This window comes from Chiloscyllium punctatum, chromosome 20 (assembly GCF_047496795.1).
Source record: "Chiloscyllium punctatum isolate Juve2018m chromosome 20, sChiPun1.3, whole genome shotgun sequence".
In the NCBI taxonomy this organism is placed as follows: Eukaryota; Metazoa; Chordata; class Chondrichthyes; order Orectolobiformes; family Hemiscylliidae; genus Chiloscyllium; species Chiloscyllium punctatum.
Window position 1 is genome coordinate 55,238,797 of NC_092758.1, and position 72,089 is coordinate 55,310,885.

At 39.1% G+C, this 72,089-nt stretch overlaps 1 protein-coding gene across 1 annotated transcript; it reads right to left on the reverse strand.

Annotated features, from left to right (window-relative positions):
• Positions 1-9,580: 9,580 nt before the first annotated feature.
• pde6a (phosphodiesterase 6A, cGMP-specific, rod, alpha) lies at positions 9,581-57,401 on the reverse strand. Its single transcript, XM_072590946.1, has 22 exons — positions 56,742-57,401; positions 47,842-47,994; positions 43,957-44,046; positions 40,973-41,113; positions 40,791-40,865; positions 40,642-40,706; positions 38,404-38,470; positions 38,222-38,269; positions 36,725-36,874; positions 36,502-36,645; positions 36,320-36,385; positions 35,246-35,392; positions 31,008-31,115; positions 23,310-23,419; positions 23,115-23,202; positions 22,064-22,164; positions 21,844-21,951; positions 19,287-19,350; positions 17,877-17,951; positions 17,590-17,673; positions 11,734-11,890; positions 9,581-10,536 (listed from the first exon to the last, which is right to left on the reverse strand). The coding sequence occupies exons 1-22, from the start codon at positions 57,207-57,209 to the stop codon at positions 10,478-10,480; spliced, it is 2,568 nt and encodes an 855-aa protein (XP_072447047.1). The 5' UTR covers positions 57,210-57,401; the 3' UTR covers positions 9,581-10,477.
• Positions 57,402-72,089: the final 14,688 nt, after the last annotated feature.

A 72,089-nucleotide genomic window follows, 5' to 3' on the forward strand; every position in this document is an offset into this window, starting at 1 on the left:
ATGCATCATCCTCTGCCATTTTCACTACCTACAGTCAGACTCCACCACCAGAGATATATTTCCCTCCCCACTCCTTTCAGCATTGCATAGAGACCATTCCCTCCGCAACTCCTTCATTAGGTCTACACCCCTCACCCAATCCACACTCCACTCCCAGCACCTTCCCTTGCCACTGAAGAGTTGCAAAACCTACACACACACCTGCCTCTTCACCTCCAAGGCCCTAAAGGATCCTTCCACATCTGGCAGAGATTTTCCTGCACATCCAAACACCTCATATACTGGGTCCATTGCTCTCAATGTGGTCTCCTCGACACTGAGGAGACAGAGCTCCAACTTGCGGAATATTTCAGAGAACATCTCCGCGACACATGCACTAACCAACCCCACTGCCCTATGGCAGAACATTTCAACTCCCCTCTCACTCCGCCAAGGACATGAAAGTTCTGGGCCTCTTCCACTGCCAAATCCTAGCCACCTGACGACTGGAAGAAGAACACCTCATCTTCCCCCTTGGATTCGAAATGTTAACTTTGCTTTCTCCCCTCAGATTCTGCCAGACCTGCTGAGTTTCACCAGCAATTACTCCAAATGTGATCTGACCAATAATTTGTATAAGTGTAGTATCCCTTTACTCCATATCTCTATTTATAATCCCAAGCCTTCTATAAGCCTTCTTAACAACTGTTTCAACTTGCCTGGGCACATTCAGAGAATTATGCATGCACTTGAACCTTAAAGTCCCTCTGCTCTTGTATTCCCCTCAAAGTTGTACTATTGTCTTTCTATATTTCTTCTAACAAAATGCAATGCCTCACATTTCTCTACATTAAATACATTTGCCAGGTGTCTGATCATTTGGCCAACCTGTCAATGTCCCTCAGAAATCACTCAATGTCATCCTCACAATTCACTTATCTCCCTAGTTGAGTATCATCTGCAAAGTTTGAGATTTTACCCATCCCCAAATAATTCATATGAATCAGAAAAGCCAAGGTTCCAATGCCAGTACCTGGGGAGCACCACTTTCAGCTCTCCAATATGCCAACCTGCACATACCTTCTATTTCCAATCCTTTTGCCAATTCTGATTGATGCTGTCAAGGACCCATCAATTGCAAACATTTCAAACTTGCTTACCAATCTGCCATGTGGCACCATATCAAATGCTTTATGTAAGTTCGAGTTTCCAACATCCACTATCTGTGTTGCCATATCAAATAACTCAATTAAATTTGTGAGACATGACGTGCTCTTGTCATAACCATGTTGACTATCTAGTATTAATTTATTTTTCTTTAAGTGTCTATTTATCTTATCCCATATTATGGCCTCCTTCAGTTTTCCCACTATTGATGTCAAGCTGACAGGATTATAGTTTCCTGTGTTATCCTTCATCCCTTTCTTAAGCAATGGTGTCATGTTTGCAAATTCTCTAGTCCTGTAGATGAGTCCTGTGTTTAAAAAGGCCTGGAAAATTTCTGTCAGCTGCTCTGCAATTTGCTCTTCAGCAATCTAGGATTCATCTATTTGAGCCTGGCAACTTCTCTATCTTGAGTGCTGCCAGCCTTTATAGCACCTCTTCTTTATCTTCATAGAATCTCTACAGTGTAGAAGCAGGTCCTTCAGCCCAGCAAGTCCACACTGACCCTCCGCAGAGTATCCCACCCATACCCATTCCCCTATTACTCCTTTTTACTTCTGACTAATGCACCTAACCAACACACCCCTGAGCACCATGGGCAATTTAGCATGGCCAATTCACCTAACTTGCACATCTTTGGAATATGGAAAGAAACCAGAACACCCAGAGGAAACCCATACAAACATGGGGAGAATGTGCAAACTCCATAAAGACAATTGCCCAAGGTGGGAATCGAACCTGGGTCCCTGGCACTGTAAGGCAGCAGTGTTAACCACTGAGTCAATATGCCGCCCCGATGATAGATATATCTATCACGATACTGCTCAGTTGACATAACACCCACATTTTCAACTTAGCCATTGCCAGTACTTTTTAAGATATGGTAAAGACAGAAGCAAACTACCTCTGCTTCATGAGCAGCTTACTCTGCTTATACCTTCAGATTCCCATTCGATCTTTCACTAATCTTTTACAATTAACATGTTTGAAGAACATTTTGCCATTTGTTTCAGTACATCCTGTCATCCTTTCATCCTCATTCCTTTTAGTCTTCCTTATTTCAGACTTAGCCTCTCTCCTGCATTCAAGTTACTCTTCCTGATTTGCTATTATTATTCTGGTATGCATTATTTGACTCCTTTTTCTTTCTCATTTTCTTATCAGTACCTTTAGCCATCCAGGATAATCTGAAACTTGGATCCCTATGTCTACTTCTCATGGATATGTATCTTATTAACCTCCCTTTTGAAAGTCTCTCATGTTTTATCCACTGCTTTACCTATTAAAATGTGATTTTGATTAACTTGCTCCAGTTCTACTTTAATATCCCTAAAATTTGTTCTTTTCCATTGTAGAATCTTAATTCTTGACTGATTTATATCATCTCCCAACTTAATATTGAATATCAATATATTATGATCATTATTTCCCAAATGCTCCCACACTCCGACATTCTCCACTTTGCTATCTCATTTCTTGGGACCAGATCCAGCATAGCTCCCTCCCTGGTAGGTCTGGAAATGTCCTGTAGCAGCAAGTTCTCCTGCACACATTGTAGCCCATTCTGTAGCCCACATTTTACCTTTTTTCCTAGTTGCCCCTAGGGTAATTGAAATCACCAACTATCACAACCCTACTTGTCATGTAGATTTCCATAATCTGCCAAAATTGCTCTCTTTTACTTCCTCTCCACTATTTAGAGGTCTATAATAAATAAAATCAACAAGGTCACTACTCCCTTCCTGTTTCTTACCTCCATCTATATAGATTCTAACTCAAGAGTTGCATCTTGTTCAAGGACTTCACAACTTGGCATGTTAAGTATCCAGCCTCTGTTTTGGCTTGAGCCATTATATCATTTTGCCTACAACAATTTCTGCCTCCCAATTTTATTTACTATACTGCATGCAAATGCAGTGTGTGTAATCCTGCCTTTATGTCTTTCTTGTCCATTGAAAGCTGATTATTTCTTTATTCACTGTCAACACTCAAGCTTTTTCCTCACTTCCTTTTCTCCATTGTCATCTTTTCTTTTTTGGACTCTCAGTAGTTCCAAAAACTTGGCACGTTAGCCAATCTACTCTCCCTCCCTTACAAGTTTAAATCCACCCCATGAGATCACCTACTCTCTCGGCCAGAAGATTAATTCCATTTCTGCTAAGGTGAAGTCCATCTTTTCTGAACAGCTTTCTTCTTTCCCAAAAGAGATCTTAATATTACTGTTCTTTGACACTGGGTCCTCTGTGATCCCCTTCTCAGCCAACTTCTCCCAGAAGCCTCCCCGGTCACTTCCCACTTTCACCTTATGTTTTGTCACTGACATTTTATAATCTTTTCTCTTTGTATATTCATAGAAGCTATTGTCATCAATTTCTATGTTTCCTGCAAATTTACTCTCATTCCCAATTTTCTACGTCTTGACAAAACTTTTTATGTTTTTTTGCAGAATTCCATACTACTCCCAATCCTTAGGTTTATTGCATTTTCTGGCAATTTTACATGTCACCTTTTTGATATAATACTATCCCTAATTTATTTTGTCAGCCATAGTTGAGCCATCTTTACGCTTTAAATTTCAACAATTATTCATTCCTTCTGACATAAATCCAATCAAGTTTGGTAATAAATGTTGACCCAGTCAACAATGTAACTGCCCATATATGGGTTAAAATAAAAAGGTCCACAGCTTTTATGTTATTAAGTCTGAATTTTATTTACTATCTGAACACACATAGATCACATTTATTCTGTTAAAACATGTATTAAGTTTTGAGCTGCCACCATGAATAGAACATTATATCTGATATATAACTATATTAAATTAATTGTACGTTTGTAAAGATTTTCATTAGAATAAATAGAAAACCCAATGTTGAGTAACATTTTAAAAGATTAATAGTAAAAAAAATTACCATTAGCTTTGTAAGAATTAGAAATATATCAGAACAACACTGTATGGTGCAGGTTTTCTTTTCAGACTTTTTCAACTTAATGATAATTATATAAAACTTGAATGCAATATGCAAATTAACCATATCCTTAGAACTGTGGGGAACTAATCTTAAAACTAAGTTGTGAATAAACTAATAAAATGGAGCAAGTTTTCTCTTTTTCCTTGCCCTGGAAATGCTGTATTCATAGAAACAGAGTGAAGGGAACTATTGCATTTTGTCTGTACAGTCTTTTCATTGCTGAAGGATTTCCTAGCACTTTCACGAGAGGGATGAGCAGGTTATGTTTCCAGAATCCTTTTGCAGAGATGTAACTATCCCTCCGCATTCCTCTTACAACAAAATTTAAACTGTGCCTATTAAAGCCTGAGCCTCACAAATCACCAGGATTTAAATTTTGAATATAGTAACATAATGTGTACTCCTGTCAAACAATTCTCTGCCAGTATTCTACACTCCCTTTTATGAAATATAGTAGAACTGTGATCCCTTGTGAATGAAGGAATTAGAATTAAACTGATTGAAATGCTTCGATGAATAAAATGATTTGATATCATTGCTACTGAGAAATTCTTTGCTCTAGTAAGGGAATCCAGAACAAGGAGGACTAAGTATAAAATTGGAGCTGATCCATTCGGGGAAAATATTAGAAATCACGACTTTACACAAAACTGGAATTCTCTCACTCAAAGAGCTATTGAGGTTAGATTGTTGTGAAATTTCAAAACTAAGGTTAATAGATTTTTGTCAAGTAAGAATTTAGAAATATGAAACCAAGATAAGTAAATAGAGATGAGATACAGATGAGCCACTAGACGTAGGTGGGGGATAAATAGGTTTGCAGATTGGTCAGTTGGTTGACGATGAGGAGGAGTAATAGGAGGAGACAGATGGATTGGTCAGATAGGTAGAACAGTCACATATGGAATCTAATCCCGATAAATAAGGTGATGCACTTTGGAAGAAACAAGACAAAGGAATACTCATTGACTAGCTCAGAGAAACAGAAAGATCTTGGGGTGTTTGTTCACAGATCTTTGAAGGCAGTTAGACAGGTTGAAAAAAATAGTTTAAAAAGGCATGCAAGTCTCTCGCAGTGGATTACCAACCTATACTAGAACAGGCCATAATTGGATGAGCTATACAATAGGTAAATGTTTACTCTGCCAGTTTACTGCTTGTGTGGTAAAGATGGAAATTGCTTCCAATATCCAATCTCTGCTAGCTTGCTGCTTATGTGTATCAATAATTTTCCAATAAATACTTGAAACAATTGAGTTAAATAAAGCAGGTTTTTGCCTGTGAATCTTGCAAATCACTGCCAGATTCATATGGCAGCTCATTCAGTGAGCTGGTAGGGTGCAATTAACAGCTGTCTATAACTATCCATTGAAGATACTCAGAATGAAATGTAGAAGTTTATTGATAGTCATAACACACATAATGTGCCTCCATTTTTGCAATTGTCATCTTATGGCATGTTGCACAATTGGGAATGTATGTACCTATAGCATTTGTTTACAATTAACGTTCACTATCAGTAGTAAATTAATTGTGCAAGGAATGCTGTGGGAGATTTTGGATCTTTCAGCATGGACTTTTGCTATCAGTTTTGGAGAAGACGAAAAGAATCATCTTGAAACCTTTATTACAACTGTCAACTTGAACAAAAACAGAATGATTGGAGTTAGATCCTTAATATGACTAAAAACACTTTGTTTAATATTTACTGGCAGGTATTTTGTGGGGACTCGGGGTGGGGGGAATGAATGGTGAATGAGATACTGTGCTCAGAAGACAATGTGAGTAAGGTAAAAACAAGGACTGCAGATGCTGGAAACCAGAGTCTAGGTTAGAGTGGTGCTGGGAAAGCACAGTAGGTCAGGCAGCATCCGAGGAGCAGGAATATCAATGTTTCGGGCAAAAGCCCTTCATCAGGAATCAAGGCTTTGGCCCGAAACATCGATTTTCCTGCTCCTCGGATGCTGCCTGACCTGCTGTGCTTTTCCAGCACCACACTGATCTTGAATGTGAGTAAGGTGACCATAACGGTCAATGCTAACACAAGTGGCAAGGACATGGGTTCAGTGCTGAAATGAGTTTGATGATCTCACAAAAAATGATCAAAGTCAGTGACTGCAACTGACCAATTGCATCGTTAACCTCACACTGTTCCATTTACCAAATCGTGATCATGCATTTGCTAACAATCTTCATTGATCACTACCTCACATTTTTATGTTTAATCTCAACTTCACAATTTTAATATTGCTAGAAGATGCACACTCATCTCTCTCAGCTTGTACATACTGTTAACTATTCAACTTTGGAGGCATATCACTCAAATATATTCAACTTTCTTTTCTCTTGAAACATCAGATGATGCCTAGAGATGGCAGCAGCAGCAAACTATAGCTGCACTTTCAGGCAGCCATGGAGAGATGGAAGTAGATATACTGTTGTGGCCATCATAGATGCTGTGGGCTAAAGAGTGGCAAAACCCATTGAGAATCACGATACATTCCTGTCTAATGAACCTCAAATCCCACTTCACTCTCATTCCGCAATCTGTTTGGAAGTGCATGCTGCAGATGATGTAACTTTGTACTTTTAACTTTCATCCCACACCTCGTTTCCTTCTTTCTAATCTTTGTTTTCTACAACTTACCTTTCTGATACTCACGAACAGCTAGATAATGGTGCCAGAAGTGGAAGGTAAGAAACATCATTACATTATCTGACATTCACAGACACCATCTCAAATGCTGACTTGGTATGAACTTTAGAGACTAATAAGCAGCAATCATACTCTCAGAATTGCCATTCTATCAATGTTCCTACTACTGACTATGAGCCAGCCAGCTCTGACTACTGCTGCCCATGTAAAAGTGATGCAGTCTGAAACTGGTCCAGATCGGCTTTAAGGTCTTCTTGAAAGACAATCTGCAGTCTCTCCTACTGAAAGTCAATAGCTTTCCACCAGTCACAACATTACTGGGGTAGCACTGTGTTGGAGCATTAAGTTAAAAATCACACAACACCAGGTTATAGTCCAACAGGTTTAATTGGAAGCACTAGCTTTCGGAGTGATGCTCCTTCATCAGGTGGTTGTCCTAACGAAGGAGCACCACCCGATGAAGGAGCAGTGCTCAGAAAGCTAGTGCTTCCAATTAAACCTGTTGGACTCTAACCTGGTGTTGTGTGATTTTTAACTTTGTACACCCCAGTCCAACACCGGCATCTCCAGATAGGCTGAGGTATCCAGCAACTGAGGCACTAAGGGATTGCAAACAGTGATTGGTTGAGTATTGTATAGATCATTAATAAGGATTACTGGATACCATTGGTTTTGGTGTCTTTTATTTCAAACTTAGGGCCAAGAGGACACTGGATGGTACCTAATAGATGAATGGTTTGAGGATATGGTGATTTATTTGGGAAACTCTCACAGAGTCTGTCAAGACTACAGATCTGCTACAAATCTCGCCCCCTTCGCATCTTCCTTTTCTTCCTCCTACTCTCTGAGCTGGCTGCTGAAGCCCAAGTGGAAATGGCTGTTCCCTCCTTGTAGCCAGGTTGTGGACAATGCAGTAGACTATTGAGCATTGGGATGAATATGAAAGGTGCCTCATGAGGGATCTTAGCGGTGGAACCATTGGCTCAGCATGTCAATGATTTGCTCCATGACTCTCCCAGTTGGGCTCTCGATGTGTGAGTGACAACCACATGTGACACTATGGAAAGGAGTCTCAGCACAGCAGATAGCCCTTGCCTTTCAGTAGCAATTCTCTGGTTCAGTACAGTAGCTTGAATATACAACAGCTGAATAGCACAGGTTGAATGTATCATGACTGCTGCCAGGATAACAGACAATCACCAATATAATATTTCCAGTGTGGGTGTTAACCAACTGCACATTGAGCAAGAGATATTCTTTGTGGCTGTGATTCATCTCCCTGTTGAGATGGATTGCAAACAAGGCCATGTGTCTAGTTGATGGCTTCCTGCACTGAAAGAAGGCCAATATTAGAGCAAAACAACTTATCCTATTCTGAATGTTTAGCAAGAAGTTAATGAATTCACCTTTCTATGCATATAGAGCCTTCGTGCCACCTCAGAAGCAGCAACAGATGCCAAACACAATAGATTAACATTGCCACCTGTTCTCATATGGAAAGAGCTTTTGGCATTAAAGTTTGGCAGCGCTGTCCTTGGCCTGCAGTGTTACTTGCCCAATTCTGTGAACCTCTACTTAGTCCGTGAAGAGTCTAGATGGTTAAGGCCTTCATGCTTAGAACCCTCCTCCTGCTTCTCCTTCCTCTCCATTAACCTTTTTTCTACTTTTTCTGTTCAATCTTCCTCTGCTGCTGAAACTTGAGGGAAGTTTTAACTGTAGCTCCTTTGACAGGGTACAAATAATGTGCTTATGAATATAAATCTGCCCTTTCACTGTTCAGTTCAATAACTTCTCACAACTCCTCCAACTGCTTTTATTCCTCTGCAGCAGCAAGTCGATAGCCTAAAGCACTTCATCTGCAAATCGAATGCTGTTGCTTTTAAACACATTGGTGGACAATTCCTTGTGCAATCCTCTTAAGCTCAGCTGTATTCATTTAAGAGAGGTCATTGTGAGTGACAAGGTTCAACATGCAGATCAAGCATCAACTCATCTGCCTGACTTCATGATCTACCCACCCTGCATTTTTCTGGCACATGTACAGATTGCTTTCATTACCCTCAACAAAATATAGCAATTGTGTCACACCAGAAATGATTGGGTTTATTTTAACCCCAACCATTTCCCATAGAGCTGAAACCACTTGGCACCCAGGAACTGAATTTCACATAGTATGCAGCACGGAAAATGTCCATTCAACCCAACCAGTTCATACCAACAATGATACCCAACTTGAAACCTCCACCATATTATTGCCTTTAAATCTGCCATTATAAGCTTCTGTTCCTTTCTCCTTGATATATTTGCCCATCTTCCCCCTTAATTCCACCTGTATGATTTGCTTCAAATACTCCCTATGGAGTAACTCCCATATTCTCACCACTCTTTGGATCAAGAAGCTTCTTCTGAATTCTACATTGGATTTCTTGGCACACTGTCTTATATTGTTGTCCTGTAGTTATTAATTTTGTGGCAGTCTTCTGCACATCTAGTCTATCAAATCCTTTAAGCAATGTAGGTCTTAGTGGACTGCAAGATCCAAGGAACCAAAAAGAAATTAGTTAGCACAGGAATGGAAAGCAACATAATATATAGTACTGCATTGAGCAACCGATCTGCTGGAAACCATATCCAATCAGGAACAGGCATATACAATAGTTCATTCTATACAAATGCACCTAAAATTGTTGATAGTAAAGCACAGTGAGCCACAGAGAATAAGGATATAAGGGTCTACCACTAGAGTTGCAATGGATCATCGGAAGATGTCTTGTGAAAGTCTGCCTTGTACACAATCAAACAGCACAACTGAGGAGAATTAATACATTTTTATTATAATTCACAATCTTTCACTTCTTCAATTTCATGGCATATTTTAGTCATAGCATCCTCAATGAGATTCAACCAGCTATTCCTCTGCCAAGCCCAGGTAACTGATTCCATTACCACATGACACCAGGTTATAGTCCAACAGGTTGGATTATAATCTGGTGACGTGTGATTTTTGAACTTGTCCGAGCCAGTCCAACACTGGCACCTTCACACCATGACTCCATTACAGTCGATTTGTTAGTAGATTTAGCAAGTTGTGGCTGCCTATATTCTTTGTGTATCTATCGGTCCTCCTGTTGTTTTGAGGCATAACCACAGGGTTGTAGGCCAAGATATTATAACTATAACTATGCTTTATTATTTGCTGTCGGTGATAATGCCAAATTTCACAATTCACCAGTAGCTTCAACTCTGAATCCATAGTAAGATTTTTTTTAATAAAACCAAGATCATGGACAGTAAGAATAGGTTGTTGGAATGATTTGTGAAAATAGCAATGTCAGAGCTAATCAAATGTCAATACATCTTCTGAAGCTCCAAATTCATCTCACAAATTGTCACATAATTTCTTTTCACCTCAATACAAGATGTATTGAGGAAAATAACTTCTTTATCTTTCAAAGGTATTTTAAGTTTCTGTAACACACAATATTTTATATGATTCATAAGATATAATAATTTCTTTACAGTACATATTAATCTAACTTTTTGAAATTCATTTTTCTTGTTTGAAGCCTTGTAACTAAGGAAAGGTTTTACTTTACTGTAAGCTATCTTTTAACAATGCAATTAATTTTGAAAAGTAGACTATTTTTCCCAAATATCTGTAGTATACCGCTGGTGTAGACTCACAAAAATGGTTATTTGTAGTAGTTTACAAGAGATTGCATGTCTTAGACTGAGAACCTTGTGCCTTTTGTGATACATCATTAGCTGCAATTTGAAAGGGAGAGAAAGAAATCACATTAAAAGAATAAAACCTGACTTCAGTGATGCACATTAGATTGACAGATTATAACCTTTTAAATTATAGTTTAAAAATTTTAGAAACACAATTTAAATTTATATATAAACACATACATATCCGCTCTTGGCAACAGCTTAAGCAATCTGAATATCTTTTCTTATTTGCAATTTACTCACTCATACTATTGAATTAATTTTCGTAAGTTTTACTTAGCAGATGATGGGTAGTAACACCTCAAAAAGCTGTGAGCAATAATTTAGAGTCATAGAGTTATAGAGATGTACAGCATAGAAACAGACCCTTCGGTCTAACCTGTCTATGCTGACCAGATATCCCATCCCAATCTAGTCCCACCTGCCAGCACCCGGCCCACATCCCTCAAAACCCTTCCTTTTCATATACCCATCCAAATGCCTCTTCAATGCTGGAATTGTACCAGCCTCCAGCACTTCCTCTAGCAGCTCATTCCTTACATGTACCACCCTCTGTGTGAAAAAGTTGCCTGGGTAGGTCTCTTTTATATCATTCCCCTCTCACCCTAAACCTATGCCCTCTAGTTCTGGTATTGTTATAATTGTGTTTAAAATGGAAATTAGGGCCCAATTTTGTCATCATGCCATTGGTCCTGATTTGCCACTTTTGGACTCATTTGATCTATACATGCATACTGCAGGATCTGATCAGCACCTGGTGGCTCTTCTGTTAATTGACAACCCAAAAAGTGAAGTCTACTATTTTTTCAGAGTATTCCTCCTGGCCCCAGAATCCACGCATGGACAGCTGTCAATCTAATTTACACTAATCCTGAAGAATCATCTTCTCCTCATCTCTCTACTCTAAACCAATCATCCACTGGCCTAACATCCATACAGCCATCTCATATTGCAGGACCTACTTGTTTCTCCACTGCATCCAGATTCTAGCCAAAGCCTGCTGGCCAGATACTTGAGCTTTGTGAGAAATCCAACCGTATGTGTCTAATTTAGCACATTTTACTGGATGCGCTGAGTATCTGCTACTCTATTTGATATTGAATTCACAGTAAGAAGACTGGTAATTTAGCTCAACTGCCCTGTGCAGGTCATAATGCTGCACACAAAAGTCCTCCTACCCTATTTGAACACAAATCCTTCTGTGTTCTGATGTATATCCAGATGTCTAACCTTGTTTTGCTGCACGTTCTTCTTCCTTCCGTTGTTTCTCTTCCTCAATGGCTTTAACTTTCGCTTCATGCTCATCAGCCAGTGCTTTCCATTCCTTTCTGTTATTGAGGATGCCACTGAGCATAGGCTGAATTTCAGAATGAAATCTGGTGAATTCCTAATATAATAGAAATAATATTAGTGCAATTGCAAGTGATTAATTAAACATTCACAACATTCAAATATTCTCACATATGCAGAGGTTAGGTGGCTCGTGTTGGTTGGAAGAGAAAGGAGGTCATGTATTCTTTGCAAAATGAGGACCTAAATAAGGGACGTGTGGAGATAAATGCACCAATCAGAAAAGTAAAGCATGTGCTTCACCCCCAGATGAACCATCAGTCAGCTAACAGACCCATACACAATCCTGGTTCAGCCACAGCATGAATATCCCATTTTCAGGTTTCCCAATCAATTGGACAAACCATATACAATCAATTGCTGAATCTGGCATCGGAAAAAGTTATATCTAAAGAGATTCCTGTCGAGGGGTTAAGATGGTTGAATTGTATACTGATTCCTGAACTTTCATCAACCTCAGAATTGGAAAGAAGATGTATGAAAGCTGTCCTCAGACTCTTACCTGAAGCTCCCACTGCAGGATCAGTGAGACTGAAATTTCCCAAGTATGTGAGGAAAAGACCAGCCTTTCAAAGCATGTATGCATGCATAGATGGTTGTAGTTGAGGTTATGAGCAAGAACACTTTAGTCACATGAACCTGGATATTGTGTCCAAGAGGTTCAAGGATCTCAGGAGGACATTATAGGTAAGTAGCAAAATACTGTGTGCATTAGCCTGTAAACTGACTTGCCCTTTCTCAGCATTATCTTGCACAACACTGCTCAGAACAGCAAAACCTTGAAACTCCACTCATTTCCCTCTCTAGGCATCTCTCACATCCTCATCTGAGCAGCAAATGCTCACAGTCTGCTTCATTTTTATATCATCTTGCACACAAGCCTCACAATTACCCTCCACAAGTTTGTCCTTCTCTCCTCTCCTCATATTTCTCATGATTATAAATCCTCCCCTGGTAGAAGACAGCACAGAAATCCAGAGAGAACCATTTAAAAGTGTCCAGGCCTCTATGACAAACACATTATCAGCCAGTGGCAAACTGTCCTTACTTAGTGTACTCAGTAGGGAGTTTTGGTCAACATCGACTGAACGTGGAAGTCTTCACCTTATGAGGCACTGTGCTCAAATGCATTCAGAGACCTGCTGTTCTCCATATATTTAGGGGGGATTTCACTCCTAAGTTTGATTTCCCTCTTCATTCCTTCAGCCCTGTGGAGTGGCATGTGGAGGATAGGCAGCTGGTGCAGATCTCCTCCTGATGTCAGTCACGCTGCTCGCTTGATCCCTCAAAAGGTGCACAGTGGAGCAGCACCCATGCTGCAGCAAAGACTGACAGCAGGGAAGTGAATGTCCAAGTCCAAGGCAGGTAAGCTGATTTCAGCAAGTTCGAAGTCACCTGCTAAGTGGTGACAGCACTTTCTCAGGTGAAGCTCTATGAATGGCAACCTTTCATCTAGGCACAGCTGCAACTATTGAGTTGCACTCTTTGAAAGCTTTGCAACGTACTGTTTCACTGAAGACACTCTCAATGCTCAGTTCTCGTATGGCTGCCCCAATGAGTTCAGCATATTTGTAGAAAGCTGCACACTGCCTACAAAATCTAGAATTCCGGACTAAATTGCTAGTGGATTTGGACTTTTATGTGGCGTCATAGAGTCTTACAGCATAGAAACAGGACCTTTAGTCCAACTCATTCATGCTGACCAAGTTTCCCAAACTAAACTAGTCCCATTTTTCTGTGCTTGGCCCATATCCCTCCAAACCTTTCCTATTCATGTGCCAATGCAAATGTTATTTAAATGTTATAACTGTACCTGCATCTAGCGCTTCCTCTGGTAGTTAATTCCATAAAGAAACCACCTTCTGTGTGAAAAAAATGCGTCTCAGGTCTCTTATTAAATCTTTCTCCTTTCACCTTAAAACTATGCCTTCTAGTTTTGAAATCCCCCATCCTAGTGAAAAGTCCTTTACTATTCACCTTATCCATGCTTCTCAAGATTTTACAAACCTCTATAAAGTCATTCCTGAACCTGCTATGCTTCAATGAGAACAATGATAGCTTATACAACCTCTCCATATAACTCAAATCCACCAGCGTCAGCAACATCCTGGTAAATCTTTTCGGAATCCTCTCCAATCTAATGATATCCTTCCAAAAGCAGGGTGACCATAACTATATACAGTACTCCAAAGGTGCCTTCACCAATGTCCTGTATAGCTTCACCATGATATCCCAACTCCTATAATCAATGGTCTGAGCGATAGAGGCAATCATGCCAAACGCTTTCTTAACCACCATGTCTATCATTGAAATTACTCACCCAAAAGCTGCACAATTGAGGGCTAGTATTGTTCCCACAACAACAAATATGTCTGGGTTAAAATGAGAAGTGAATGGGATAATCTCAGTTCACAACCGATTGCCATCTTTCTCAGCCTTTAGGCAACCACATACTACCCATGGTGGCTCAGTGGTTAGCACTGCTGCCTCACAGTGCCGAGACCTAAGTTCAATTCCACTCTTAAGTGACTGCCCGTGTGGAATTTGCATATTCTCCCCATGTGTGCATGGGTTTGCTCCAGGTACCTCCCACTGTCCAAAACTGTGCAGTTTAGATGGATTAGCTAAATTGTCCAGGAATGTGCAGCGTAGGTGGATAGCCATGGGAAATACAGAGATAGGGTAGGGTGGAGGGTTTGTGTATTATGCTCTGTGGAGGATCATTATGAGCTGAATGGCCTGCTTCCAAACTGTAGGGATTCCATAATTTTACCCAATCCCCTGCATTGAATCCATTGTTCTGCCATTTGGCAGCTAAAACTTTAATAATTCAATAGACAATTCAGGTGGAACATTTTTGTTCCTTGTCATACGAATTAGTTGAGAAGTATACAGCATATATTCATTGACAGAAAGCTAGATAAACACATGAGGGAGAAAGGAATAGAAGGACATGTTGAAGAAGTTAAGTGGAGATGGCTGGAAATAGAAACAAACTAATGTGGACCTAACTAAACGGTTTGTTTTCTATGTTAATACTATGTAATGCTTATTTTGCTGAATTCCATTCAAGATGAATATAACTGACTAAACAACCTCAAGAAAAGTGTATTCTTTTTATGCATAGCCAAAGATTTCTTGATATTCGAGAAATGTATGGTTTCTAAAATGAAATAACTTCTGTTACTCCAGGCGGTATGCTAAGCTATTATTATGGATTTAGTCAGTTATTGCGAAATCCCATCATGACAAAGAGCACACACATCCTTCTGTTGAAATCTAGCCAACAGGAAACAAATTTACAAAAAGCACATGACTCACGAGGCAGAAAATGTGATTTTTGACTAGCAAACAATTAGCTTGCTGTATTGTTCAGAAGCACATTGAAAATAATGCAGTTTGAATTGTTCTGAGATTAGCTGGAAGTGCTGAAAGACTATATGATGCAGGTTAAAAAAACTGACTTTGTACCATCCTTTGTCCTGTCTCTGTCCCTTGAAAAAAAGTGAGCCTGCTTTATCTGGACCAAATGCTTCCTGTTCAGTTAAGGGAAAAGTCACTAATATTCAATAGGTTCCTGAGCTCAATAATAATACTAGATTTTGCAATTGACACTGCAAATTGATTTCAAAAATGTATTTGTTGTAATCTTGGATCATACATTATTAAAATTAGCTTCTAACTGATGAAGACAAGCTATAAATAATAAAATAAGAAAAGAGCTAAATGCTATTGCCTATATGCCTATCTAGGTTTTGATGTTAGTTGATACAAAAGATCATCTTCGCAGGTAACCAGAACTATTGGTCAAAAGTACATTTCAAAACACATTTCAGAAATCTGGCAAGCAACTTGGCATGGTATCTAGAAAAGATTACTACTGTAATAATCACAGAAACCCCTAATGAGACCATTGTAAACACCATAGGTACACATATAATATATGGCAATTAATTAGCTTAACATTCAATGCTAGACAGTATTGTGACAAACTCAATCTTAAGTATCACAAGCATCTGCCAAAGCAGCAAAACAACTTTCTCCACATGATAGTTTGAGACATCGATAATTCTAGGTCTAAACTCACACTCATTCATTGATCACCCTGTGATTGTTTACCTAAATTGACTGCTGTTTAAGTGATATGTTACTTTTAACTTCTCATCTTTGTTTTTAACTCCCTCTATGACCTGATCCCTCCCTAACTCTGATCCTCCAGCCCCACAACCCTGTGAGATATTTGCACTCATTGAGTTCTTGCCTCCTGAGCATTCCCAGTTATAAAAGCTCAACCGTTGGCCTTGGAGTTGCTAGGCAGTTCCAGCTGAGGGCACTTCATGTACACTGCTGCTCTGTATTAAAGCAAACAGCAGATGAGTGTATGGTTTCAGAGCAGATGGAAAGTGTGGAAAAATAATGCTAGAAAAAAAATCAAAAAATAGTCAAGCAATGGATTCAGGACCTTTCATGTAATCACCATGGATGGCCTAAAACTGAAGAAGGATTAGCTGAACCCCAGAGAAATTAGAATATTGGCGTCTGTGATTGTCCATTTGATCAATTCCACTCTCAAGACCTATGCTTTTTTCAAAATTAATTGTTATATTTTAGTACAAACAACCTTGAATAGCTCCAAATTGTGATGACATGGTATTTTTCAACCTACAATGCATTTCTAACTGGACAATAAAGTTTGAAAATATATTTTCTGAATCATGCACTCAGTTAACAGAGTCATATATGCAGTCACAATATGTTAATCAATATAATTTTTGTCTGGGATTATCCATGTAATGCTGGCTTTTTTGATTTATTTTTAGGTGGCACATTCAGTCTTTGACTGGCTTTCTTTAAACTTCATTGAATGTGCACCTTTCTAGATCCTGAAGAATTGATTCTAAATATTCAATCAAAATATAATTTCAATATTTAAGCTAGTTGTGCCTGTCTGTTTATGGTATTGTATTGCAGCTATACATCATTTGGGATGTATATTTTTAAATGCAAATCTAGGCAAGCATTTGTAATTGTAATAACATTACACCAAATAACACAAATTCATCAAAAGAGGCATATACTCATAAAATGGATCAGAAAAGACCATTATACCAAACAGTAAGATCCTGCAGCACGTGCTGATGTCCAAACACATTGTCATACCAACTTCTGGCAAAGCAATCCGCAAAAAAATCAAAATTTCTGCATAACTCAAGGAAAATAATTATAAGATTCCGGCAGCACATAACTCTGATTCAGGTGACCATAACATCACCCTTCTCCCCTTTACCCCAAGTCTATGGAAATGTATGTAGACTCTATAAGATTGGAAAAGACTATTTATATTTCATTATACTGGTCCCAAATGTCTGAATCTTCTTTTCAAACCTTATTACTCATTTCTTTACCCAAAAGCAAGTATTATTATAATTTTCTGAACATTTATAGCATATTTCATTTCCACCACCAATCCTGGACAGGTTATTTCACATGATCACCATCTTCTGGATACATTATAGCCAAGCATTCACTTTGAACTTGGATGCATTTTGCCTAATTATGGAGATTCATTTTGAACTTTATTTTAGACCTGGTGGATTAAGGAAATAGGTCACAAAACATTCTTTATTCTGAGGATATTTTCACATTTATTGTTAAATTAAATTTGCAAGTTTTAAATAGTATTTCAATAATAAAATAATAAGCAATCTTTAAATATTTTACTACCAATGTCCTTACCTTGTATACAAAAGTGCACACAAAGTCAATGAAACCAACTTGAAGTTTTGGAAGTTCATCAGCTTTGTTTCTGTCCATCATGGGCTAAAATAGACATGAAAATTCTAAATAATAATTCGAATAACCATAAAAACTGCAGTTCAGAAAAATTCTGACATTTTCCTTTTCTCAAATTAACTTTTCAAATTATTTGTTGAATTACAATTTGTTAAATATCTTGTAACAACAAATACTGCCATTATTATGTTCAATATATCATCCCATTATTTGATCCAAGCCATACTTACAATAGGTTGCTGTTCCAATACAGTTCGTTCCAAGTCACCCTGTTCCCAGAATTCGGCTGCCACTAAGAGAGCAACCTTGAATACAAAGAAAATGATAGATATGCAACACAATGTAACAACTGAAAATAGGCTATCAATTTTAATGTAGGAATATAGTGGCTCTACTAATTGAAATGCAGATTGACAATGTGTAAGAAAATTTGGTATAGTTCTTTATTCAACAGTTGGCTATTATTACAATTATGGAGTTCCTGGAGGCATAAGCTAACTTTATTAAGGGGAGGTGGTTGAGTGGTGGTAATATTACTGGACCAGCAATCCAGAGTCCCAGGCTAAAGTTCTGGAGATGTAGATTCAAATCCCTCTATTGGCTGCTGCTGAAGTTTGAACACAATAAAAAAATCTCGATGCACTTAGTTGCATCAAGATTTTTAAAATTGAATTCAAATTTGTCATAAATATCTGGTTCACCAATGTCTTTAAGAAAGGAAATTTGCTAGACTCCAGCAATGTGATTTGCTGGAGGGAAGAGCAATAATTGCTGGCCTAGCCAGTAATGTCCACATTCCATGAATGAATAAATATCCATTTAAGCAATTCCCAGTTGTGAAGAAAGGTCATAGGCCTTAAACATTGTTCCACAGATGCTGTCTAAGCTGCTGATTTTTGACACCTTTTTCTGTTTATATTCCAAGGAAGTGTCTGGTCATGCACTTACCATAGAAGTATGGCAAATACACCTCCGCTAATTTCATAATCATTAATTAAAGCACAACTGGCACAGTGGATCTTGTTGGGTAGATTCCCATTCAAGGTTTTTGGATAAGGAGAATGGTGTGATGCTAACTGCTGCCACCTGGAGTTTTTCCAATTAGGAAACTTTCTAACGAAAGTAATTTGCTTGTTATGCTTTTGAAATGAGGCAAAAACAACACTTTTAGAAACTCTATTAAAGTGTATAAGACAATATTTGTCTTTTGTAGATCAGCACTGGCTGTTCTTGAATAAACTGGTTTCCCAATGAGTACTAACTTTGTTATTTTTTGAATCTGCCAAGTTAACCAAGGCTAAGCAATCTGCAGTTAACTAGTTTATCCCAATTTTCCTTCTTGCATACTTATTTTTCTTAGCTAAGGATGATTCATCATTGCCTCATTCCCTATCTATACTTTCTTTGCCACTCTGAATTGTTGCAACATGCTGCATTACAGGAGCTCTAAACTATGACCCTGCAGTGCTGTGAACTCAAATCATTATTCTTTTAATCAGTTACTGTGCAAGACAGATCAATAGAAATAAGTACAATAAGTTAAATGTAGAGTTATCTAATTCATAAAGCAAAATATTCCTCAGCAAATTGTTCAAAGAAAGAACACAAAAGTAGGTATAAAACAGAAAATGATATTTTACCTTGCTTTGCACTTCCCAAGGTTTTGTGATTGCAGACAAATCACATGCTGTCATCATCATGGCCCTAAAATAATTATGCTCAGGATTACACAAAGGTAATTACCACAATAATACCACAATAAGTACCATAACTGCAATCAACCAGGGTACCAGAACTGCGCAACGCATTTTTTGTTGGAAGCTTTTTTGTGGGAGATGGGCATCTCTGCTTGGTTCAGCATTTCAGAAGGTGAACTGCTGTCTTGCACCATTGCAATTCATGCAGGTTTAGGTAACACCCCACAGTGCACATGGGAAAGCAGTTCTAGGACTTTTACTGAGTGACAGTGAAGGAAAGCAATTTATTTCCAGTCAGGATAATGTGTAGCTTGGACAGCAAATTGCAGGTGATGGTATTTCAATACAATAGCTGCCCCTGGTGTTTCAAGGTGATAGAGGTTACAGGTTCGGAAAGTGCTGTCAAAGGAGCTTTGATGGTTTACTGCAGTGTATCTTTTTGATAGTACACTTTGTTGATTGATTTGAACTTAGTTTCACCTTGATTGCCATTGATTTTAGCTTTGTTAGGGCTCCTTGACATGATGATAAGCCCTTTCTGATGAAGGGCTTGTGACTAAAATATCAATTCTCCTGCTTCAGATGCTGCCTGACCAGCTGTGCTTCTCCAGCACCACACTCTCGAATCCTTGATATCATACTCAGTTAAATCCTGCCTTAGTCAAAAGCAATCACCTTCACTTCTCGCCTGAAGTTCTGCTCTTTTGACAATGTTTAGACCAAGGCTGTAATGTGTTTTGGAGCTGAATAGCCCTCATAACCTGAGCATCATTGAGCAGACTATCGTTAAAGAAGTGGGTAGCACTGTCAGTGATATTTTTCATCACTTCTTCTGATTATTGAAGTAGACTGATGGGGCAGTAATTAGCTGGTTGGATTTGATCTGCTTCTTATAGACAGAAATGCTTGGGCAATCTTCTGCATTTATAAGTAGATGCTAGAGGTGTAATTGCACTGCAACAGCTTAGCTAGGGGTAAAGCTGGTTCTGAAGCACATCTTCAGGACTATTGCTGGATTTGTTTTTGTCAGGGATCATAGCCTTTGCAGTATCCAATGCTTTCAGTCATTTTTGATATCACATGGATTGAATTGAATCGGCTGAAGGCTGACTATTATGATGTTGGAGATCGTAGGTTAGGATGGATTATCCTTTTGTGCTTCTAGGTTACGGTGAATGCAAATGCTACAGCCCTATCATTTTTGTTGATAATCTGGGCTCCACCAAAATGGACGCTTCTCCAACAATGAGTTGCTTAATTATTCATCACTTTTCACAACCAAATGCAACAGGACTGCAGAGCTTAGATCTGATCCATAGATTGTCATTGCATTACTTAGCTTTGTCAATCAAATGCTGCTTGGCATGCAAATAGCTTTGCATTGTAACACCACCAAGTTGCCACCTCACATTGTAGGCATGGTTGGTTCTACTCTAGGCATGCCTCCCTTCACTCTTTATTGAACCACAGATGATTTGCTGGCTTGTACATAATTATAGAATGGAGAATATGACAAACGATGAGGTTATAGATTGTGGTTGAATACAGTTCTGCTGCTGATAGTCCATAGTCCTCATGGATTCGCAATTTTGAGTTGTTAGATCTGTTTGAAATCTGTCTCATTTGCTATGAAGGTAGTGTTACAGAACATAATAAAGGATACCCTCAAATAGAAGGCCAATCTCCACACTCTGCACAGTGAATCACCCCTACTAATACATTTATGGACAAATGCATCTGCAACAAGTATATTGGAGAGGACGAGGACAGGTATATTTTCCCTTCATGTCGGTTCTCTCACCACTTGCTACAGACTTAGTTTAGCAACTGTGTCCATTAAGACTCAACCTGCTCAGACAGTAGTGGTAGTACTGGATAAATATAATGCAGATTGAAGTCCTCCATCCAATGTAAATTCAGTGCCCTTGCCATTCTCACTGTTTCCTCCCAAGTGGTATTCAATACGCTAGTGTACTAATTCAAGAGTTGAGGAGGGGTGGTAGGTGATAATTAGCAGAAGGTTTCCTTGCCATTTTCGACCTGATGCCATGAGACTTCATGGGGTCCAGAGTTAAAGTTGAAGATTTTCAAGATAATTCCTTCCTAACTCTATACCTGTGTGTTACCACCCCTGATGGGTCTGTCCTGATAATGTGACAAGATATGTCCATAGATGTCAACAGTGGTGCCTGGGGCATAGTCTATGAGAATGACTGTCAGCTATTGCTCAACTAGTCTGTGGGTCAACTCTCTCAATTTTGGAACAATCCCTCAGATGTTAAGAGAACTTTGCAGGGTCAACTGAGATGAGTGATTTGTTGACATTTCTGGTGCCTTAGTTAATTCAGAAACAAATGTGAAGTTCAACATCCTAAAGTCACTGACTTACCGAATTTTATAAGCATAATTGAAGCCATATTTCTTCAGCACATTTTAAAGTCTAATTGCAGATTTGGAATTTCAAAAAGATTCCATTAAGCAAAGCTAGAATTTCACTTACATGATTATTTCTTTCCTCGTTGTTTCCAGTATCATAAATTGCACCCATTCTTCATCATCTTCATATGTTTCTGACAAGTCTACTATCTTTTGAAACATTGTTCTTTTTCTGAGATGTGATAGAAATAATAAAAGTGCACATCAATTGAATGCTATGTCTCACAAAGAAATTAGATGAAATCCAAATCTGTGATGCCTTTTTAAGGTATTGAAAAACGTACTTGAAATAAAGTGCCAGATCTGTAGCAATGATGGCAATGTCCATCAGATGGAGGACATGTTCATACTGTCTTCTGTTAAGATTTTGGAAGATATTTAAATCCTGTTAAAAACCAAATAGCCACAAACTAAGTAAAAATGAGATCTAATCAGTACCACATACTGCATTACTGTTAGAGCCATGTAGAAAGGAAGATATTTAGGAGCATATTATTAACTCTTTTCAACATTCATTCTCATTTGTCTTCAGTTCTTTCATGTTTATTTTTCTATCATTATTTCCAGCCATTTATTACCAATGGCAGGAGAATGGGAAATGTCTTGTTTCCACGGCTCTGTAAAAGCTGCTAATTGGATCCTGAGCGAGATGGTCAAGGATGAAACTAGGCACCAATGAATTTCCTTGATAATGGGTTTATTGATAGAACACAGGATTACACTGTGTCCCAGCAGTCTGAATTGGTAAGTGTAGTAAGTCTTTTTGAGTTAACCGGTTTGGAGAAGTCATTACACACCTCTGAGACTTGAACCTGGACCTCTAGCTAAGAGGTAGGGACATTACCACTGTAGTCTTGTTTACATCAACATTTCCAAAATGTGACTCAGCCTATAGGTAGTGAAAATGACTGACATTAATGTCAAAAAGTATAGTGTTATGAATATATCAAATATGAAATAGCTGACACTGGTGGTGCAGTTATAAGTTAACAAAACTAGAATTTCCCTCTATCTTTATGCAATCCTTTAGTTGAAATTGAAAACTATTTTTAAAAGTTACCATAGAAATGCCTGCTATCAAAAGCATTGTTAGTACACATTTTTATCATTTTTCCAATGATCCTTACATATAAAATTACATGTAATCTTACACATTGATCTACTGTTAGTTTTTTATTTAAAAAATACACATAATATACATAAAATATTTTTAACTTGTAAAACTTGTTCACTGTGTGTGTTATGCCCACCAGCAGACTATCTTCTTTTCTATTTCTTCCCGGCCTTCCTTGTGAGGTCGAATGAATATTGGGATTTAATACAATCCTGACATACCTCATCTTGAAGCAGGGTTTTGCTAAATTCCAAGTGATGGCGTTCCATAATGGATGAGCCATGAAGTTTTGCCAATGGATCCTGTGATCTATTGGATTGATGAAATATAATTAATATGATTGTCTTTTGCTATAACATAGTATTCGAAATAATTGCAGTAACACATGCCAACTGCCTTTAGTGATATTTACTCACTTCATTTGATAGAGGTTGTTTGTTCCTCTGTGATCAATGTCATGGCAAAATGCTGCTGTCACCATGGCTAAAGCTTCTAGATCTGTGTAGTAGCGCTTTAGATTTCCAGTCTAAAAGAAATTCACAGGGTAATGTTAATAGGTCAGAACTGTCTGGTACACAACAGCTCACAAAACAAGCCCCTTTCATTAGATTTATTTTCTCTCTGTTCAGCTAAAAATGTATTGCAAGATGAAGAGAGTATCTAGGAACTTGGTGAATAATTGGACAAACAGGCTTTTACCAAACCTGAATCTTTGCTCCACAGTTGGTGACTTTGCGTTTGGGTGTGTAGGTTCTAAGGTCTGAAATTCTACCCTTGAGACTTGTTGTCCCCATATCCCTCTTTCTTCCTTAAGGCACTTCTTAAAATCCACTTCTTTGATGAAAAGGTAGATTTTTTATCATTTGTCCGAATATTGGCTAAAGTGCCAAATTTTGCTTTTTAATACTCGTGGGATGTTTTGATACTTTAAAGACCTGATGTAAATACAAGTTGTTATTGATATTGATGGCAGAGTTTTGGTCCAGTTCATTGGATGAGTAACAAAACAGAAATTGCTGGAGAAACTCTGCATGTTTGACAACATCTGTAGAGAGAAAGCAGAGTTAAGGTTTTGATTCTGTTGACTTTCCATCAGAATTCTTCATCATTGGTTGTGTCATTATTTAACTTGGTCTTAGTGTACTGTTTATCATGTGTTGTGTCATCACAAGGTTGCTCTTTAATTTTTAGCTAAAGCTAGTGCCACTCTTCACATGCTCTTCTGTTATTTTGATTTGTTTTAATTTGATTTATTATTGCCACACATGATTCCTGAAGAAGGGCTTATGCCCGAAACGTCGATTCTCCTTCTCCTTGGATGCTGCCTGACCTGCTGCGCTGTTTCAGCAACACATTTTCCAGCTCTGATCTCCAGCATCTGCAGTCCTCATTTTCTCCTATTGTCACACATACCTAGGTACAGTGAAATGTTTTGTTTTGTGTAGATTTGTGAAGGAGCAAAAATTGCCTTTGCAGTGATATGTACTTCTTGTCAGATGTTGGAGTTTAAAGAGAGTTTAAGGGGTTACTGCGGATTATATCTGCCATAAATGCTGTTGGATGTGAATCTTATCAGATCGAGTGGATCGGTTGGAGAGACAGATAGAAGCGATGAGGAATTTGCAACAGCAACAGTACGTGACGGATGGCAGTTATAGGAAGGGGGGACAGTCTCAGATCCAGTCACATAGATGAGTTAACTCCAGGAAGGGTAAGAGAGGTAGGCAGCTAGTGCAGGAGTCTTTTGTAGATATACCGATTTCAAACAGGTATGCTGTTTTGGAAAATGTAGGGGGTGATGGATTCTCAGGGGAACGTAGCACAAACAGCCAAGTTTCTGGTGTTGAGACTGGCTCTAATGCAACGAGGGGTACGTCGGCTTCCAAGAGATCAATTGTGACAGGGGATTCTCTAATCTGAGGTACAGACAGACATTTCTGTGGCCAGAAGAGAAAAAGCAGAATGGTGTGTTGTTTCCCTGGTGCCAGGATCAAGGATGTCTCAGAGAGGGTGCAGAATGTTCTCATGGGGGAAGAGGGGCCAGCAGGAGGTCATTGTCCACATTGGAACCAACGACACAGGAAGGGAAAAGGTTGAGACTCTGAAGGGAGATTACAGAGAGTTAGGCAGAAATTTAAAAAGGAGGTCCTCAAGGGTAGTAATATCTGGATTACTCCCAGTGCTATGAGCTAGTGAGGGCAGGAATAGGAGGATAGAGCAGATGAATGTATGACTGAGGAGCTGGTGTATGGGAGAAGGATTCACATTTTTGGATCATTGGAATCTCTTTTGGGGTAGAAGTGACCTGTACAAGAAGGACGGATTGCATCTAAATTGGAAGGGGACTAATATATTGGCAGGGAAATTTGCTAGAATTGCTTGGGAGGATTTAAACTAGTAAGGTGGGGGGTGAGGGGTGGGACCCAGGGAGATAGTGAGGAAAGAGATTGATCTGAGACAGGTACAGCTGAGAACAGAAGTGAGTCAAACAGTCAGGGCAGGTAGGGACAAGATAGGACTAATAAATTGAACTGCATTTATTTCAATGCAAGGGGCCTAACAGGGAAGGCGATGAACTCAGGGCATGGTTAGGAACATGGGACTGGGATATCATAGCAATTATGCAAACATGGCTCAGGGATGGGCAGGACTGGCAGCTTAATGTTCCAGGATACAAATGCTACAGGAAGGATAGAAAGGGAGGCAAGAGAGGAGGGGGTGTGGCATTTTTGATAAGGGATAGCATTACAACTGTGCTGAGGGAGGATATTCCTGGAAATACATCCAGGGAAGTTACTTTGGTGGAACGGAGAAATAAGAAAAGGCTGATCACCTTATTGGGATTGTATTATAGACCCCCCAATAGTCAGTGGGAAATTGAGAAAAAAAATTGTAAGGGGATCTCAGCTATCTGTAAGAATAATAGGGTAGTTATGGTAGGGGATTTTAACTTTCCAAACATAGACTGGGACTGCCATAGTGTTAAGGGCTTAGATGGAGAGGAATTTGTTAAGTGTGTACAAGACAATTTTCTGATTCAGTATGTGGATGTACCTACTAGAGAAGGTGCAAAACTTGACCTACTCTTGGGAAATAAGGCATGCAGGTGACTGAGGCGTCAGTGGGGGAGCACTTTGGGGCCAGCAACCATAATTCTATGAGATTTGAAATAGTTATGGAAAAGGATAGACCAGATCTAAAAGTTGAAGTTCTAAATTGGAGAAAGGCCAATTTTGATGGTATTAGGCAAGAACTTTCAAAAGCTGATTGGAGGCAGATGTTCGCAGGTAAAGGGACGGCTAGAAAATGGGAAGCCTTGAGAAATGATATAACAAGAATCCAGAGAAAGTATATTCCTGTCAGGGTGAAAGGAAAGGCTGGTAGGTATAGGGAATGCTGGATGACTAAAGAAATTGAGGGTTTGGGTAAGAAAAAGAAGGAAGCATATGTCAGGTATAGACAGGATAGATCGAGTAAATCCTTAGAAGACTATAAAAAAGTAGGAGTATACTTAAGAGGGAAATCAGGAGAGCAAAATGGGGACATGAGATAGCTTTGGCAAATTGAATTAAGGAGAATCCAAAGGGGTTTTTCAAATATATTAAGGACAAAAGGGTAACTAGGGAGAGAATAGGGCCCCTCAAAGATCAGCAAGGCGGCCTTTGTGTGGAGCCACAGAAAATGGGGGAAGATACTAAATGAATATTTTGCATCAGTATTTACTGTGGAAAAGGATATGGAAGATATAGACTGTAGGGAAATAGATGGTGACATCTTGCAAAATGTGCAGAATACAGAGGAGGAAGTGCTGGATGCCTTGAAACAGTTAAAGGTGGATAAATCCACAGTACCTGATCAGGTGTACCCGAGAACTCTGTGGGGAGCTAGAGAAGTGATTGCTGGGTCTCTTGCTGAGATATTTGTATCATTGATAGTCACAGGTGTGGTGCCGGAAAACTGGAGGTTGGCAAACGTGGTGCCACAGTTTAAGAAGGGCGGTAAAGACAAGTCAGGGAACTATAGACCGGTGAGCCTGACCTTGGTGGTGAGCAAGTTGTTGGAGGGAATCCTGAGGGACAGGATGTACATGTATTTGGAAAGGCAAGGACTGATTAGGGATAGTCAACATGGCTTTGTGCATGGGAAATCATGTCTCACAAACTTGATTGAGCTCTCTGAAGAAGTAACAAAGAAGATTGATGAGGGCAGAACAGTAGATGTGACCTATATGGACTTCAGTAAGGTGTTCGACAAGGTTCCTCATGGGAGACTGATTAGCAAGGTTAGATCTCATTGAATACAGGGAGAACTATTACAAGGGGGCATAGCTTTAAATTAAGGGGGGGTAGATATAGGACTGATGTTAGGGGTAGGTTCTTCACTCAGCGAGTCGTAAGTTCATGGAATGCCCTGCCAGTAGCAGTGGTGGACTCTCCCTCTTTATGGGTATTTAAGCGGGCATTGGATAGGTATATGGAGGATAGTGGGTTAGTGTAGGTTAGGTGGGCTTTGATCGGCGAAACATCGAGGGCCGAAGGGCCTGTACTGCGCTGTATTCTTCTATGTTCTATGTTCTATGTTCTAACTAGCCATTTGGACACAGAACTGGCTCAAAGGTAGAAGACAGAGGGTGGTGGTGGAGGGTTGTTTTTCAGACTGGAGGCCTGTGACCAGTGGAGTGCCACAAGGATCAGTGCTGGGCCTCTGCATTTTTTTCATTTACATAAATGATTTGGATACAAGCGTAAGAGGTAATGTTAGCAAGTTTGCAGATGATACCAAAATTGGACAGCAAAGAGGGTTACCTCAGATTACAACAGGCTCTGGACCAGATGGGCCAATGGGCTGAGAAGTGGCAGATGGAGTTTAATTCAGATAAATGCAAGATGCTGCATTTTGGGAAAGCAAATCTTAGCAGGACTTATACACTTAATGGTAAGGCCCAAGGGAGTGTTGCTGAACAAAGAGACCTTGGAATGCAGGTTCATAGCTCCTTGAAAGTGGAGTCGCAGGTAGATAGGATAGTGAAGGTGGTGTTTGGTATGCTTTCCTTTATTGGTCAGAGTATTGAGTACAGGAGTTGGGAGGTCATGTTGCGGCTGTACAGGACATTGGTTAGGCCAATGTTGGAATATTGTGTGCAATTCTGGTTTCCTTCCTATCCGAAAGATGTTGTGAAACTTGAAAGGTTTCAGAAAAGATTTACAAGGATGTTGCCAGGGTTGGAGGATCTGAGCTACAGGGAGAGGCTGAACAGGCTGGGGCTGTTTTCTCTGGAGCATAGGAGGCTGAGGGGTGACCTTATAGAGGTTTACAAAATTATGAGGGGCATAGATAGGATAAATAGACAAAGTCTTTTCCCTGGGGTGGGGGAGTCCAGAACTAGAGGGCATAGGTTTAGGGTGAGAGGGGAAAGATATAAAAGAGACCTAAGGGGCAACTTTTTCACGCAGAGGGTGGTGCGTGTATGGAATGAGCTGCCAGAGGATGTGGTGAAGGCTAGTACAATTGCAACATTTAAGGAGGCATTTGGATGGGTACATGAATAGGAAAGGTTTGGAGAGATATGGGCCGGGTGCTGGCAGGTGGGACTAGATTGGTTTGGGATATCTGGTCGGCATGGTCGGGTTGGACCGAAGGGTCTGTTTCCATGCTGTACATCTCTATGACTCTATGTGTGTAGTATCATACAAAGATCATAGGGTGATTGAACACGGTGAAGAATACGAAGTTACGGCTACAAAGAACGTGACAAAAAGTAAGTTAACATTAGATTTGAAATTTGACAGATCCATTCAGAAGTCAAATATAGCAAGGTAGAAGCTGTTCTTGAACCTGTTGGTACATGTGTTTAAACTTTTGTTAATTCTGCCTGACAGAAAAAGTTGGAAAAGATTATCATCAGGGTGCAAGTGTTCTTTGATGATGCCGGCTCCCTTTCTGAGGCAGTGAGAAGTATGCATAGAGTCATAGATAGACTGGACTGTATTCTCAACTCTCTGTAGAGCAGTTGCCATACCAAGCCATGATGCATTCAGTTAGAATGCTTTCTATGGTGCATCTATAAATGTTGGTGAGAATCCTTATGCACATGCTGAATTTCCTCAGCCTCCTGAGGAAGAAGAGGCATTGTTTTGCACCTTTATTGCTGCATTAATGTGGGTTGTCCAGGATCATTTGTGATCATCACTCCTGGGAACTTGAAACTCCCAATCATCTCCACCTCAGCTTCATTGATGTAGGTAGGGATGTGCCCTCCTCCTTGCTTCCTGAAGTCAATGATCAGCTCTTTAGTTTTGCTGATGTTGAGGGAGAGATTTTATTCTTTATGCCATTCCATCAAGCACTCGATTTCATTCCTGTATTCTGTCTTGTCATTGTTTGATGTTCGGCCTACAACGGTGATGTCATCAACAAACATGGAGATGGAGTTCTGACAAAATTTGGCCACACAGTCATGAATGTACAGAGAGTACAGTAAGGGATGAAGTACCCATCCTTGCATGATATTGGTGTTGAGGATTGTTCTGAAGGAGGTGTTGTCGCCTATCTTCACTAATTGTGATCCAGGGGTCAGGAAGTTGAGGATTCAATTGCAGAGGGTGCAGCAGAGACCAAGGTTTCTGAATTTGGAGACTAGTGTGATTGGAATTGTAGTACTGAAGTTGAAACTGTAGTCAATAAGTAGAAGCCTGACATAGGGCATCCTTATTATTGTCATTGAATCATAATTAGCTCCCAGGACTAATGGTGATGGCGATGTGCTGTATGGTGAAGTTACTTATTGCAGTGGAATAGAATTCTGATGTGTCTAAGTGACTGCAGCATCACATGGTTCCCCAGGTTTTGAGCTGATGGATCTGTTCTGAATCCATTGCATTTAGCAAGGTGTATTGCTATGGAAACTCAGTGGAAGCTGTGTGCTTTCTGAGAACTAAGAAACATTTAGGAATGTGTAATAGTCAACCTCATATGTCTGTCATCAAGAGCAGATGCATCTGTAAAATGTAGACTGGTTCAGGCTGATTGTTTTCTCATTGCCTGCCACAATGTCAATCTTGCATCTTTGTCCTTCAGGAGCCACCCAGCTCTGTCAGTGCAGTGCTACCAAGTTATTCTTGGTGATAGACAGTGAAATTCTCCACTCAGTGTGCTTTTGTCCCCTTGCTACCCTCAGTCCTTCTTTAACTGGTGTTCAACATAGAATAGCACTGACTTATCAGCTGAAGGAGGGTAATAGATGGTACTCAGCAGGAGGTTACTTTATCTCTGATGACATGAGACATCATGGGGTCTGGAATCAATTTTGGGTACTCTCCGTGCCATTGACTTCCAAATGTGCCACAGCCTCTAATGAGATAAAACATACCCAGGGATGGTGATGGAATTGCCTTGGGTATTGGCTGACAGGCATAATTCATTGAGTAGACATCAAAGAATAACTAATAACACACTTTTAACATGGACTGTGGAAGTCATTTTGTGCTGACTGTGTATTTCAGAGCAATCAATTAGGAAGAAATCTTTTCTGTTTAAAGGAAACAGGTCAAGGGATTGCCAATCAAAGCACACCGAAGAGGTCAATTCACAACTTTATTGGTATAGTGATGCTGGGAGACCCTGTTTCACAGATTTATTCAGTTTCCCAGGTCTCAGGAAAAAGGGCAGTTTAATAGAGGCAAAGACACCTTCAGAGTAAAGGTCAGATCCTTTATTGAATTGCTCATGGACCAGGAGGAGAAGCAAATTCGTCCCTAGCTGTGCAGTCCCAACTGGGATTCAGACCTGTTAAATCAGCCTGGCTTCTTGGTGTGGAACCTGTTTAGTAAAAAGCAGGTGCCAACTAACTCCATAACATGTGAGGAAACTGGGACTTGCAGCCTGCCTGAAACTTCAAACTCAATTTGTTGAGAACACTAATCCCTGACAATATCAAGGTTAACGAGTCCTTTTATAATTCACAGACCGAGTAATTTAATTCAGATTTGAGGGTTATGTGGGAACAAGCAGGGAGAGACAATATAGATGCAAATAAGCTGAACAACATGCTTATGTGCTATAACCATCCTACAATTTCATATTTCGTCTGTAGACCTAAGAAGGTAAGTTCTTACCATGAGAAGGGCAAACATGGTGTGCCCAACATTGAACCCATGCCGCCAGTTGTGATAGGTGATTTTTCTGTATCCTTTACTTAGAGAATAAATGAAACGGACCAATACCTGTCGCATAACAAAAAGCTTTGTGACTAATTTACTCGAAACAAAATGTTAGTTTTGTGATGAGTTTTTCTTCAAGCTGGTTACAATTGCTGCAATTTCACTTCATTTTACAAAATCACCAAGTTATTTTCTATTCAAATGTAAATTTCAAAAGCAATAGTGACTTCAGGCTGAACTTTCATTTTTGTTTGACATAAATATTTTTGTTGGTGTCAAAACAGAGAAGGAAGGCCTTTGAGAATAGTGGATATGATCAAATTCTGGATTTCCTGTTGATATCTCTATCCCCAGCAATTTTCAACAGCAACTATAAGAGTCTGGGTCACACGCTCACAAACAGCACCCCCAACATTGCTGGCTGTATTTTGGGGTTGAGCTTTTAAGACTTGCTCTTCATCTTATCTCTAAAACTTTCCTGGAATCAAGAAGGGTTTTGCGTCAGACAAGATGCATGGTTCCCCAGAGAATTCATAAACTGGTATAGAAACAACAAGTCATATAATAACACTAGCAACCCTTGAACTACTCATCAAATTTAAAAACATCATTAAAAAATCCCTTGTGTGTATTCCCAACCAATTATCTTTAGTGTTATCAAGGAAAATCAAAGTGTTAGAAACAAATTGTACTTTCTCGTGCCAAAGGACACTCAAGGAAGTATAAAAGAGCACATCATCAGGTTGAGCTCTCAGAAGATAAGGGATCAGGCAGATATGATGGAATCCTAGAACAGGCCCTTCTTTCTACGTTTAATGTATGGGCTCAGTAACCAAGTCTACCACCCACTTGGACGGGGCAGTAATGAAGGTTACCAGGAGGAACATTAGCTGAGAAACTGGGCACCACACCTTCATCTGCATTTACATTTGGATCAGGTGTAATTCATGATTGGGGAGGAAGGAAGTGTTTTGTGATGGTTTTAGGCCTCAGTAACTAGTTTCTCTGTTGTTTCCTTTGAACCTCCTCGTTGGTCTGGGGTGGTGAACAAAGAAAGAACATTTACATTTAAACCCAACCATTTCAGAGATCACTTCAGTACAGAAACAAAAAATACATTTTATTGCTGGAAAATGTTAAAAATATAAAGAATACAGAGCAAATTACAATAACCTTGATTACATAATACCATAAGATACCTGAGCTGAATAAGACTATTTAGCCCATCGAGTCTACTTTGTCATTTAATCATAGCTGACATGTTTCTCAACCCTATTCACCTGTCCTTTGCCTATAACCCTTGATGCCCTTACTAATCAAGAACCTATCAATCTCTGTCTTAAAGGCACTCAATGATTTGGCCTCAGCAGCCTTTTGCAGCAATGAGTTCCATAGATTCCCCACCAACTGGCTGAAGAAATTCCTCCTCATTTTAGTTTTAAAAGGTTGTCCCTTCACTCTGAGGCTGTGCACCTCAATCTTAGTCTCTCCTGTGTGTAGAAACATTTTCTGCACATCCATTCTATCCACTCCTCTCAATATTTGGTAAGTTTCAATGCGATCCCCTTCATCCTTCTAAACTCCGTTGAGAACAAACCTAGAGTTTTTAACTGGTCATCATATGCCAAGCTCTTCATCCCTGTAAATCTCCACTGGATCTCTAGATACATGACCCATAATGTTCCAACTATGGTCTGAGCAGAGCTTTATACAGCTTTGGCAGTGCATTTCTGCTTTTGGCTGTATTGTTAATGTATCATGTGAATAGTTGTAGTCCCAATACAGTCCTTGTAGAACTCCATTAGTAACTAACTGCCATTCTACTTTCTGCCAGTCAGCTAATCCTTTATTCATATCAATACCTTGCCCCTAACATTGTGGGTTCTTTTCTTATTTAGCAACATGCTATTCAACACCTAGTCAAAGGCCTTTTAGAAATCTAGATAGATCATATCCACTGTCTCCCCTTTGTCTAACTTGCTTGTTACTTTCTGAACGAATTTTAACAGATTTATCAGACATGATCTCCACTTGACCAAGCCATACAAACAAAGCCTTTTTTACCATGCACTTTCAAGTACTCTACAATCTCATCCTTAATAATAGATTATAGAATATTACCAGTGATTTGGGTCAGGTTAACTAGCCTATTGTTTCCTGCCTCCTGCCTCCCTCCCTTCTTAAACAGGGATGCTACATTAGTCATTTTCTAGTCCTCTGGGACCCTTCCTGACACCAGTGATTCCTGAAAAATCACCAGCAATATTTTTGCAATTTCCTCAGCTATCTCCTTGAGATCTCTGGAGGATAGTCCATTTGGTCCAGGTGATTTATCCACTCTCAGACTTTTCAGCTTCCCCAGAACCTCCTCCTTAGCAATTACCACTACACTTACCACTGCCCCAAATCTCTTTAAGTTCTGGTATGCTGCTGATGATTTTCACTGTGAAGACTGATGCAAAGTATCTATTCAGTTTTTTTTTAGATTAGATTAGATTACTTACAGTGTGGAAACAGGCCCTTCGGCCCAACAAGTCCACACCGCCCCGCCGAAGCGCAACCCACCCATACCCCTGTATTTACCCCTTACCTAACACTACGGGCAATTTAGATTGGCCAATTCACCTGACCTGCACCTCTTTGGACTGTGGGAGGAAACCGGAGCACCCGGAGGAAACCCACGCAGACACGGGGAGAATGTGCAAACTCCACACAGACAGTCGCCTGAGGTGGGAATTGAACCCAGGTCTCTGGCGCTGTGAGGCAGCAGTGCTAACCACTGTGCCACCGTGCCGCCTTTTAAACAGGATTAGATTCCCTATAGTTCGGCCCAACAAGTCCACAGCGACTCTCCGAAGTGTAACCCTCCCAGACCCATTTTCCTCTGACTCATACACCTAATACTATGGGCAATTTAGAATGGCCAATTCACCTGACCTGTACATCTTTGGACTGTGGGAGGAAACTGGAGCACCCGAAGGAAACCCACATAAACACAGGGAGAATGTGCAAACTCCACACAGACAGTCACCCGAGGCTGGAATCGAACCTGGATCCCTGGTGCTGTGAGACAGCAGTGCTAACCACTGAGCCACCGTGTCACCGCCTCAGTTCTTTTAGCATTTCTTTGCTCCCCATCACTAATTCTCCAGCCAGAAAAAAAATATTTTCTTTCAGTATTTGCTGCTGACTCCTCACTAATTTCCAACACATTGTATAATTTTTATTTTGCTTTTATGCTGTTCCTGGCTTCACAAGTTAACCATGATTGCCTCATCCTCCCCTTAGTATGCTGCTTCTTCACTTGTATGAATTTCTGCTGTGCCTCCTAAATAACCACCAAAAATTGGTACTTTAGCTGTTTCACCATCTTCTCTGCTAGCTCCCTTCCAATCAACTCTCACCAGCTCTTTATAGTTACCTTACTCAATTGTAATACAATTACATCTGATTCAAGCTTTTCCCTCTCAAACTGCAGGGTGAGTTCTATAATATTATGGTTACTTCCCACTAGGGGTTCCTTCACCTTAAGCTCCTTAATCATCTGCCTCATTACATGTCACCAAATTTAGAACTGCCTGTTCCATAGTGGGCTGTACCACAGGTTGCTCCAAAAACATCATCTTGTAGACATCTCAAGTATTCCTTTTCTTGACATCTGCTACCAACTTGATTTTCCCAGTCCACTTCCATATTGAAGCCCACCATCCCAATGATTATTGTAATAGTTCCTTTCTTACATGCCTTTCCTATCTGCTGATTTATTTTCTTCCCCATATCCTGACTACTGCCAGGAAGCCTGTACACAACTCCCATTAGGAACTTTTTCCCTTTGCAGTTCCTTCTATGAAAAACATCATTTTAAAATATTTTTTCCATCATAAATCTAGTGGTTTTGGGGTGCTCTAACTCATCAACATCCAATAACCTTAACTAAAGAATGCCAATGCAAAAATTCACACATTGTTCCTTACATTGGAGATACTAGACACTATGGTGTTTTAACAATGATGTTGCAAAAGCCTTACTGAAGGAAAAAGGCTATAATCTGCTAAAATACATGTTCTTACAAAATGCATTGACTTTTTGCATATTGAGCAAAGTGCATAACGTGCCTGTCAATAGACTGGAATACAGTAACCCTATTTTATCACATTTAATTGGTTGCAGTGTAAACAAACAAAATGACTCACCGCCTGTGGTATGTGGAACTTATCAACCACACCAAGTTCATAATACATCTGTATTCCACATTTCACAAGGTCCAATGGAGACCATTCAAAATCACAAAAGTGGAACTCATAGAGTTCTGCTTCCTCAGCATCTGGAAGTTCTTCAGCCTTAAAAATAATACAAAAACAAAAGATATGAATTATAATAATTAACAATATGGTGGAATTTCTGAGCATCTCACAATCCTGACTTTGAATGGACCACCTGTACTTCACTGTTGCTGAGTCAAAAACTGGAACTCCCTTCCTGCACTCCAAGGATGGCAGCAGCAAACCAAGAGGGTGAACCATCACCACTAGCTCCAGGGCAGCTAGGGGTGTACAATAAATGAAAACCTAGCTAGCAATGCCAATATCTCATGAACAAATAAATAAAATTGATCAAATATAGAGAAACGAGAGTTATACTCATTTTTAGAAGATCTTTTCATCTCCATATGGATCTTGAGATCTTCTCATAGTAGAAACCACGTGACTGGCTATAGGGGTGCCAAAGAGGGCAGGAGAGGGTATGAGGGATTAGTGCTTAGCGAGTTTAATATCTTCTAAAAAGCCTAGGACAAAATCCCAGAGAACTGAAGTGGGGTTTCTAAATATTCCGCCTCAGCATTTAACTACTCACATGGCCAACTCTGCTCTGATTTCTGGGTCGGATGGCTTGATTTTGCAACTGCCCCCATGAAGGAGAAATTGCATTTAGAGGTGCTTTTTACTGATGTCAGCAGAATGAGATGAGAAATCTCTCAACTTGTGCTATCTTAAAATCGTGCACTAAGTATCACTCTTCCGTAAACTGACCATAGCCAAGGGAGTAGGAACAAGTTCAAAGAAAAGAAGAAAATTTTCCTTTTTTGAAAAGAAGATGCATAGTCTTTGCTGTTCGTTATTTAGAGAAATTATTTAAAGTATTCTTAAAGTTATGTTTTTGTTGAGTGTTTCTTCAGTCTTTTTATTTACTTATTGCAAAAGATACATCTTAAACATAAGAAAAGAATGAGATAGTGTATAACTATAAATCCAGAATGGTTCACTCACCAAGATTTCCTGAAGATCTTCTTCCTCACACTCATCGGGTTCTCTATCAAAGCATTCTCTAGTTTTCTGACAAATATAATGTTGTTAGTGATTTGTTTCTGGAATCATAGCATTGCTGGAAATTTAATTTCAATATGATATAATATTGCTGAACAAAGTTCATTAACTTTTTTCCAACATACCAGGATATCTTGTATTTCATCTTTAGAGCATTTAACATGATAGTTCACCATATCTTGTGCAATATCTTTCCTATTTTCTAATTTGTTCATTTTGTCATATGTATCCGTGTTCAAAACAGACCACCCAAGGAATTGTGTCAAGGCCTACAAAAGATAAAGACTTGTAAATATGCAGTATCCTGTAGTCTGATTATGATTCCAAAATTACCAGATTGAAACTTACTTCCATCAAAGTTTCATCCATTTCATCAAATGGTTTTCCATCCTTTCTATTATAAAAGGTGGCAACTCCAACAATCTCCTCTTTCTTGTTTACTATTGGCATCGATAGCACATTTTTAATTGTCCATCCCAAACTATCAAGTGGCTCTTTCTGTAAATGTGAATAGAATGGATTTAAACTATACACATGGATTTGTGGCTTATCCATAGTATATCTGGCAAACTGATCTATGTATGTTCACTTGAGTTCAGTCAATCTATGCAAGCTCCAATAAATTTATACAGAACCATTGGGTTGGTTTTAGTCCTAACATTGTGGCATTCACTGGTCGTCTGGACAAGTTGGGCAAAGGATATGTTTCCATGCTGCATGACTCTATGATTCTATGTCATTTGGGATCTGGTACGGGTCTGTCATGGTCAGTTGAACCTAATGACATGGTGGTTGGCCAATGAATGCAGGTGATGTGGGCTTGCCACTGGATAACATGGCAAGGAGCAGCTCAAACAGTCATTGACCATCAAGAATCCTGCACCACCTAATGACTTTGAGCTGGCAGCATATTTAAAGGGCAAATCAGCCTTGTGCTGCATTATCTTGCAGACCTTTTAAGAATTGCTCTGTAGGTTTTAATTTCCAGCACCTAAATTCTTGTTGCTCCAACACAAAAATACATGCCGTTATCCAAGAAGACGACTCCTCTGATGTCATGCCAGATCATTTGATGTGTCAAACCGAGGTCAGAAATGTCACAGTACAACCATTACATCTCCTCCAGTGCTCAAAAATATAAAAAAAGACAGGATAGATGCTTCCCACACTGCCATTACTTCTTTATTTCCTTGCAGGCAGCCCTACAGCTATCTTCACCCGACAGCCTCAAATTTATGATGCCATTTTAAGGGATGGATTACATTATTTGAGCTGCTCCTTACCATGTAATCCAGTAGCAAGCCCACATCACCTGCATTGATTGGCCAATCACCATGTCATTAGGTTCAACTGACCCTTACCAAATTTTGGACCCAATATGTCCAGGCTCTGAATTTTCTTTCCTGAGGCTGCATCCCTCAGAGAACCTGCTCAGCAAATTTACACACAGTGTAAATATTTCCCAAAATCAATCCAGTAGCCTGTGAGTCAATCCGCAGCAAGTCCACACAGTGAGTGGTGGACCCCACACATAAATTGCTAGCTTTCACTGGATAGGTAACTGAAGATACGAGAGACACATGTAAGTTTAACTGAGTTGCAGAAGCAGGATTAAAATATGCCAAATTGCAATTAATAATATATAAGGCAATTAAGCAAATCAATGAGCCAATGAATGGGATTCCTGCTCTATTGCCTTCCCAATACTGACTTAATTGCTTACAGCTTTCCATCATCACGAATCTGATGCATGGACACCCGCACAATTCCCTGGGCCCAATCATCATCTTGCCCATTCTAGCAGGCTTGACAACTGCCCATCATTTTCTCTTTGCATTTACCTACCTGAAATTCAAAGAATTCATCTGCAGCTGCATTCATAATGTTGCATATCTGGAGAAACATGAAATACAGACAATTTTCCCCCTTAGTCTCAGTCAACATATATTGATAGAACAACTTGCTTTAATGTAATACTAAAGCACAGCAAGGTTCTGTTGTGTCTACTGTTGGGGTACAAAACTTACAAGGCTGGTTTCTGCAACATACGATGGTAACCCACTAACTAGGGCCCAATGGTCTGGAGGAGGGTTCCTGAAAAAATAAATTATCTAAATTAGAGGAAACCATTTAAGTTGAAAAAGTAATTGCAGTAACTTCCTCTTAATAACAACATCTAATATCAGAAATATAAGCGCTGGCCCTCTGGTGGGCACCTTTCCAGTAACAAACATCTATTCCCCCAGTGATAGGGCAATGAGGAGCAATTAGCTGTTGATTGTTTGGTGCCTCTTGATTGGGTGGCTGTTTGGAATTTTGACTTCTCAGGTCCTTGATACCAAGACCCACTGTTGGCCATGAAAGTCTCTGAATGACACTTAATAAAGCAAGCTATTCCAAAAAGAGGCGACGCTGGGCTCTCACTGTTTCTCTGGCTCTTTGGAGAGAGCACAAATACCTGGATTAAATTCTGTCCTTCCTATGTGAGGAAACAGAGAGATTGCAATAAAAGGGACAGAATAGAATGGATTGAACTGAAGACGGGTGAGGAAGAACAGAGGTCAACATTTTTCTTTGGACTTGAATACATTGCAGCTATTCTAATTTTTCTACAAATTAAGATAAGAGAGATGGGCATGAATGGAAAGCAATTGAGAAAAAGAGATGATTTTATTTAGAAACTAAGAAATTAACATTTATATTGCACTATTTACAGTGTCAGGACATTCCAAAGAAATTTTAAAGCCTTGTCACTGTTGCAATATAGACAGTCATGGTTGTTAGTTTATATACAAAATCCCCTGGACAACAGTTGGAAACATACAGGACTTCTTTCAGTGATATTAGTAAAGGAAGGAAGGTTGAGTAGGGTGGCAAAAGAACTCCCCCATCCTCCCAGAAAATGGTGCAAAAAACCAAATCATCTGAGAGAGCAGTTGGGATCTCAGCTTAACATCTGTCTTAAAGGACCTGTCTCCGAGCCTTGCACCGAAATGCAAAAATTATTGAATGGATTTGAAGACAAGAATGCTACTGCTGAACCAAAGTTGACATTGAAAAGATTGGCAATGAAAAGAACATGCAGGGGGAATGCATGTCTATGGGAATGAATTAATAACATTTTCCTGCAGTGGACCTATTAATTACAAGACATTCAAACCACTCTTCTGTTGAAAGGTTTCATTTATAATTTTTTTTGTATTTTGAACACAGAATTTATTACCAAGGGCCAATCACATAATATTGGACAATAACAACTTGTATCTAAAATAATGATTTTAATGGAATATTACATCCTAAAGTACTTAACAGGAGTGTTACAAAGCAAAAATTGAACACCACACCATATAAGCAGATATCAATTCAGGTGACCCGAATCTCAGTCAAAGGTATAGGTTTTAAAGGGTGTCTTAAAACTTGAGATTTGGAGAGGTTTAAGGAGCAATTTCCAGAACTTATGGTCTTGACAAATAAAAACATGGTCGTCAGTGTGATATGAATAAAATTGGGCTTGTCTAAGAGGCCTCTAATTAATGAAGTACAGAGATTATTACAGAGGTTTGTGGGACTGAATGACATTTTAGGATAGGTAGAAGTGATGCACGAAAGTATTTTAAAACGCAAACGAGAAAAAACAAAGATTGAGGTAGTGTTTAACTGGTCAGTGAGCACAGGGGCATGGGTAAATGGGAGTGGGTACAAATTACAATGCAAGCAGTGGGGTTTTGAATGACTCAAGTTTACCAAAATGTGGTCTCTTTAAATAGACCTAATAAATCCAGATTTCTTTCCTCTGTGAAATATAACTTGTCTCTTTGCAGGTGTGTATGTGTCCTTTCCCTTTGCTTCATCCATATTAAGGTAACCAGCTGACTGTACAGTTTTAGCTGTTGTGTAAAGCAGCAGGCCTTTCTGACATTGGTTAATACCATCAGGAGGGGAATGAGGCCTTTAAGTAGTTATTGCTTGCTCACATAGGGTCTCAATTGCTAGTGGGATGGGAGATTTGACCATGGGTCTTCCTGCTCAGAATATAGTTCTGAGAGAGATGGAAAGGTGGTGACATCCAGGTATGCTTTATCCTGCTTCCAAGCTCACCAATGAGAACAGAAGATTCTATCTAAATATCCAATTAAATTACTTCTGCCCATTCTATTTTCTGATTTTTCTTTTCTCTGAATCCAAATGTGGATCTGAGAAGTAACTTGAATCAACTCTGAACAGTGTATCCATTTCTCAACTTTTTATTGAACAGAGAGACTTACGGGATGACTTTAATTTCCTCTTTTCCATGAAGGATGTAATCAATTATTTTGTAGAAGTTTATTTCCTATAGATAAAAACAAAATACGTAAGAATAAAAATGTCAAAACAAAAGTAATATCTTTTGAATGAAATGAATTGTAAAATATACCCTTCCATCTGGAGTTCTTGGACCATCGTATGGTGGTACTTCACCCATTTGTACTGGCCAAAGATCAAAAAATTCCTGCAATAAAAATTACAAAATCAAAATGAAAATAAAGTTACCTGAACATAACTCATAACCAAGTCAATGCTGCCATATTTGAAGTACTGATGCAAAAATTACAAGACCTTTTCCTTTGTCATGTCCAGGAGCGCAACCGAATATCTGTCACAGTTCAGAAAGGCTCGCACAGTGTAAAGGGCTTTGTGAAATTGACGCTCAATATCAGTAAGTTCTTCAAATACTTTGCTTGCAGACCATAAGAGAACCTGTGAAATAAATGTTTCTACACTCAATTGTCTAGACAAGAATGTTAACACATTTCCTGTGATACGCAAGACTAGACGTTCATCGGAGTCAACTTGTAAGATGTATGTTTTGAAAAAGCTTTTGAAAAAGGTAAGAGTTCTGAAGGTGCTAAAGTTGATGTTGCATCAAGGTCCAAACAATATGATGATATCACACAGCCTTCTGGTGAGGCAAGTGAAGGACTGCGTGCATTACCAATTGGAGCTGATGTGTTTTGCACAGGTCCTGATAATCCTAATTTATTATGCCTAGTTAATTAATGCAGATTATATCTATTGTCATTATACAATAAATGGCTTTCTTATATAAGAATGTTTTTCTGTTTAAACCATCCCTTACCATGGATGATTAGTTTATCCCTTGATTCAGCACAGTGAAAGGAGAATACACCAGATAATGTTATTTTGATGTAGTAAGTTTCCATTCATCTGTTACAAGTTTCATTTATTCATTTATTTGCTTTTTTTTTACAGTGTCCCATCCAGGGCTACTTAACTTAATTTTGTGTTGTTTAAAAGAATAAAGAACGACTGATGATAGTGAACTATCAAACGAGAATATAACAGAAACAGTTGTCTTTGGCAAAGAAGCGGTATAGCAATAGTGCTGATTGCCAGTAATAAGTAATTGAAGTAATTGCCAGTAATTGAAGTAATAATAAAATTTTCTTCTAATGAAATTGGAGGTCAAATTGAATGTGTTGCCAATTGTGACAAAGGCCAGGAAAAACTAGATGCTAAAGTTATTTCAGCAGGATTGGGAATTTAGTGACAGTTGCAGTTCATTATAAATAGATGTTACACAATACATTTTAAAAATAATCATAGAGAAAGAAACCCACACCCTCACCCCTTAACCAGAGCAAGAAACTTTAGCTTTTAGTTGTATAGATCATGTACAAATTTACTGGAGGACCTCACAATAGCACCTACTAAACCTGTGAAAACTACCATGTAAAAGATCACAGACAGCCAATGCATGGGAATACTATTGCCTGCAAGTACTTCCCCAAGTTACACACCACACTGATATGAATCTATATTTCACTGCTTGGCTGTCATTGTGTCACAACACTGAAATACTCTCCTTAACCTTACTGAGTTTGTACCTTTACCAGATGAACTCCAGCAGGTCAAGAAGGCAGCTCATCACCACATTCTAAAGGATAATTAGGAAATAGCAATAAATTTTAGGCTTGCACACAATGCTCACACCCTATGAACAAATTATAAAATTAGCTACTCGATGTAATGCACCTCTACAGAGGTTAAGGAAAAAAATTGCCATCCTTACCTGGTCAGGCCTACATTTAAATCCAGACCCACAGCAATGTGATTGACTCATAATTGTCTGTCAGGGCAATTAGGGATGAGCACATACAGCTGAGGGTGCATAAGATATTCCTGACAGGAAGGAGGTACAAGGATAATCAATGGTGAATTTTCCTTATTACTATCAATTATTGGGATATGTGTTGACTTGGCATACATTACAAACCTATTTGTTCAGCTACAAAAGACATGTTTTTCCATATACTGTACTCTCAGGTACATCCCCTTCAGTGGAAACATGATTTTTTTCTCATTAAAGATCAGCCTCATACTTTCATGCCAAAAAAGTGATGGGGTACACTCCTCCAGCCTTGTTTGCCATTCATAAGAACATGGTTGATCTGATTGTAAACTCAAATACACATTCCTGCCTACCTGATAAACATTTAGCCCTTGATAAAACAAGAATTTATCTTATTCTGTCTTCAAAATAATAAAGAACACTGCTTCCACCAACGTTTTAGAAGGAGTCTTCCAAAGACTCACAGGAAAGAAAATTGTCTCATCTGTTTTGAACGAGTGACCCCTGCTTTTTAAACGGTGAGCCTTAGTTCTAGATTCTCTCATGAAAGAAAATATCCTCTCCACATCTAACCCATCAAGACTCCTTAGGATCTTGTATATTTCAACCAAATCACTTCTTACTGTTCTAAACTCCAGTGGATACAGTTTTCCTCAGCAGATAATCCTCTCCCAACCCGACCATCCCAGGTATTAGTCAAATAATCCTTCTTTGAACTGTCTTCAACACATCTACATCCTTCCTTAGATAAAGTGTCTAAATCTGTACATAGTGCTCCAGGGGAGGTTTCATCCACACCCTATATAATTAAAACATAACCTCCTTACTTTCATATTCAAATCCTGTTGTGATCAACAATAACATACTATTAAATTTCCCAACTGCTTACTATTCCAGCATGTTAATGTTTTATTTGTGATGCTTGCACTAGGGTACCTGCATCTCAGAACTCTGTGATATCTCACCATTTAGATAAGATAGCATTTTAAATTTTTTTCCTGTCACAATGGACAATTTCACATTTTCACATTGTATTCCATTTGCCGAAATTTGCCCATTCCCTGAAACGACCTATATCCCTTTGAATGACTTTATGTTCTCTTCACAACATATATAACCTTTAATTCTAAGACTATTCTGCAAAAGTCTGTTATGTGAAGTAGCTACTTTTATTTATCTTTTAAAATGTAGTGTTGAAAACATAGTTACACAAAACTATATGATGCACAGAGCCCCCACCTCCAATTTCCATCAATTGCACTGTGGATTCAATTGCCCACCCACTGTCTGATATAACTGTCGTCAACTTACAACTCAAACTATTTCCAAGTACTATGTTCCTATGTTCAAACAAACAACCTTTACATTTATTGTAAATAGTATTATTAAGTCATTGATTAAGTTGTATAAGTACCTATGTTGTATTTTTTACATTCCCATTTAACTTTACCTGCCCTTTCCTGGTTTCACACCCATGGAGGTAATTCAGATGATAGATCTTGAGTGTTAGGTTGAGAAAATTGAGATACTTCAATAAAATCTGAAAATAAAATTGAGATTATTTTCAAAATACTAGACAAAAATGAAGAAACTTAGGTCTCATGTTTCTACCATTGTACTTATCCTGAACTTCAGTGCTGAATTTTCATGGAGTTGGAATGATACTGAAGCCTTTTAAAATTGGCAATGGGGCACAATTTCAGAGTTCCTGGCCCATTCTCAACATTTGCTTGGATGTCATAAAGACACAGACAGTGAGCCCACAATCTACACTCTCAAACAGATTAGTTCTATGTGGGAAAAACATCTCTGTAATTTTCATGGATTCAAACTAGCTTCTCCATAACCAGCTTCTCCATACATAGCCACACAGAGGAGTCATGAATCATAGTTTGATTTTGGGAAATTTTTGAAAGGCAAGGCCAAAAGGTCTTCTCCATACCTTCTACATTCCAATCAATACCAACCCATGATCCCAACCATTCTGAAAGCCCCTTTTACTCACTAGACTAACTCATGACCCTGGCCACTCCACATTGTCCCTCATGCTATCCATGCCATTTCCAAGCTCATTCACCTAATATGCATTATGTACCTTGTCCAGTAAGCTGTATACAAACTAATGGAACTAGGGAGCTGCTGAGAGGAAAGTAGAAATTCATAAAATCTATGTTGAAACAGAAATTGCTGTTCCTGGAACCCCATAAAAGTATCAGTTAGATCATTAAGGTAGCAATAACAGAGACTTCAAACATGTCACAGTCCTTAAACTTGTCCAAAAACCATTGAAGCATTGATATAAGAGATCACAGAAAGAATACCTTGCTACAGCTATATTAAATATGTTAATGAAGCAAAGTATCAATGCACTTCCATTATCAAAACAGATTCCTGATGAAGGGTTTTTGCCCGAAACATCAATTTTCCTGCTCCTCGGATGCTGTCTGACCTGCTGAACTTTTCCAGCACCACTCTAACCTTCACTCTGGTCAGTATCACAGCCATGCTTGGTGATAAGAAATTGGATTGCAATACAGAAAACTACATGGTTAGAGGAAAGCAGCAAGGTTTTATCTTTGCAACTCAGGATGATCTGAGAAAAGCAAGTTGTCTTTACTGTTGACAGCAGGTCCTGATGATGCTTTCCTGTGTTCCAACCAGATCTGGCAGTGAATGGCTAAACAAATCGTATGCCAGCTGCGGAAATATTTTGGAGAACAGTGAATGAAAAGTAAACAATTGAATTTTGACAGTAAAGTTAAGCTATTACACTGAAATAGCAATGAATAAAATGCAGATAACTTGAACTCTGGCTGCAGAGAAGTTGTCTTCTGTTCCAGCCTGCAGAACTCTATATGCTACGTCACTGAGTATTCAAAGGTTTTTCTTTGACATTTACAAGCAAATCAGTTTTAATTGCAGCTTGCTTAGCTGTCTTGAAGCCGTGCCTAACACAACTTTATGAGTGGGTTGTGATTCAACTTGTTATGATTTTACTGTAGCTAAACAGGGGATAGTATTATATCCCAAGGCTGGTCACAAAAGAAGGTAAAGGTGGGAGAGGGAAAATGAATGTGAATGGAAAACAAATTAGGGAAGTGGTCAGAGATGTCTTTACCATGTGATTAATACAATGGGAGTAGTGAGACCATGTGAGATGGAAGACCGGGGACTGTCCATAAGGGATATATTAACAGAGAAGCATAAGAGGACAGTGAACTCAAAGAAGAGAAACATGATGATATGAATGCAGCTGAAACTCCTGATGAGAAGTTTCTCAGTGCAGAGACTTAGCAAGGGAAGTCATGAAGGTAGCTCAGTTTGAAAATTGGCATGGTACTTGGCTGGGCAGTAGAGAAAGAACGTTTTACACCAGAACCAAGAGGAATGGGACAAGATGAGATGCTGAAAAGACATAGAAAGAGCCAGGTGACAAACCAAAGTGTCATTTGCCAATAAGACTCACACTATCACCATTGCCAGCATCACTAACATAAAGGTCTGGGCAAGGAAAGTGTGGAAGATAAAGGCAGAGCAGTTTAGGCAGTAGCTGACATCAATCCTCAGCCAAGCTTCCATCAAGGCCATGATATTAACTCAATCGTCAACTATAAGTTGAGAAAGAACTGGAACTGACCTGGTACCTTAATATATTTGTAACATCCTGGCATCACATAATTGTAAATACCCTTAATCTATTTTAGCAGAGTGAAACCAAAATATGTATTCTACCAACTGTCTGATATCATTTGAAGGATAATTCCTCAAAAGTTAGCCTTTCGCTAATTCTTTCAACCTTGTCACAAAAGCAAGTTGCACAAAATGAAAAGGTAAAATTACTGGAGTCAGCACAACATATGTGGAGAACTGCATCCTCTAGAGGAGAAGGTCAAGTATTTGCCAGGAATTTTTTTTTACCTTTGGATCAAAATAATGACAACAAGGAAGGGCATGTTGACGATAAGACCATAGAAAAGATTTCGGACCAAGATCTTCATTTATGTTCTGCTACCTTGGTCTCCATGACAACATCGTCTCTATCACATGCTTTCACATTCATCTGTCAATTCAAAAACTTTCTCCTGGGACTTTCTTAATCATTCAGAACACAAGTGAGCAAGAAGGGTGTGGAGTGATCGAGAAAACACAGACCAGCAAGCTACTTGTACCTCTAATTTGAAAGTTACAAATTTGATAAATTAGATATTTCAGGAAAACCAAGCGTATACACAGACACTGGGACAACCTCTCAGCATGCCTGACAATTGACACCTGTGACTATCATCTGTGAAAGTATCAAGGAAACAGAAGGAACAAGAATAGGCCATTCAGCCCATTGGTCCTGCTCCAGTATTTAATACAATCATGGCAAATCAATACTTCAAAACCTTTTATCGACTCTACCCCCTTTATGTCATTGATAATCAAACATTAGTTTCTACTTAAGGTATACTTTCTGCTTATTAAAAGAATCTGTGCAGCATGTGGCATTTGCAGCTGTAACCATTCTTCATCTCCACAGCTATCAGGAATCAGTTAGTCTACCAAGATAGATTGAAGCCTGGTTGTAAGTGCAGGCCAGATCAGACTGCATCCTGCATATGGATATCTGAGAGCCAGGGTGTGACCATTGGCTAAGTGCATCGGGATTAGAAAGCAGTAATAAACCAACAAGCCTGTTGGTCAGTGAGGAAAGATATATGACTCAATAAAATGGAGAGAGCAGGAGTAGACGTAGGAAAAGCTTCCTTTTCTCAGCCCGAGAGAACTACTCAAACAGTGAACAGGAAGCAATGCTGCTGAGGCACAACTTCAAAATATGTAGTCAGCAACAGCTCCCTCCTATTATCAAACTGCAATAAAAGAAATGCCAAATCAACCTTGTGAGACTTTCTTATCAAATGAATGGTCTACCCTGGGAGCATCTCTAGAATGGGTGGAAAAAGGCTAAGTTCGACAGCTGGGTGAAAAGAAAAACAATGTGGTGTAGGAATAGTTATCTTTGGTGCCTTGGAGGCAAAATTTATGGTCTTCACAACTTCAGTGATGATCAAAGCTATTTTATAGATATTTAAATACCCTCAAATACATCAGATAATATATTGAGACAAGGCCCTAGCCAGTAATGAAAACTACACTATAATCATTATGGGACAGAAAGCTATTAACATTGTCATCTAATTCATCTAATTCACCTAATTATATGGTCAAAAAAAGTAAACTGTTATTGTGGTTCCAGAAGAAGTGCTGGAAAAGACATTGAACTTTAAAGTTTTAATTTTTAAAATCTGTACGTACAGAGTATGAGTACAAAATTAACCTGGAAAAATCTTACCTCTTCATCTTTGGTGGTGAAATGTGATCCTGTTATTTTGTTTACAGCCATCACAACAGCAACTACATCTTTTCCATTCATTATTGGAGTTGCCAGAACACTATTTGTTTTATACTCTGTCAGGGTGTCCACAAAATCGCAGAAATGTTCATCCTACAATACAGGAAGGAGTCCGTTAATAGAAATCAATGAAATCTTCAACAATCACACTGAAGTACTATATAGGAAATAACAGCCAGTTGGACCTCACCAAATCCCTGAACCTCCAGAAATAATAATTATATCTGATCCTAAAATCTGATTTTGTTCCTGCCTTAAAGTATTATCTGTACAACTAAGAACTCTAAGGTTTAACAAACAGGGGGAATGTGTATAGGATAACTTGCCCCCACCCCCACTTTTCTTACTCTTGGATAATTGCAATACCCTGTATTTTGGGGAAGGAGTGTTTTGATATTCGTAAGCTCTGTGACAAACAAGTTTTTTTTTTGTATGTAAGAATAAATGTTTATTTTCACAACACCTGAAATGTAATCACAACAAAAATCCAAACCCCAAACTTGTACATTTATGCATACACAAGAATAGATGATTTTAAAAATATACCTGCACTTATATTACTAACAGAGTATCAAGAAACACTCATTCTGTTTAACTAGTTTTAAAGATTGAGGTTGAAATTGTTACTGGTCTGAAGGATTCCCTCTTGGTTCCTTGAATAGAAATGGAGGTTGGAATTTTCTAACTGTTTCAATGAAATTGTGGCTGAGATACTGAATGAATTAGTTCATTTTGACTGCCTCTTACAGACAGTATTGTTTTATTTCTGATGTTCAATCTTTCCCTCTGTGGCGCTCATCCCAGAGTGTTCTGTAAGGCTTCCCTTTGACTTCTTCTCCAACCAATATCAGCCATATGAAGACAGTATTCAGGCATTTGATTGTCTGTACAATGGATTGGAGTTGATGCATTCGTTACACCATGAAGAGAAAAATATCCAAATGACATTTCAATTATGATCAGACCATTGAAAGATTTCTTTCGAAAAGTCATTTTCATTGGGCTGGCAGGTCTTGTAGCTATTGTCATACAGTTATAGAATCATTGAGATGTACAGCACGGAAACAGACCGTTCAGTCCAACTCATCCATGCTGACCAGATATCCTAAATTAGTCTAGTCAAATTTGCCAGCATTTGGCCCATATCTCTCTATACCTTTCCTATTCATTTACCCACGCAGTTACCTTTAAAATGTTGTAACTGTACCTGTCTCCACCACCTCTTTTGGCAACTTATTCCATAAATGCATCACCTTCTGCATGAAGAAGTTGCCCCGGAAGTCCCTTTCAAACCTCTTCCCTCCCACCTTATACTTATGCCCTCTCACTTTGGACTCCCCTACCCTGGGGAAAAGACCTTGGTCATTCACCCTGTCTATGCCCCTCAAGATTTTATAAACCTTTATAAGAAGCTGTCAATCAGCACCTGGAAAATCAATTCGTATTTTTAAGTAATCTCTCAGATATATTAGACTGGACTTTCTAAGGAGCGGCAATCTCAAGCAGATTGCTATAGATTCCCTCATTTTTATGAAACAAGAGATTCCACATTTCTGACAGGAGATTCCGCTCAGCACTCCTTCAGAAATACATGATTTCCATTCAGTCAGTTATCTCATAGTGCAGAACTATCAGAGGGCAGGCAGCCCGTGCCCCCTTTTCACAGCAATCAGCTAGTGCATTCTGAAATTTCACAGTCCAGAATCACAGTCAGTCCCTTTGACAGCTGCTACCAAGGGTTAAGTCCATAATGAAAGTATGAGGTTCAGGTGCTGGGAGGGTAGGTTGCCAGGTTGATGTGTAAGAGGTGTGAGGTGTCAAGTAGGATAGAGCCAGGTTAGATAGAGTCCAGTGTGTAAGGGAAGGGTTTTGGGATAATGGATCCAGAGAAGAGAGAAGGCTGAAAGGGGTAACCAGTCCAGAGCCAGGAAAGAAGGGCTGGAGAACTTTTTTTTAATTCATCTGAGGGATGTGGGTGTCCCTGGTTGAGCCAGCATTCACTGCCTGTCCCTGGTTGCCTTTGAGAAAGTGATGGTAAGCTGTCTTCTTGAACCACTGCAGTTTACCTGTTGTAGGTTAACCCACAATGCCATTAGGGATAGAATTCCAGGATTTTGACCCAGGATTCTGCTGGGTCTGAAGTGGGGAAAGGAGGAGTAGGGTAATATAGAGCAGCTAGTTTGGAAAGGACATAGGGGGAATAGTGGAAGGTTTTAGGATATGGAGCAGGGGAAGGAAGAGAATGGGAGAGGGTGGTGAATCTCTCGATAGGCTAAGTAGGGATCAGGGAGGTATGGAAACAAGCGTTGGGTCTGGAGTAGGTCAGAAACATCACATCATATCCCATCACATCAGGAGGTCGATATCTGAGGAGATGTAGTTCGTGTTGAGGGAAGTGATTATGAAGTTAATTGAAAAGATATTCAGGAGACTATGTATTTAACAGACTCACTTTTCCTAGTAATTATTTACTTTATTTCATCAGAACCCTCCAAATTTGCCAATTTAAATAGATGCTTTTAGAGGGGTACAAAGGGGATCATCAAATTTACCAAGCAATTTCTTTGGAGTTTGCTCTGATGGGAATTCCACATGGTCTACATGTGCAACTCCCAAACTTGAATAATGACTGCATGGCCAGCAGCAACTCTGGGCCAAAGTCTCAGATCTTTTGCCTATCAGTGGAAACCACAAAATGAGACATGGTTTTCCAGAATATACTTTGTGAAGGTACAGTGTTTGTTTTCCATACTGCTTTCTTCTTAAAAGAAAATATTTCACCTCCTAATTAAATATCATGTCACGTATCCTGTGACCACTACAAATATCTATCATGCTATAAGAATGTCATCAGCTCCAGTTTGCCCTGCTAGGAAGAAAACCTTTTTTGCTTCAGCATACTTTGCCATTATTGGATTGATATTTGGTTAGAATCATGGAATTCTGTACCTAATACTATTGTTGGAATACCATCATTAAAAGCATAGCAAAATATATTACGAACATTGCCTAGACCATTACATTTTCTTATTCTTAAAAGGCAAGTGTAAGGTGTTGTGTTCTGGATGCAGCTCGATTGATCAAACTACCAGGCTTGAAGCAAAACACACTTTATTCTTATACTATAGTTAAAATACCACCAAAAGAAAGAACAATTGGAATAACTTAACTCTATTGGATTAGATTATTTAACTAATAAACAACAAATGTTCCAATACAGTAACATCCTTTAAACACACCCTTGGCAAACACAAATTCAGAAAAATAGATTATCTCACATGCAATTCTAGCAGTGGGAAGAGAGCCGAAGCTTTTAGCTATAACAGAGAGAGGAATGACAGCTTCCACATCCAGCTTCAAGACTCTAGCATCTACTGAAAGTTAAACTAAAATCCTGATTCTGTGGGAGCTTGACCCACCCTTTTATGCTGCTTCTGTTAGAGTGATAGAGTCATGGAGATGTACAGCATGGAAACAAACCCTTTGATCCAATTCATCCATGCCAACCAGATATCCTAACCTAATCTGCCAGCATTTGGCCCATATCCTTTTAAGCCCTTCCTATTCATGTACCCATTCTGATGCCTTTTAAATGTTGCAATTGTACCAGCCTCCACCACTTCCTCTGGAAGCTCATTTCATACATGCACCATGCTCTGTGTGAAAAATCTTGCCCCGTAAGTCCCTTTTAAATTTTCCCTTCACACCCTAAAACCATGCCATCTAGTTCTGGACTTCCCCAACCCAGGGAAAATACATTGTTTATTTACCCTATCCATGCCCCTTATGATTTTATACACCTCTATAAGGTTACCCCCTCAGCCTCCAACACTCCACGAAAAACAGCCCCAGCCTATTCAACCTCTCCCTACAGCTCAAACCCTCTAACCCTGGCAACATCTTTGTAAATCTTCTCTGAACCCTCTCAAGTTTCACAACATCCTTTCTATAGGATGAGACCAAAATTGCACACCATATTCTAAAAGTGGCCTAGCCAATGTCCTGTACAGCTACAACATGATGTCCCAACTCCTATACTTAATGCTCTGACCAACGTTTTAAAAAAACCCCAAGGCCTCACAAACTGTTCACATTATTCGCGTGAAACAGACTGCTCTCACCTCTGCCCCACCCTCTCTTCATATAAAAAGGACACAATACCCCTCTTAAAGCTATAGTATCATCACACAATCAACCTGCTCAGAAATGTTATTGCACACCTCTGTGCTACTTGAGGTGGGACTTGAACCTAGGCCTGCTGGCTCAGATGGTGGGATATGACCTCCTTCCGGAAGGTAGCTCATCAGACAGGTGTGGGTGAGGTCCTGTTTAGCCCACTCAAGGGCATTAATTTGTGATAGGGTAGGAAGGTCACATGTAGCCTTCTGATGTGGACACATCTGTTCATGAGAACATTTAAAATAGTTGGAAGAATCCCTGCATTAGAAAAGAAAAGATTGGTGAGCTTGCCAAGTGCTGATTCATGAAAATATTGTCTGAAGTTATTTCAAGCTTGTGGTACTTCCTTTCAGTCATGTGAAAAACTGGGCAGTCCTGCCTCGAATCACTTGTGCACTTTTAAGGATAATTTGGCATTGAATCCCAGCTTGGGCAACATTCCACAGCTGGCAGATTGTGAATGGCAGCCATTGGTTTATAAATAGCCCCATTCATTCCAAATCATGTCGCTTCATGATTCCATCCACACCCCCAAACCCGCAGCCCCTCATATCCTTGTGATGATATATGCCCTTCTAACTATTGCCATTGGCCCTTATAACTCCTGTGCAAAAGAAATCCAATTTATTTCATGACTCCACCACCTTTTCCCCTTACATCAATTTATCTAGCATTCAAGATGGGCAAATTAAATGAAATAAGATTCTAAGGCTGAGATTTTTCAAATTATACATAAAGATGTAAAATCTTAGGCAGCCCTCAGGATTGAGGACAACCTTCTTCCATTCCATGATGCTGGACCTGAGATGACTAAATAGTCTAATATTAGATCTACAAACTCCAACATAAGTGGGTCAAATGTATTTCTGAAATGCATTTGTAGAATTTTTGAACATTCATATGCTCCTTCCATTGTTTCTTTTTGTCCTCCGTCTGGGCTTATCGAAGACACTTGAATCATTTGATTCTTTTGCCAACACTTCACCTCCAAATTGGGTGATCTTGGTCTGTAGACTCCTTCAAGTTGTGTTGATAAAGATGTCAAGTGTAGGTTACTAACAGTCTAAGTAATCACAAAATATTTTTTTCTTGCTTTTATCTCAATTTCAGGTTATCTTACACAAAATATTAAGCAATCATAAATCATTTGACTGTTATTCCATCGGATGTTGCCATCAACACCAATGGAGTGACAATATTTAACAATGAGTAAGAAATTTATCATTTTCAATGGCATGTGAAATGTTATATAATGTTATTGGATCTCAAGTAATACCACATGTTCTATTCTTTGGGGACTTACTTCTCATTTTTCAGCATAAAAAGATTAGAGCCAAAATTTTGATCTGTATTTTGGACAATTGCCATCATGGTCTCACATATGTCTATGTCCCTTATCACAATTATATTTTTATCCCAATTAATAAAGTAAGTATTAGCTCAAACATATCTGTGCCTTACAAAATGCAATTAGTGTGATCCTAAACCACATCTGTGCCTAGAAATGTAGCAAACACACCACCCTTCAATACAATACTGCAATTGTCTTTGCCTGTCACATACTTAGACAACTACATGAGAAAACTATGTTTTAACTATCCTGCATGCACAAAACAGAAACTAAAATTCCAACTACAAGAAAATAGTTGTAACTATCTCAAACTATGTCAGAAAATTTGCGTGAACATTTTGCAATTTGAAAAAGCATGGTAGTGAATATCATCCACAGTACCAATAAAAAAAGCATACTTAATTTTAATCATAAATAAATATATTCATATCTGTAACATACAAATATGCTGATTATCTCCAAATATCTCAGAAGGTATAATAGTAAGGCCTATATATAGGCCTTAGTATAGGAGGAAGTGAGCGCAAAGGGAAAAGTTAACTTGTGTAGGCACAGAAATGTTGGACCAAATTACCTTTTTAAGACCATACTGTATCATTCTATGGTTTGAAAATGAGTTGTTGATCTCTCAGTCAAAAAAGCTTGATAGAAACACTGAGTAAGAAAATGCATTCAATGTCTGAGATGTATGTACAGCATTTGATTCAACTATAAAATACCATAGCTTTTGATTATCTTTGTACTTTAACAAGTTTATTTAAAAATGAAATATTGAAACATATTCTTTTGATTGAGATAGTTTAGCATGTACTGTAATTATGTGGTTTAGTTTCCTGATTATAAAATGCAAAATGCTATGATAAAGTTGAATTTATAACTGTAACTGTGCTGACGAAGATGTTCTGTTAAATCAGCTTGTAGGGCATGACCTACAAGGTAATCCATGTGTCTATAAGTGTGACAGGATTAGTTTGCATGTTAATTTCACATTAATACTTAAGTCTTTATGAAACAACAGTCTAAATAATATACCCTCGTGTCTGATGCAAATTTGAAATATCAATAATTTGTCTTACCACTTTACAATTACTAACTAGCCTGTTGTGTATTTCCAGCAATTTTTGTTCCACAGCTCCTTATTATGCCCTCACTAAATGGTTTTATGTTTTAAGACTGCTGGCAATTGTAGGGTTTTAATAACCTTCACTACTTTTATTTTGTAACAAACATCAGACCAAGAACAGAATTGTCTGTTAACGTTTGGTTAAAATATGTCTCCTTTTACCAAAATACATTTTAAATTTCATTTAGTTAAACATAAATGTGATATTATTGAGATATTTCTGTAGTATTTATTATAAGTAGTATTGTATCCAGAATCTGTAACTGAAATCCAAAATATAACATGACAAAGGGAGAATGAACCAATCATACATCCAAATCCTTAAAGCATGAACACAAGATTTGTATATCAAATAATTTCAAATAACTCAAATGTTTCAAATAACAATTTCTTTCATATTTTAGTAATTGCCCATTGTGTCCCTTTCAATTACATTGCAAAACAAAACATTCTTTTTAGGTATTACTGTCAGTTATACATAGTCTATAGCTAGAATTAAAATAATCAGCTCAACAGCTGCATCATGTCTACACTAAGAGCATTAATGTCTACGTTAAGTGCAATAAATGGTTTCCAAGATAATAAAAACTGAAAGAACTGTGGATACTGGAAATCAGAAACAAAAACAGAAATTGTTGGAAAAGCTCAACAGGTCTGGCAACATCTGTGGAGAGAAATCAGAATTAATATTTTAAGTCGAGTTACAATTCCTCAAAACATAATTCATTTCTGGGTCACTGGGCCCAAAACCTGAACTCTGATTTCTCTCCACAGATGCTGCCAGAACTGCTGAGCTTTTCCAGCAATTTCTGTTGTTCTTTCCAAGATAATGTCAGATTTCTTCTTTCAACTGAATGAAGTTATGCAAATGTAGTATTTTTACCAATGCTTTGTTACTTATTCCCATGATGATGCATTACATTATATGTTGTTTTACATCATAAACTGAGTCTAAAATATAAATATATAGAGAAGCCAAAATATTAATATAACACGAATGGTCCCAATAATACCTCTGTAGGCCATAATAGTTGCTGATACAGTTTATTATTGCAAATGGTGTCTGCGTGAATGTTAGTTTAGTACTTGTTTTATACCATTAATAGCTAAGTAGAAATTTGTCCTTTGCAGATGTGATAAGTTAAAAATTATTATACATATTTTCTGTCTAGCTACACAACTTTGAACTCTAGAATTCAAGTGTGGAAGCTTACATTCTACAAAGTTACAAAGACAATTAAGTTAATGGGGCTTTTGTTGCAATGCAATTAAGTACAACATTCTGCATCCTCTCTGACTGTTCAATTTTGTGTTTACATAATCTAAGCTGCTAATTTGTTTTTACACATTAATGTATCCTTTTTCAGATTTCCATTTCAACTGCAAGGGCTTTTCATAAACCCTGAAAAAAAGCATACATTTCTGTACCTTTTATGCTATAAACTTTGCTGATGTTTCAATAGGATTTCCACATACACTACATAACAGTACTTTATCTAATCCCATCAGAAACTTCATTACAAATAATAATTTTCAAAAATTTATTAAATGAAACTTTATATGAAGAACTATTTTATTCTGTACCATCTGTTTATTTCTGATGGCAAAATTGCATTTTAACAGTTACAGTTATTTTTCAAACTTTCCTCTAGAAAGTTTTATTGCTTAAAATGGAAATAAACACATCTATATAAATAGTAACTTATAGTTTTGTTAGCTTATCCTTTCTGGAGTGTTACAGATATTTTTGTGCATTTTTTTCTAGTCTATTTCTCATTGTTTTTGCATTTCTCTCCCTTATTTTCTCATTCTGCGTCTTTAAATTTTCCTCCTCATCATTTGTGTGCCTCTATCTACCCTTTCTTGCTGTCTGCTTCTCATTTCCTCTTTATCTCTTTTGTCCTATCTTCTTTTGATATTTCCTGCTACCTCTGTATGCCTTCCACTGAAGATTATTTTTTTACTTGTTTCATACCATAACTTTCTCTCACCATGTGATAAACATTGGCTTTCAGGAGAATAAACAGCATTGAAAAATAAGTGCAGTAAATTCCGTTGCCTTTTGCCTGGAAAGTGTCTCTAAAATGCAGTGCAAAGTAGATAGATACTTACATGTTTTATATTATATTAAATACTTTTCATTAGATTAGAGCATCTTTGAAATGTTTTAAGAAGTATTTGCAGTACCTTGTCTTTATCCTTGATATTTACTGTTTTCTTAGTGTGAGCCACATATCCAATGATCCCAGTGTCAAGAGGAAAAACTATTTCACAATCTGGTGTAACAAAACAATCTTCGAAAACAGAATCCTTTTGAACATTAAATAGCCTAGTGGCAAGTTCAGGAGTTCCATTCCTAGATCTGTACATGAACAAACTCATACAATCTGCTTGAATGAGAAATGTAATTCTTCTGAGTATATTAAACACTGTCTTTTCCATATTAATATCCTGCATGTCTCGAATCAGCTCAAAAATAATTTCACTTTCCTCAACAGTGTTTACCTCCCGGAAAGTACTGTAGTCCCTGTTTGGTTCTTGAGATCCCAGCATGTTAGCAATATGTATCGCTCGTAGTCTTGTGTCATAGTATTCCTTGGCAAAGTTAGGATTGCTGTCCAAAAATTTCTCCACTTCTTCTTTCGTCGCACTCATTTTGGAATATGTTGTTTCCTGACCTTACCCACACCCAATAAAAAAATTAGTTTCCCAAAATAAGCTAATAATATATTGTCATTCATTCCATTTCAGTGCTTCAGGAGTAATGATGTTTCATGGTAACAGTAGCCTTACTAACACCTATACAGATCCACGGTTAGGTGCAGCACTCAACAGCTTTCAATTACATTTTCTCAGTAATGCTGAAGATGAAAGTAGGATTACACCTTAACATCACCTGACATTAATTAAGCCTCAAACTGATCAAACAGATATATTTTAATGTTAAATGATGATCAATTGTATAGATAACTATTCAGTGCTAACTCCTAATGTCTATTTAATTGTACTAAATAATTGAAAACAGCTGAAAGTAAACTTACTGTTTCTGACATATTTATTATTTCATTCACTTAATATGTCAAAAGCATAAGACATTTTTAAAATCTCTGTTAATATTGGAGCCAGTTTAGAAATCTCCATTCCTACATGCTGCATTATCCATGGAGGGTTACATTTTCAAATTCTACTTGTACTTTCTTTAAATTAAAATTAAATCATTACCTTCTAAACAGAGTAGAAGGTACTAGGATTGGGTTGGATTGAAAATCCTCCTGTCATCCCTTGTTGATTTAAATGCTTGTAATGGGAGGATTCTTTATCCGAGGATTAAGTTAGTAGATATAGGCCTTGTAGGTACAAGGTTATTCTTGTGATGGAAGTAGTGAAAAACATTTGAGCATTTGCATACTTGCATAATTATGAATTTATACAAGTTTCAGTTATGGAAATCATTGAGAGAAAAATTAGGGTAGAATTTGACAGTGGAGGGTATGGCATGTAAATAAAACTGGATGCTATAGCTGTTTGATGCTTGTATCCCCCAATCCTGCTTTTTATCATGGGTATTTTAACCAATGTGAAGGCGGTCTTGGGCAGATTCATTGCTCATCAGCCATTTGAGGCCGTTAAGTGGCCAATTGATTGTATCTTGAGGCCTCAGGCTGCCACATTTGCGATTTGTATGTGACAGTGAAAGCTGGTAACAAATGTAAGGCCAAGTTGTGGCCTTGTTCTGGGTAAGGCGACCTACTGGAGGTCCTTATTCTGTTTAGATCTCCCATTTCAAGTCAATTCAAGAGCGACTATCATAATCGCCTGATGAGCCTGCAATGTACAGGGAGGTTTGGTTGACTTTGACACCATGAGTATGAGAAGAACAAACTCACATGTAAAATGTAGCCCTTAGTCAAATTTTATTAACACAGTTGAAAATCTATTTATCTCAAAAATAAGAATTCTTCATAAAGTGTACTAGTCTGATAGCAAATCATTAAAAATGTCTTTTAAAGATGAGTGGACCATTTAAATGTTTTTGTGATCGTATGGTAGTAGTTACTAAGTAAATGATCTTTAATATATGTGAACATTTTAAAACTTGCTAAATGGTGCAAAATTTGCCATTATTTTGAAATGCTTCCAGAACTATCTCAGTTGGAAAAATGTCAACATTTGCACTGGAGGCAAAGTCAGTTTTGAGTTTTATGTCTCCTCACCTTTATTGACTCATTCATCGTTCCTGAGTATAAAGTATATATTAGATTAGAATTGCAAATTGAGGCCATTCAGCCCATTGAGTTTGCACTGACCCTCCAAAGAGCATCCCACCCAGACCCCAAACTCTCCCACCCTAACCCCGCATTAGCCATGACTAATCCACCTAGCCTACATATTCCTAGATACTACAGGCAATTTAACATGGCTAATCCACTTAACTTGCACATTTTTGGGCTGTGGGAGAAAACCAGAGCACCTGGTGGAAAGTTACACAGAAAGAGTATGCAAACTCTACACAAGGCTAGAATTGAACCCAGGTACCTGGCACTGAGAGGCAGCAGTGTTAACCACTGTACACCAGTGCTGCCATATTCATCTTAATCAAATTCAAAAGCAGAAAGAGTTTAAACAGCAAAATATTGAGGAGCAACTGGTCGAGGAACATCCACAGACAAAAAACTGGTATAAGATTTCACAGGGCTGCATATGCTAATGTTTGAGTCTAAATCAAAAGCAGAATCCACTGAGGTTAATTACAGTGGAATAATAATTTTTCATGCTATCAATGCTAACACTGAAACTATGCCTATACTGGTTTGAGAGAACTGGTTTCCTTTGCTGTCAAAATGGCAGAGGTCAGATTTCAAGTGCAGGTAGTTTTTCTATAATGCAATGGTTGTGTACTTGTGCAACCCCTTTTAGGAGAAAAATTGCACTTTAGAAATAGTGCTTAAAGTGTTGATGATGTAATTGCATTACAGCCAATACACATTTTAAAAGTTCGTGCTTTAGAAACAGTGTCCCCAATTTGGCAATCGTGTTATAGTGAATTCGCATTGACGAAACGCGTGTTATGGCAGAATGGCCTGTACTAAACAAATTTGAGATGAGAAGTAGCCAAAGAAGCAACAAATGAACAATACATTCCACTTGAGACAACTGAAGCTTTTACAACTGAATTTGATCAGATTTCAACACCGACCAATGTTATGACAAATCTAAGTTATACATTGGATGCTGAGAGACTAGAAACTTTAAAGAGAATATCTGACCTTCTAACCATTCAAAGAAGAATCTTCAACAACTTTAACAATAACATATAAAAAATGCATCTCCAGATAACACAATTAAATACTATTGGAAAAAAGACACATTTTGTTAAAACTTTTTATCTTGCCCTTATCAGGATACTGCACAAGAATACCAAGTCAAAGAAGAAAAAACATTTGCAGTGCATAAGAAGAAAGTGCTGATTGGTTGGTATCTGGACTCTGATTTATAGAGAAATTGTCTTGGAGAATGCACGATTTAATTTCTTCATGGCTCATTAGAATCTTTGTCCATCCAAATTCTGAAAGATATGTAAAATCTGTGCGATTAGATATACATGATCATTGTAGCAAATAACAAATTCTTAGTCTGATACTATAAAGCCGTATCATTTCAATCTTGGATCATTCTATTACTTTACAAGATGAGTTGCAGTAAAACCAGTGCAAGATGTACTTATGGAAGTAATCAATGATGCCAAATTCAAAAGTTTATCTAGTGTAGATATTGTAGTGAAATTTATAGTAGAGATCTCCTCAACAATGTCCTACATATCTATTTCCTCACTGGTGCAAAGAATTTACAATGCTGGAAACAACTCCTTATTGGTTCTTCTCTTAAATACTTCATTCAAATGTGGCAGTTGTTGACTGTCAAAATTCTATTATGTCTTGGTATGTCAGACTTTTGTTGAGATGATAAGCCACACTTCAAAAGGAACTCCTGATTTTTGTTACAGGAAGATTATCTATTGACAAGCTATATTCAGGCCTGGGAAATTAGTCTGTAGCTAATGGCAAGGGAGTTAAGGATCGACAAATCCATTGCTCAACCCTCATCTGAATGAAATGCCATTGTTGTCCAAGCTTCCAGGATCATCTCACTTTCAGAAAAGATCGAACTTGAGATTGCATGCTTTATCAGCCATGGATTTCAGGTAAGTCCTGTTCAGAGGGATTGTGTTGAAATTAACTAACGGGAATATGGTCATGGAAACAGTGGAATTGATGGATGGGTTGAGGTAGATAGCAGTGATAGCTCTGCTCCTCCTGGTCCTCGACAAAGGATTTTCTTTTAAATTCCATACTCACTTTTAGCTGACAATTATGAGAGAGTGAGCGCTGAAGAACTACCAGTGACACAGTTCTAATATCTGTTCACACTACAAAGTCACAAACTCAAATACATATTTACCTTTCTCTCTACATATCACTGACAATCCTTCAGCCCTTTGATGTGCTGTTAAATTATTCTGCACAATAGTAGACATTATAAATAGAATGTAAGTAATTTGTTTTCTTATTTGGTAATGCATATGTGATGTTAGCATATCTCGCCACAGTGCTTTCTCTACATGCTGGTAGCTTGCATGTCTGGATGAACCACTCACCCATAAATTCTTCTCCTACTGCTGACACAGCCCTACAGGGTTACAGTGACAGGTAGTTAGGGTTCTACTATACTTTCTGACTTGAATTATTTCTTACACATATCCTGCATTCACTTCAGTCACATCAGCTGCCACTGTAGTTGATTGTCCTGGATCAGTACAACATGAACACTGTCACTTTCACAGGAATATTTGACTTAACATTACCATGAGAGGGAATTTTATCTAAGTCTACTTCAGACGTACCACTGCTCTGAGACATACATCAACATATCCACTGATCTATATAAAGAAAACCTAGGTAACAATGAATATTTGGACCAAAAAGGATGATATTGTTTCAAACCAAGGAGATTTGTAATGAGATGGCTGTAGTTTTAAAATTCATGTTGACGAGAGCACATTGTGAGTTATATGCAATACTGCAATTTTCCTGGAACAACAAGAGCGAAAAAATACACTGTGGAGCCAATAGATCTGAGCAAAAGGAAAACTGCTTGGCAATAGAATTCCAATTGGCTCCTGATCAGATGAGCAAAGCTTGTGTGAAGCCAGTGCCACAGAGAAACACCTAATTTGTAGAGAGAAAGTATCAAATAATCTCTCTTTTACCTGTGAGGGAATGAAGTCTCCAGTAATTTCTGCAAATTCCCTGTTGAAGGAGAAGTTAAATGCCTTTAAAAATAGTGAAAGGGCAAATTTTCAACTGATAAATGAAAGACCACATTGATATGCAAGCAACCTCATCTCATTACCAAGGAACTTAAAAAGGAATTGAAAGGAAAAGAAAAATCAACTCATTGAATCACATGGTCTAGTCTAATGCTATTGAACTATGTTTCCCCGATCTCCTTATTTCTTTTACCACTCTCAATACCCATGTCTTGTCTGTCTTTGTTTGCTGTTTGTGAAGGGGAAAGTTAAGGAAGGAGAGAATTTGCATTGCAGATTTTTATGCCGGCAATTCATATTTTGTAACTGCCATTAGTTAAAGACATTTATTCATACGAACAGTTATTTTCTTGTAAAGCACAGAAAACTGGTGAGTCTTTTCTTTTAACCTAAGTTCTTCAGTCGAGTAAATTGGGGCCCTTGGATCACTTGACTAAATCTTTTCCAGTGAGTTCTGAGAATTATGAATACTTGCATCAATGATCTCTTAATGTAATCTTGCAGCATGTCAAGGTCAAATAAAGAACATTCCTTTATATTGACATGTGAGGCTTTTATAACAAGAATCTGATCATTTAACAACCTTTCTTCTCCTATGACTAAAATATTGATTTCCAAGGATTCATCTGGAGATGCTTCAGTAGTTGCTATACACCATAATGCTGTGTAGTTTTGAAAACATTTCAATAATTTTGCAGACATTTGGCTAATGAATTTCTGCATAACTTTCACCAAACCATGCAGAAATACAAATGACTTAGGTTGTCAATATTGCTTAGACAGGAAGTACTTTTTATGTACAGGTCCTGTGAGGCCTGGATGTTTAAGTTCTGCACCTGAAGGAGGAACTACTTTGGTTTTTGACAGGTAGCTGTATTTCAGCTACCTCTACTACCACTCCTAGAGGTACACTCAATTGTATTGAGGTGCCTCCTGGCTTTATGCAATAGCAGAAAATGGGTAATGGTAAATTACAAACTAGAAAAAGACTGAGTTCACAAACAGTAAAACTACTGCCATCTGCTTTTAGTCTAAACATCTGTTTCTAGGTCCAGTCCATTTATAAAACTTTGAATAAATGAACTACTGAGTGGGTTACATCCGTTACAAACCCTGACTCATCAGAGTTCCAGACATGAACTAAGCCACATAATTTCCTTACAAATGTACAAGCTGAAATTTGGAGTGACTCCAAGTTTCAATAGACTTAGGTTCTCCAGTCAACAAAACATTTCTTCCTGAGAAGATGATCAAAGAGAATAAGCTCTCATTTCTTCTGAGTGCAGTATATTCATTGTTGTCCAAAAGTCGCTGGGTTATAGATTCATTGAGATGTACAGCACAGAAACAGACCCTTTGGTGTAATTTGTCCATATCCTAAACTAATCTAGTCAAAAGACCTCTCAACCCTTCCCATTCATATACTCATCCAAATGCCTTTCAAATGCTCCAATTGTACTAGCCTACATTACTTTCTTTGGCAACACATTCCTTACATGCACCACCCTATGTGTAAAAGGTTTTCCCCAGAGGTCCCTCTCACCCTAAACCTATGCCCTCTAGGTCTGGACTCCCCCACCCCAGGGAAAAGCCTTTATCTATTTATCTTATCCATATCCCTCATGATTTTATAAACCACTTTAAGGTCACCCCTCAGCCTCTGATGCTTCAGGGAAAACAGGTAGAAGTGACCTGTGCAAGAAGGATGGATTGCACCTGAATTGGAAGGGGTCTAATAGACTGGCAGGGAGATTTGCTAGAGCTGCTCAGAAGGATTTAAACAATAAGGAGGAGGTGTGGGACCCAGAGAGATAGTTAGGAAAAATCAAACTGAAACTGGTACAGTTGGGAAAAGGAATGAGTCAAACAGTCAGGGCAGGCTGGGACAAAGCAGAGAACAAGGTAAGAGTGATGAAGTAGACTGCATTTACATCAATGGAAAAGGCCTAACAGGGAAGGCAAATGAACTCAGGGCATGGTTAGGAACATGGGGCTGGAATATCATAGCAATTACAGAAATGTGGCCCAGAGGTGGATAGGACTAGCAGGTCAATGTTCCAGGACGCAGGAAGTCTGTGTGTGTGTGTGTGTGTGTGTGTGTGTGTGTGTGTGTGTGAAGGGGTGGGGGGAGACGGGGGTGGGGGTGGGCATTTTTGAATAGCATTATCTCTGTACTAAGAGAGGATTTTCCTGAGAATATACCAAGAGAAGTTTTTTTGGTGGAGATATAAGAAACAGATGATCACTTTATTGGGATTGTATTATAGACCCTCCCTAATTGTTAGCAGGAAATTGACAAACAAATTTGTTAGGAGATTTCAGTTACCTGTAAGAATAATAGGGTGATTATGGTAGGGAATTTTAATTTTCCAAACATAGACTGGGACTGCCATAGTATTAAGGGTTTAGATGGAGAGGAATTTGTTAAGTGTGTACAAGACAATTTTCTGATTCAGTATGTGGATATATCTACTAGAGAAGGTGCAAAGCTTGACCTACTCTTGGGAAATAAGGCAATTCAGGTGACTGAGGTCAGTGGGGGATCACTTTGGTGCCAGCAACCATATTAGTTTAAAAATGGAAAAGGATGGACCAGATCTAAAAGTTGAAATTCTAGATTGGAGGAAAGCTAATGATGACAGTCTTAGGCAAGAACTTTCAAAGGTGACTGGGGGCAAATGTTCACAGGTAAAGGGATGGCTGGAAAGTGGGAAGCCTTCAGAAATGAGATAACAAGAGTTCAGAGACAGTATATTCCTGTTAGAGTAAAAGGAAAGGCTGGTAGGTGTAGGGAATGCTGAATGACAAGACAAATTGAGGTCTTGGTTAAGAAAAAGAAGGAAGCATGCGCCAGGTATAGACAGGAGAGATCGAGAGAACCCTTAGAAGAGTATAAAGGCAGTAGGAGTATACTTAAGAGGGAAATCAGGAGGGCAAAAATGGTACATGAGATATCCATGGCCAGTAGGATAAGGATAATCCAAAAGGTATTTTATAAATACATTAAGAACAAAAGGGTAATTAGGGAGAGAATAGGGCCCCGAGTTGAAAAATGTGGTGCTGAAAAAATACAGCAGGCCAAACAGCATCCGAGGAGCAGGAGAATCGACGTTTTGGGCATAAGCCCTTCTTCAGGAATGAGGCTGGTGTGCCAAGCGGGCTAAGATAAAAGGTGGTGGGGGGGGAATTTGGGGCAGGGGTACGGGGAATACAATAGGTGGAAGGAGGTAAGGATGAGGGTGATAGGCCGGAGAGGGGTTGGGGGTGGAGCTGTCGGGAAGAAGATTGCAGGTCAACAGGGCGGTGCTGAATCCGGGGGTTGGGACTGAGATAAGGTGGGGGGAGGGGAAGTGAGGAAGCTGGAGAAATCTACATTCATCCCGTGTGGTTGGAGGGTTCCTAGGCAGAAGATGAGGCACTCTTCCTCCAGGCGTTGTGTGGTCAGGGGCTGGCAATGGAGGAGGCCAAGGACCTGCATGTCCTTGGCGGAGTGGGAGGGGGAGTTAAAGTGTTCAGCCATCGGGTGGTTGGATTGGTTGGTGCGGGTGGTCTCAGAGGTGTTCCCTGAAATGTTCCGCAAGTAGGCGGCCTGTCTCCCCAATGTAGAGGAGACCACACCAGGTGCAGCGGATACAGTAAATGATGTGTGTGGAGGTGCAAGTGAATTTGCGACGGATATGAAAGGATCCATTGGGGCCTTGGAGAGAGGTGAGGGGGGAGATGTGGACGCAAGGTTTGCACTTCTTGCGGTTGCAGGGGAAGGTGGCGGAAGTGGAGGTTGGGCTGGTGGGGGTTGTGGACCTGATGAGGGAGTCATGGAGGGAGTGGTCTCTCCGGAACGCTGATATGGGTGGGGAGGGAAATATATCCCTGGTGGTGGGGTCTATTTGGAGGTGGCAGAAATGACAGAGGATGATATGATGTATCCGGAGGTTGGTGGGGTGGAAGGTGAGGACCAGTGATGGTAAGGACAAGCCAGGGAACTATGGACCGGTGAGCCTGACATTGGTGGTGGACAAGTTGTTGGAGGGAATCCTGAGGGAAAGGATTTACATGTACTTAGAAAGGCATGGACCGATTAGGAAAAGTCAGCATGGTTTTGTGCATGGGAAATCATATCTCACAAACTTGATTGAGTTTTTTGAAGAAGTAACAATGAGGATTGATGAGGGCAAAATGGTGGACATGATCTATATGGACTTCAGTAAGGCATTCAACAAGGTTCCCCATGGCAGACTGGTTAGAAAGATTAGGTCTCATGGAATTCAGGGAGAACTAGTCATTTGGATACAGAACTGGCTCAAAGGTAGAAGACAGAGGGTGGTGGTGGAGGGTTGTTTTTCAGACTGGAGGCCTGTGACCAGTGGAGTGCCACAAGGATCAGTGCTGGGTTCACTACTTTTCATCATTTTTTATAAATGATTTGGATGTGAGCATAAGAGGTATAGTTGATAAGTTTGCAGATGACACCAAAGTTGGAGGTATAGTGGACAGCGAAGGTGGTTACCTCAGATTACAATGGGATCTTGATCAGATGAGCCAATGGGCTGAGGAGTTGCAGATGGAGTTTAATTTAGATAAATGCGAGATGCTGCATTTTGGAAATGCAAATCAGAGCAGGACTTATACACTTAATGGTAAGGTCTTAGGGAGTGTTGCTGAACAAGGAGATCTTAGAGTGCAAGTTCATAGTTCCTTGAAAGTGGTGTTGCAGGTAGATAGGATAGTGAATAAGGCGTTTATTATGCTTTTCTTTATTGATCAGAGTATTGAGTACAGGAATTGGGAGAACATGTCGTGGCTGTACAGTACATTGGTTAAGCCACTGTTGGAATATTGCATGCAATTCTGGTCTCTCTCCTATCGGAAAGATGTTGTGAAACTTGAAAAGGTTCAGAAAAGATTTACAAGGATATTGCCAGAGTTAGAGGATTTGAGCTGTCGGGAGAGGCTGAATAAGCTGGGGCAAATTCTTTTAGTTAAATGCCAATTACATTTGATTTCATGTAAGATTTCACTCCCAAGTCTATCAGATTTTCTCTTTCTATCATCCCAAAATTGCCTCATGAACAACTTGCCCTGCCCCATGGCACCCCACTCATCTAATACTAACCAGACCTTTCACCTTACCTGAACAAAATGAATTCATCACTGGCCAGATATCCATGAATGCACCAGCATTCCTGACACTGGCACCAATTATCAAAAGACTGTCACATACCCAGAGAAGCACCGTCAAAACAAATTCCCGCATACTTCATGACATTTACCCCAGTCACGGCCAATGAGGAGAATTTGGTGTCTTGTTTTATAGGATGTCACCTGACAGTCCTGGTGATTGGGATGGTGCAGAGGAGGGCTAACCTCTTCCCAGAAATACCAGAGAAGTCCACAAGACCAGAGCCTGCCAGCATGGTTCATGGTTATCACACAGGTCAGTGTGGTCTCAGCTGTATGTCAATGATCTTCTCCCCACGATAAGTGTAACCATTGTCACTCTGCTAGCTCACACTCACTTTTTATCTGTGACTGCATGCACCTCCCACTGAGGATCTTGCTGCATCAGACTAACCATTGAATGCAACATTACCTTCCCCCGTCAAAATCCCCACACTATGCACTCACCATGGCCTCTGCATTGTCTATTCTGTCACTCAGGGCATCTCACCAGCTTGCACTTACAAGCACCCAACACTAACAGCTACATGACCTATTTTCATCTTAATGCTTCCGTTTTTTCTCATTTGAAGAGAACAGTCCATACAGAAAGAGACAAGCTGTCTGGTGGGGTGCCCAACATTCACATCCTCACTCATTAATGCCAGAGGATCACCCCAAGCAGCTGGTTGACTATGCCAAGCCTCTGGGCAGGAATTGGAGGCTGTGCTTGACCTACAGTGCACAGACCTTCTGATTCAAAAGGATCACCCTTGGCTTGATTGAGGACTGCTGACAACTGTGTAATACTTCCTGACTGGAGCCTCTGCTAAACAGCAAGCCACAACAGAGGTGCTGTGAATCTGGTAGCTCTGACAAAAAGGCAAGGCAAGACAGGAGTGCTGCGAGCATCCAGACAGGCTCAAGGTTACTGAGCAGTAGGGGAGCTGACCAACATCTTGATCAAGTCCATGAGGTCAGCTCCTGGACTCAAAGTGCCCTTGTAGCTGCCTTACAATGGTAGTTCCCGCTGTGCCTTGAGGTGCAGCAATGTGGCTCGAGTGGATCAGAGTTGTGTTATGATGCTATAGAGAGGCTGGCAATTACCTGATGCCAAGATCCCAGGACCTGGAGTACATGCTGCAAGATGCTGGTGCTAGATGTCCAAATGGAGGTGGGAAGCAGAGAGCTGGAGTTGCTAGATACCCACTTAATCTTTCACATTGGAAATTCTCAGCATTTAGTTTGCTCCTGCCAGATATTAGGATAGAAAGCTAAATATTAGTCGGGTGAGTTCTGCAGGTAATAAGGCTGACAACAAGTAATAATCCTCATTAGTAAGAATGTCACTCCTACCAAGCAAGAATCTCATTTCAGAATTCTATTGGAAATGTAACTAGTTGCACTCAACATTGAGAAAAGCCTCACTGGACTTCTTACATGATTCTCCCAGATTTCTTGCCATTGTCTACAATATTCAAAGGGCCTTATAAGATTCACCCTTGTGTTCCTAATGTTAGAAATGTTAGAAATCTGGCAAAAATCATTTATAAACACAGCGTCAATAAATACTATGATTACGATATAATCCTTATTCTAATACACATTCCTTTGAATCTTAATTGTAAACTTACTGCTATATGGAGAATCAAATATGTTTAGGATGTTTGCTCTGTCTTGCTGTTGTAACAAAATTAAATATACAGTGCTTTCAATAAATAAACTGATTTTCTCAGAGTGACAAAGAAATGCATTCACCTGATGTAATAAGAACAGTGAATCACAGTGCTTTTCCTATACCACTCAGTTATGAAGCAAAAAGACCTGTGTGTTTCATTTGGCTCATGATAAATTGTGGAATTGTAAGACTGTTGGAGCAAAATGGCCTTGAATTGAAGTTTTGTCGCCAATATAAACCACTACTCTGACAGACTAGTCTACAATTTTCTGATATCAAAAATGCTGCATTCATTCTACGCTTGAATTAATTTACTGTATTCAGTGTCTGCCCTTTAACATTATATAACTTGTTTAAAAAAGTATTCAATAAAAAGGTGCATATTGCAATCAAGCCTAATAAACCATGCCTTACTGTTACTTATTTAAATCTATCAAACATTTAATACAGCATAAGATAAAAGCAAACTTTTGAGAAATGGTAGCAATACAAACATTAACATGGCCAACCAGAGACAGCTCCAGCTCAGAAGAGGGAAGGTGCACATGCAGTTTTGATTTAACTGCTTGTGCAAAGGATGCACAGTATGACAAATAGACTTTCTGAGTAGGGGTTGGAGGCAGATAGCATCAAAATATTTTGAGGCAAGTTAGATAGCTATGTGCTGACATATCACTCAGCAAAGAATCCAAGCTATTGCCAAGTTAATGCTACTTAAAGCAAGCTTTGTCTTTCAAATCAAGGTGTAATCAGACCGCATTAGATATTGGAACTGTTTGTGAAAAAGTGTCAGTGTCGTAAAAAGCATGAATCATGCCGGAAATTGCTCCTAGGTCACTGATGCTATATTGGGTGATTTACGGAGGAACTGGAAAGCAGGAGATAAGTGATGTATCCACAGGCGATAGACACAGTCCAGACAAACTCTTAGACGCAGTGAGACTAAAGAACCATTTAGTTCTATTCCAGGAGTCAAGCCTTTTACAGCTGCATGTAGCTGCGAAAGATGCTGTATAACAATGGTCCCTCAGATATGAACAAGCAAATTGAATGTATCTTCAAATGTCATATCCCAAAAATTGCACTACCACCCTCATACACTGCTCAACATCTAACATCACCAATCACCTATTAAGAAACTCCAACAATCATAGTTTATTCCCAACATTCATATACTTTACCTTACTTTACCCATTTAGCACCTATATTTGAAACTTCACATATTGACAGCCATTCAACCATGATATCCAAATCATCGAATTTCATTGCTCCACACTCACTGCCAAATTCCCCTTTCACTCACTAGAACATAAATGAAAAGAACTAACTGGAGAGGAACTGGTGAATTGAATTGAATTGAATTTATTGTCACATTACTGAGACACAGTGAAAAGCTTTGTCTTGAGAGCAATACAGGCAGATCACAGAGTTAAATAGCATGAATAAGTAAATAATAGGTATACAGCTGCAAAAACCAAAACACAGGTGCAGGTGAATGCTAAGAGTTTATGAGTCCATTCAGTATTCTAACAACAGTAGGGTAGAAACTGTTTAAAAACCGGCTGGTGCTTGTGTTCAGGCTTCTGTACCTTCTCCCGGTGCCAGGGTGGGATGAATCTTTGTGAATGCTGGCGGCCTTTCTTGTGGGCCTGGTAGACGGATTCTATAAATGGGAGGTTGACCTTTGTGATTGTCCGGGCTGAGTTCACCACTCTCTGTAACAATCTTCGATCTTGAATGGTACAGTTGCCATACCAGGTTGTGATACATCCAAACGGAATGCTCTTGATCCTGCACCTATAAACGTTGGCAAGAGTATTCGCCGTCATTCCAAATTTCCTCAGCTGCCTGAGGAAGAAGAGATGTTGCTGGGCCTTTGTAACCAGTGCATCCACTTGAAGAGTCCAAGAAAGCTTGTTGTTGATGACCACTCCCAGGAGTTTGACACTCTCCACTCGTTCCACCTCTGCGCTATTAAGGTGTAGGGGGGTATGAGTAACATCCCACCGAAAGTCAATAATGAGTTCCTTGATTTGGCCAGCATTGAGAGCTAGGTTGTTCTCAGTGCATCATTTTTCCAGGTCTTCCACTTCCTGTCTGTTTCATCGCCATCTGAGATTTGACCAACTATGGTGTTGTCATCAGCGAACTAGTAAATGAAATTAGTCTGGTATTTGGCGACACAGTCATGGGTATACAGTGAGTAAGTGGGGGGGGGATGAATATGTACCCCTGGGGGGCTCCAGTGTTGAGTGTTAGTGAGGATGAAATATTGTCCCCAATCTTTGTTTGCATATCCTCATTCCCATGGGGGAGATGGCGATCATTGTCACTGGAACAGCCATTACTAAGACTGTAATCACTGTCAGAGTTGAAACTATTGAAGATGATGGCTCCTGGTTAATTTTCCTCTCACATCCCAATTTTCCTTCATCCCAGAGGCTCTTCTGATTAACAAACAGCAAATGGTGTAAGCATGGATCTCTTATGTTCCTCACCATTCCTTCATCTTAACTTTATTATTGCGGCTTCCTTCATTCAGTTACCAAAGAACTGGCACATAATAGTGGAAGAATAAGCACAGGAAGAGCAAGAAGACACAAGTGTCAGATAACAGCACAACATTATTTGAATGTTATCTTACCGTTGTGGTTTATGCATGGTGAGGCACATTGTTTAATTATTGATTTGCAAACAAACTAGTGAACTAGCATAGTCCAGGTACCAGTTCAGCAGAAGACAAGTGTTCACACAGGAGTCCTGAGGCAAAAAATTCAAATGAGCACCTCAATGGGAATGGTACAGATGGTCATGCACACTGAAATGTTTTGGTGCATTGGGCTAGCTTACCTAAAGCCCTCTGTGTAATGTCAAGGAAAATGGTCAGGATATGGTGCTATAACTTGAAGCCTATTTTCTCGAGCATGAAAATGCTACCTAACTCCATCATCATGTTTGTGAAAGCAACCTGATGTAATGTATGACTTCCTGATGCAATGACTTCCTGATATCACTGTCTAAAGGTACTTACAGGATGATACGCATGTCTAGCGATCTGTGCCAGGTAATGAGTTCGTGGCAGTGTCTCAATGGAACATCTACTTGTTGACCTCTCTCAGGGTGATAGTAATCATCTTGCTAGCACTCCAGCAGTCTTTGTCAATGCCTGTCAGACAGCCAGGTCACATTGCTACTGTCTATGCTGTATGCTACAATTTTGAAGCACAGAATTCTGGGGTTAAAACTACTCAAGGTTGTCTTACAAGGCCATTGGCAGTCTGCACTGGTGAAAGTCAGCCATCTTTCACCAGACATGCTGCAGCCACTGGGATATACAGCTGAGGAGCAAAAAAAATGACAAATTAAAGGAATA

What these genes read in the sequence shown, in the direction of transcription:
- pde6a (XM_072590946.1), bottom strand. Translation starts at nt 57,209, where the DNA reads ATGAGTGCGACGAAAGAAGAAGTGGAGAAATTTTTGGACAGCAATCCT. An exon ending in GTGAAACCAGGAAAGGGCAG is followed by an intron (nt 41,114 to 43,956) that starts GTAAAGTTAAAT and finishes TTTATTTCACAG; the next exon opens with GTTCTCTTATGGTCTGCAAG. An exon ending in AGAACGTGCAGCAAAACAAG is followed by an intron (nt 10,537 to 11,733) that starts GTTAGACATCTG and finishes TTCAAATTGCAG; the next exon opens with CTAATGATGTATCACAAAAG.